The 71,656-nt window shown below is 47.9% G+C and overlaps 1 protein-coding gene across 1 annotated transcript; it reads right to left on the minus strand.

Annotated features, from left to right (window-relative positions):
• Positions 1-9,120: 9,120 nt before the first annotated feature.
• Positions 9,121-43,092, minus strand: CREB3L3 (cAMP responsive element binding protein 3 like 3). Its single transcript, XM_056867705.1, has 9 exons — positions 42,970-43,092; positions 41,226-41,511; positions 25,617-25,732; positions 17,179-17,313; positions 15,724-15,830; positions 15,071-15,139; positions 13,499-13,583; positions 12,048-12,144; positions 9,121-9,485 (listed from the first exon to the last, which is right to left on the minus strand). The coding sequence occupies exons 1-9, from the start codon at positions 43,090-43,092 to the stop codon at positions 9,121-9,123; spliced, it is 1,383 nt and encodes a 460-aa protein (XP_056723683.1).
• Between the last annotated feature and the right edge of the window lie 28,564 nt (positions 43,093-71,656).

Here is a 71,656-nt window from a genome sequence, read left to right on the forward strand (position 1 = left end):
TCTATCGGGGATTCATCCCTAACTTCGCCCAAGTGGCTCTACCCATTACGGACCTGCTGAAAACTAAGGGAAAAGTAAGCTCGGCTGCCTTGCCCTCCGCAAAAATCCTATGGACTGAGCAATGCCAAGCCGCCTTTCTGGCCCTCAAACGCCTCTTCACTTCGGAGCCGGTGCTACGGCACCCAGACCCAAATCAAATGTTCATTGTGCAAGTCGATGCTTCCGATGTAGCCATGGGAGGGGCTCTCCTCCAGCAAGGACCGGACGGTCTTCTTCACCCTTGCGCTTACTTTTCAAAAAAATTTGCGCACGCTCAATTAAACTGGCCCATCTGGGAGAAAGAGGCCTCTGCAGTTCATCATGCACTGACTTTATGGCGGCAATTCTTGGAAGGGTCTAAAGTACCCTTTGAAGTTTGGACCGATCACAAAAATCTAGCTGCCCTCACGGGGTCCCATAAGCTATCGGCGAAACAACAACGGTGGGCGGAGTTCTTTGCTCAGTTCCGTTTCACCCTGAAGCACGTCCCTGGGAAGCAGAACGTTCTCGCGGATGCCCTCTCCCGTTTACCACAATATCCGGTAAAACTCGAAAGACCCACCAACTCTCTGTTCACCCCTATGCAACGTGGGGCCCTACCTATGCTGGCTGTGCAAACCCGATCCCAGCATCAGCACACCTTCCCTAACTCGCAAGCTCCGCCAGCCCAACCGGCTGCCCAGCCGCCACCGCAACAGACCGGAGTTCCCGCCCCTCCTACCCCTCCGACCGCTCAGCCGCCTGCAGTCTGCGCGCCGCCGCACGTAAGCACTAGCCCTATAACTGTTTCTCAGATCTCCATGACCGACGGGGGGGCTCCCTCCAAAATCCCCATCTCCGAATCCTTTTTAACTGTCCTTCGGGACCAGTGCCTTTTAGAACGTTCCGCTCATACCCTACCTCCTGGTGTTTTGGAACAAGGGGGGTCCTGGTACAAAGACTCAAAATTGTATGTACCCAAAGCTCTCCGGAAGGACGTTTTACATTTAGCTCATGGAGCCAAAACAGCTGGGCACTTTGGGTTTCTGAACACCCTTCACTTATTGCGCAGACAGTTCTGGTGGGGGGGAATGCGTTCCGACATTGACTCCTTCATCCGCAGCTGTCCCGTTTGTGCCGCTGCGAAACGATCGCAGGGCAAACCCCCGGGACTGCTACAACCTCTTGAAACGCCCAGCAGACCTTGGGAAGTGATTGCTATGGACTTTATGACTGATCTCCCTCTCAGTGGGGGTAAAACTGTGTTGTGGGTTGTTACTGATTTGTTTTCTAAGCAAATACATTTGATTCCATGCGCAGGGATCCCCTCTGCTCAGAAACTGGCCCGCCTCTTCGTGATGCATATCTTTCGTTTACATTCGTTTCCGCGTAAAATAATTTGTGACCGCGGAAGTGGTTTCGTTTCTAAGTTTTGGAAAGCTTTCCTCAAGTTGGTGGGGGTGGAACAGGGATTGTCTAGTGCATACCATCCTCAAACTGATGGTCAAACTGAACGTGTCAATGCTGTACTTGAATGTTATTTGCGTTGTTATGTTAACTACCACCAGGATAACTGGGTGGAACTGTTACCTTTAGCAGAATATGCCTACAATAATGCCATGCATCAATCCACAGGTTTTAGCCCGTTTTTTGCTGTGTATGGACAAGATTTCAGTCCCATCGCTCCTACAGATGATGTAGAGGGGGAGGGGAACCCCGACATTGCCTCCTGGGCACACGCCCTCCGTACCACTTGGCCCTGGCTCGTTAGCAACCTCGACCGGGCCAAACGTAAATACAAAGCGCAAGCTGACAAACATCGCTCCCCCGGGGGTGATCTGCAAGTGGGTGCTTTGGTTTACCTTTCCACCAAAAATCTCCGTTCCACCCAACCGTGCCATAAGCTCAGCGCCAAATTCATTGGCCCTTTCCCCATTACTCGGGTCATAAACCCTGTCACAGTGGAACTGGCTCTCCCCAAATCCTTGAGGCGTGTGCATCCTGTTTTCCACATAAGCCTCCTCAAACCCCATGTTGCTTCTCCACGGTGGCATCCGGACCCACCGCCTGCGCAACCCATCATGGTGGGGGGGGAAGAACACTTCGAAGTCTCCAAGATCCTTGACTCCCGTATTCACCATGGCAATCTGCAATATCTAGTTCGTTGGAAACATTTCCCCCCTGCCTATGACGAATGGGTGCGCGCACGGGATGTCTCCGCCCCCGACCTCGTCGACGCCTTTCACATTGCTTACCCGGACAGGCCAGCCCCCTTGCGAACTGGGAGGGGGCCTTGAGGGGAGCAGAATGTCAGGCTGCTATCTCGGTTTCGTTATTGCCTCTGTCTCTGTGCTGTATTGTCTGCCCCCCAAGGTCGCATACCTAGGCCTGGGAACTCAGCTCCTGGGAAACTGTATTCATGCGTGTAATCTCCCGCCTTTCCTGCCTTATAATATCTCCCAGCTAGTGAGCCTCTCATAGCTGTCATTTTATTCGTTTGCACTGTATGCCTATTTGATCAGTAAAAGCCATCTGTTTGGACTCTATATGACTTTGTGGTGATTTCTGGTTCTGTGGGCCAAGGGCTGACACGAGCCAGTGGGAATTTGCTGCAGTGGGGTTTTTCTATCAGTGGGGGACCATAGAGGCCTTTTACGGTGCCCTGTCCTTCAGAGGCCACGAAAGCGATGTGCCAGGATTCCACAACTTTCTCCGAACACTGGATCCGTACCATCCCCAGGGAGATGTCTTTCTTGAAAAGTGGTGGGAAGTTGCATTTAATTGTATTGTCGCGAAACCGGATTTGAAACTTTCAAGGGGTGTTCAATACTGTACAGGGCAGGAGAACATTGAGGCACTGCCAGCCTCTCTATTTGAAGTGAGCATGACTGGTCACAGTTATAATGTCTACAATGCTGTCTATTCCATGGCGCATGCGCTACACAGCACACGCAAGTTGAGATCAAAACATGCAGTGATGAAAGATGGCAAGAAACGTCCGGATGTCCAACCGTGGCAGGTAGTAGTCTCCCTCCGATATGCAGTTCTTGTGTAAAGGAATGGATGGCCCAACACCCCAATGATCTTCCAAAAGTACCAAAACCTGAAACAAAACTACTAATGCATAGGGCACATCAGCCAATGAGAAAAATCCTTAAGACTGTTACAAAATAGGAAAAATGATTATTGAGACAGAATTAAACTCACATGTATTAGATACATGTTAACATGTATCTAGTTAATATGTGCTAAATCTAAATCAAATGTGCTAAATCAAATTCCTGCTTGGGGAGGGGGGGTTAGGTTTGCCAACCTCCAGGTAGTAAGTGATAACACCTGTGCCAGAGTTAAAGCAGGTTAAGGAAATAGGCAGCACCACCTTCGGAGGAATACATGTGCACACATACAATTCGTTCTTAGACGCATGATCTCTAGAGTGACGGTCCCACCGGCTACATTCACAATCTATATTTGCCGGTTACCTTATGATTTATTATTGAGCTGATAAAGCCCTTCGAAACGTGGACGCAAGACTAGCCACATGTTCTCTTACCTCTGGACCTAATTTCGAATCCTTTGGACCCTTTCTTCTTGGACTTATATTTATCTCCCAGAACTCCCGGGCGGGACATTTTTTTGGAGACTTTGCCTCGGTTGAATGAACTGCTTTGCGTTTATGTATGCTTACTTGTGGTATTGTTTTATCATTGTCTCATATTGTTTTGGATTTGCACGTGTGGCATGAAGTTAATGCCTTATTAAATCACATGCTTCATTTGTTGCATAATTGGCTTGTATAATTGAGCCCTCGTGCTGCCTATTTCCTTAACCTCCAGGTAGTAGCTAGAGATCTCCTACTATTACAACTGATCTCCAGCCGATAGAGATCAGTTCACCTGGAAAAAATGGCCGCTTGGGCAATTGGACTCTGTGGCATTGAAGTCCCTCCCCTCCCCAAACTCCGTCCTCCTCAGGCTTCGCCCCCAAAACCTCCCGCTGGTAGCGGAGCGTGACCTGGCAACCCTAGGGGGGTTTAATCTTCTCAAAACATCACTGGGGGGGGGGGGGGCAGGTGCTTCTGCAGACCATAAAGTTTGCAGTAGATCAGCCATAGTAGATAATGAAGTTTTTTTCAGTAATGTTAAGGAGAATGAAATGACTCTGAAATGCTTAGATTTTGATTCTTGGCCTCCATTTCAAATAACAGGCCATTTATATTTGTGCTATCAACTGGGCCTAGTTGACGATTCATTCTTACCTTTCCAATTACAAAAAGGACGACAGAGAGCATCACCTACTCCCTTGTTACAAAGACCAGGCCCTACATGGTCACGACCAGTCTCCTCATTGGCCATTTCCACACCAGTCACTTACAGCTTATTATCCTCATGGTCAATCTGTGAGGGTCAGCCGCATATACAGAATTTATGTCTGCATTTCCCCACTCTCGCTGTTTTATATATTCTGCCCGAGGACGTTTTATTTCTGTCCGCACCTTCCGGAAAAAGTAATGAAAAGTTACGTGGGGAGCGTCATGTCATTCATGACATTGGGAATGCCCAAGCTCTCCCTTTCTCCTCCCCCTTTTTTTGTTTTGTTTTTGCGCATGCGCTTTAGTATGGGTGTGAAAGTGCAATGTGATTGGCTTCATAAAAACAATAAAAATGCATGGAAATGGTTGGCAAGAGGAGGGGGAAAACCTTCCCATGGGATTGTTTGACGCGAGAATCATCAAAGTTCAATACCGGCCATGCCCCTTGTGCGCTTAATGTATCCCATGAAATAGTTATCGATAAAAAAACCCATGTATATCAAATGTTATGTCAGGCAAAATGAAATCCAGACCCCGCGTGAAACAACAGGGATGGTTAAGCCAATGCTCCAATGTTCTAGCGCTGGACAACAGATATCTAATATAAAAAATTAAAAAAACAGGGAAATGGTTGGCGAGGGGAGGGGGAGTTGAGGGGAAATGTGGGGTGGGGAAAGGGGAGTTCAACCCAAAATTGGGATTGAACCACGGAGGAGAAAATCTCATATTTGACCATTCCTCAGGGAAAGTTGTATTGAAGCTATAGAAAATAAATACATTGTGTTATTAGTGTTTGCTGATAAGATGATAAAATGATTTCAAAATGTTTCCAGCACCAAATGGAGGACCAAGACCAGTGTATCTCCAAGAACTTAAGCTTCTTTTCCTATCAAGAGATTTTGGGATTGGTTTTAGCTTCTCTTGCTCTTGTACTTTCTCTGGGCACAGCTCTTGTCCTGGCAACCATCATGAAGCACCGAGACACACCCATTGTCAAGGCCAACAACCGAGACCTCACCTACATCCTACTCATCTCCCTCCTGCTCTGCTTCCTCTGCTCCTTGCTGTTCATCAGTCAGCCCAGAAAGGTCACCTGCCTTCTGCGCCAAACTGGCTTCAGTACACTGTTCTCCATTGCCATTTCTTCCATCTTGGCCAAAACTGTCCTGGTAATTCTGGCCTTCAAGGCCACTAAACCAGGAAACATGACAAGAGGATTGTTGGGGAGACAATGTGTGAACTCCATCATCCTGGGCTCCTCTCATCCAAAGTCTTATTTGTGCCATTTGGTTGGGGACCTCACCCCCATTCCCAAACTTGGACTTCCATTCTTTGGAGGAAGAGATCATAGAGGAATGCAACGAAGGGTCGGTCACCATGTTTTACACTGTCCTTGGTTACATGGGTTTTCTGGCCCTCATAAGCTTCGTGGTGGCCTTCCTAGCTAGGAAACTGCCCGACAGCTTTAATGAAGCCAAGTTTATCACCTTCAGCATGCTGGTGTTTTGCAGTGTTTGGATCTCCTTTGTGCCAACCTACTTGAGCACCAAGGGGAAGTCCATGGTGGCCGTGGAGGTCTTCTCCATCTTGGCCTCTGGTGCTGGTCTCCTGTGTTGCATCTTTCTCCCCAAATGTTATATTCTTGTCTTGAGGCCTGATCTCAATAGTAGAGATAATCTCATAAGGAAAAAAACATAGGAACCTAAATCCTGGAATATCCTCTACTAGGCTGGTTTCCAATTAATTCTGTCCATCCAGGAGGGCTGTTAAAAATATGACGTCCCAAAAAAAGTGTGTGTGTGTGTGGGGAAATTTCATTAATAAATATGAAGGTCTTGGGTCCCAGCAATGTGTTTTGTTTTTCTGTTACATATTGTGGAATGTTCAACCACTGATATCTCCAGTGGACAAATCTTTTCAATTGAAAGAATTGAACAAAAGATTGATCATATAAATTTCATTTATTTGTTTAAATTTATAGCCCGCTCTCATTCCCGACCAGGTGAGATTTTCAAAGCAAGAGATGTTCAGAGGCGGTTTGCCATTGCCTGGCACAACCCTGGTATTCCTTGGAAAGCTCCCATCTACATATCCTGAGATCTGACAAGATCAGGCTAGCCTGGGCTATCTAGGCCAGGGTGATCATATCATTAGGGGGTTACAATATCACAATAATTACTTGGTTAGGTGTTCCTGTATCTTGAAGTCTATTTTGGTGTCTTCTAGATTGCCTTGTATTTGATCTCTTCAGATTATACCATAGCGGTATTCTAAGCTTTGGAAATGTTTGGAGATTAAATTTCTCTCACCTCTCTGTTGCACTCAGACTTTCCAATCTATAGGAGACCCATACATAAAAACATTGTTCCTAGTGGCCCCAACAAACACAATCAAAGATGCTCCCTAGGGAGTTAGGAGTAACCTCTGCTTCAGGGTGGCTGAGACTGGGATCCATGTTCTGGTGATTCCTAGAGCTACCCTTGTCATTCTGGGTAGCTCTAGGAATCGCCAGGAACTCTATTGTCAGAACTTCCCATAAGTAGACAAGGCTTTATTTTTCTTTTTAAATTTCCTACTTAGGAGGATGATTGAACCCTTCTCCTTTGGCTGCTGATCAGGTGAGCATCAGTGGGCAAGGACCTCGGTTACCTGGAGGTCTCCCACCATAAGCGGGCAAATGGTAACCCTAATCATGGACATGAGTGTGTCTATTTCTGTCGTTTCATTTTGTTTCTATTTTTTATTATCATAAAATTTGTAAATAGAAAATTATAATCATTTATACTTATAATCAAGTGAGAAAACACTTGATTATAATTATAATTATAAACCAATTATAAATATAAACCAATTATAATCACATGAGAAACCACTTGGGTGTCTTGCAATAAAGATCCTATGAGACTAAGACAGCAAGATAGATTTTGGATAAATGTCTGTTCCCCAGTAGAATCGGGGCTCAGTGTTTGGCTTGCTAGAGTAACTGAGCCGCAGCTGCGAATAAAACTGTTTTTCTTGATAAAGGTTTTGGGTCTCTCTCCCCCCCCCTCGAACCCTGGTTTCTGCTACAAGACTGAAAAGCAGCACCATGTAGAGTTCCTTCATCCCCCAGTGACGATGGGAATATTAAAAACAGGCACAAAGCCAATCAGACAAAAAAATTCTGGCAATACATAAAAAGCTTAACATCAGTTAAAAACCTCTTGCAATTAACGAATCGCCATTGAGACGGGTTGTGAAAGCAATGATGACACATTCTGCCATACAAATTGTGTGGTCCAGGCCTGCAGGGTAAATCTCTCGTTCTCTGTGGTAAAGACAGGGTAAATCTCTCGTTCTCTATGGTAAAGACAGAGTGGTAAAGGTAAAGTGTTGATTAAAACACACTCTGACAAATTCTGAAGTGATAAGAGAAGTCTGTTGGGGGGGGGCATATTACTGTGAATGCCAGAAGAGGCCAGGTGAATTTGAAAGATCAGCTGTTGCAGTTATGGGGGAATCGACTTGTATATACTATAAAAGGCTGACAGGAGGGCCGTTTACTCCTCGGGTGCAGGCCTGGTTGTGGAAATTGAATAGACAAACGCAATCGGTTGTGTATTCCAACATTTACTTCTCAAACTCAAATTGCTGCTAATTTTTAAACATACATGCTACATTTAGCTACTGACAGTTTAGGGCAATGGAACTGATGGTTTGCCCCTGTGTCCTTGGAGGGGGGTAGCCACATTCATCAATTACTAAAAACAAAAAGGAGATTTGTGTCTCTTTTAATCTGCTCATCATTAAGGTGCCACAAGAGCCCAGCTTTTCTCTAGATGCCAGTCGCTGCCCCAGGACGCTGCTTCCTACCACTTCCTGGCTTTATTTGAGAGAAACACACCTGTCTCAGCTTTCTGTGTGCTGAGATGCCCACACCTTGCTTCAGAGGAGGGCAAGGCCAGATATATGAAGGGTCTCCCAAGTAGGGTTGCCAGTAGGGTTGTCAGGTCCTTCTTCGCCACCGGCGGGAGGTTTTTGGGGCGGAGCCCGAGGAGGGCGGGGTTTGGGGAGGGAAGGGACTTTGATGCCATAGAGTCCAATTGCCAAAGTGGCCATTTTTCTCCAGGGGAACTGATCTCTATCGGCTGGAGATCAGTTGTAATAGCAGGAGATCTCCAATTAGTACCTGGAGGTTGGCAACCCTAGAAGAGATCCAGAAAAGGCGCTCACACATGCCTTGGGTCACTCTGGGGCCTGCTGTTGAAAGGTGAACAAGAAAGAGAAGGAGGAGGAGCAGTTGGTTTTTATACCCTGATTTCCTCTACCTTTGAGGAGTCTCAAAGAGGCATACAAAGGCCTTCCCTTCCTCTCCCCACAACAGACACCTTGTGAGGTAGGTGGGGCTGAGAGTATTAGAAGAGAACTGTGACAGGCCTGAGGTCACCCAGCAGGCTTCATGTGGGGGAGTGGGGAAACCAACCCAGTTCACCAGATTGGGGCCCACCGCTCATGTGGAGGAGTGGGGAAACCAGCCCAGTTCTCCAGATTAGAGTCCACCATTCATGTGGAGGAGTGGGGAATCAAACCCGGTTCTCCAGATTAGAGTCCACCGCTCCTAACCACTACACCACAATCGCCCTCACGACACCGCCTCTTTCTCTCTCACACACCACAGCCTCCTACCCCAGCTTCTTCCTCCTTGCTTAGCGGGAGAGGAGCAGTTTCCTTTGCACACGCCCAAGCACCCCTATCACCACCCCTATTAAGTCCCAGAATGCCATACAGAGGGAGGCAGCAGGAGGGGACGGTCACAGCTCTTCGGCCTGCTCCAGGACCCTTGTGCCGGGGTGACCGGACTCTGTCCATGCCACCGACGCCAAGCCGTGCCCGTGGATGTGGTCGTCGTGCCCGAGTCCCTCCAAGTCCAGGGGGCCCCCTTCTGAGAAGGACTCCGTGCCGTTCTTCAAGACAGCCTCAATGGCCTTGTGGGAACTGGACAGTGAGTGGCTTCCGATGAAATGGCCAAGGGTTTCTTCCTCCTGCCCGCTCTGCCCTTCGTTGGCATACTCGGTCCCCAGAGGTTTCTCTGGCTCCTTGGCGCGTAAATCGGCATCTCTGGCGAGGGAGGGGACTACTCTGGAGGAAGCGTCGTTGTGGAGGGACCTGGAAAAAACTGGGGAGGGAGAAGAAACATACAAGGTGTGACTGGCATTAACATCAGGCAAGGCTGAGCATTCTCTGCGGTTATGCGTCGAGACAGCCAAAAGCCATCTTGGCTCTGCGATATCCATTTTGGTTTCTCTGGCTGGTCTGCTTGTAATTTTCCATTCTTGTGCCAGCACTTCTCACAAACATAGGGTTGACAGGTCCCTCTTCACCATCGGCGGGAGGCTTTTGAGGTGGGGCATGATGAGGGTGGGTTTGGGGAGGGGAGGGACTTCAATGCCATAGAGTCCAATTGCCAATGCTACCATTTTCTCAAAGTACTAACTGGAGATCTCCTGCTGTTACAACTGATCTCCAGCTGATAGAGATCAGTTTTCCTGGAGAAAATGGCCACTATGCCAATTGGTAGGGTTGCCAGCTCCGGGTTGGAAAATACCTGGAGATTTTGGGGATGGAGCCAGCAGAGGGTGGGGTTTGGGGAGGGGAGGGACTTCAATGCCATAGTCCAATTGCCAAAGCGGCAGTTTTCTCCAGGCGAACTGTTATCTATCTACTGGAGATAAGTTGTAATAGAGGGAGATCTCCAGCTACTACCTGGAGGTTGTAGCAACCCAAAACAGCACTATGACAATTCAAAGCAAATTAAAGTGAATTTTATAGTGCAATAGTGAAAAAATATGTACACAAAAATATGTACAAAATAGAAGTACAACAAGATACAAAATTTACAAAATGCAATCCAATAAATATATTATTCTTCAAGGATTTGTGATATCCCTTGAAGAATAATATATTTATTGGATTGCATTTTGTAAATTTTGTATCTTGTTGTACTTTTATTTTGTACATATTTTTGTGTATATATTTTTTCACTATTGCACTCTATAAAATTCACTTTAATTTGCTTTGAATTGTCATAGTGCTGTTTTGGGTTGCTACAATTATCCTCACAGCACTGAGCCTTCTTGTCTTGCAGTACCTGGAGGTTGGCAACCCTACCAATTGCACCCTATGGCATTGAAGTCCCTCCCCTCCCCAAACCCCTCCCTCCTCAAGCTCTGCCCCAAATACCTCCCGCCACTGGTGAAGAGGGATCTGGCAACTCTAACGTAACCTCTTTAAGTAAGTCAGCTAGATAGATTTTTTTAAATTTTCTTGTATGTAAATTTTCTTGTATGTAACCATTGACCTTGTAACCTGTGTTTTTAAAACCCAGAACTGCTCAGCTGCGTTATCTGGTGTAAGCACTTGTCCCGTGACAATCCCACAAACAACATCCACAGATGAGGAGTCTAAAATAGAGTTGATTTATTGGAAAAAGTCTACAGGTTAACAGCAGCTATAGGTAAGTTGGCACGAATGAGAGCTAGAGGCACGGTACAAGGCCTAAATGAAAGAGTATTGGTCATATCAAGATAGCATTGGCAGCCATGGCAACCCCCCTCCCAACGAGGACTGTTCCCACGGGAGTCAGAGTCAGAATAGGAATTTGGCGGTTAACAGGGCCGACCTTGAGCCGCACCTGGTGAAACCAAAACATTCTCAGTCTGGCAGTCTCTGCAAAGAGCAGGCCTGATGTTGGCATTTAGTGCGAGTTCCATTTCTGTCAGGGCAGTTAAAGGGTTAACTTGTTTACCTCCATAGTTTAGAATTGTCTCAAGGTGATGACACAAGAGACAGATGTAAGTATTCTATTGGCTGGAGAACTGCCATTGGGAACGTGCACCAAGTCATGAAGTCAGAACTGCTTTTATTACCCCGTTCTTTTGTTTAAGGTGTAACTTTGGGGCAGGGTGACCAGTTGCTTTTTCAATCTCAAACAAGCAAGATGCCTGCTCTCAGCCCTCTTGGGCTAAGAGACAAGAGATTTTAAGCCTTAGGAACCTGCTAATACTTTTAGCAAGATTTATAGGGAACTAGATAGAAAGATGTTAATTGTTTTATCCATGTTACCCTTCCTAATTTTAGTACAGTAAAGGATTTTTGTTTGATTAAGAAACAAGTCTTTGACTCTGTTTTTATTGTGTGCTTGACCTGAATTCTTTCTAACTGCAATCACGATTCATTGGGCCTCTATAGATTCCAATACCTGACACCAGGAGAGATCAAGGGCTCTGTTTCTACGGTATGAGGACTATAGAAGGTTCCACCTGCAGCAGAATTGCCAATTTTCTCATCCCAAGGAAGCTATGTCCATGAACGCTACTGCTCTCACTGTCCAGGGAAATGGGGACTGTACAATCAATAGGGTTGTTGGTGGGAGGTTTTGGGGGCCGAGCCTGAGGAGGGTGGGGTTTGGGGAGGCGAGAGACTTCAGTGCCATAGAGTCCAATTGCCAAGGCAGCCATTTATCAGCTGGCGATCTGTCGGCTGGAGATCAGTTGTAATAGCGGGAGATCTCCAGCTAGTACCTGGAGGTTGGCAACCCTAACAATCAATCAATCACTTTAAACCATCAGCTTCCCCTCCCCTTGGTCAGCCACTGATTTCAGCTGGCCCAGGGACCCCAAGGAAATTTCAGGCCTTCTGTGGCCCCTCAGTGGCTTCTGCACTCGGCTCTGTAGCTCACCTCTCACAGGTATGAAGTCGCCTTCCGTCTCGGCCTTGTTGTGAGCAAAAGGGCTGATGGACGGGAAAACAATCAGGGCAAAGGAGAGCAGGAGGACCTGAGAACCAGACCGAAGAGAAAGTGGAGTCAGGCGGCTTCCTTCTGGCAAGAGGACAGCTGTTTGGGGCAATCTGGGAAGCCTTGTGGCCTGGCTACCCTTTACAAGGGTAAACGTAGTCCCCTGTGCAAGCAGGGTGATGTCATGGGGTGATGTCACATCCCAACTTTTACTAGGCAGACTATGTTTACGGGTTGGTTTGCCAGTGCCTTCCCCAGTCGTCTATACTTTACCCCCAGCAAGCTGGGGACTAATTTTACCGACTTCGGGAGGATGGAAGGCTGAGTCGACCTTGATCCGGCTACCTGAAACCGACTTCTGTCGGGATCGAACTCAGGTCATGAGCAAAGCATTTGACTGCAGTACTGCAGCTTACCACTCTGCGCCACGGGGCTACCCTTTAGTTTATTCTAAGCTCCTTCCGAAAGTCAGATCTGACTGGTCTGGGACCAGAGAATCTCACCCCATATCAATCTGCCCATGAATATTCTGTTAAATGCTTTTTCCAGGTTGTCCCTGCCTGCTGAGGCTAGACTGGCAGGTATTGGGCACAGGGCCTTTTCTATGGTGGCACCGTAGCTTTGAGACTTCCTCTCCAGAGAGATCTTCCATCGTGTTGTCATTATTTAGTATAGAGGTTTCAGGGAGAGTAGAGATAATGTTCCTGATTTCATTTCCTTTTATACACCCCTGGACTGGATGGCCTAGGCTTAAGAACGTAAGAAAAGCCCTGCTGGATCAGACCAAGGCCCATCAAGTCCTGCAGTCTGTTCACACGGTGGCCAATCAGGTGCATCTAGGAAGCCCACAAGCAAGACGACTGTAGCAGCATTCTGCCTGTGTTCCACAGCACCTAATATAACGGGCATGCTCCTCTGATACTGGAGATAATAGGTATGCATCATGACTAGTATCCATTTTGACTAGTAGCCATGGATAGCCCTATCATCCATGAACATGTCCACTCCCCTCTTAAAGCCTTCCAAGTTGGGAGCCATCACCACATCCTGGGGCAGGGAGTTCCACAATTTAACTATGCTTGCTTGCTCTCCTCACATGTGGGAAGTTAAGCAGGATTGACCCTGGTTAGTAATTAAATGGGAGACCACCAAGGAAGTCCAGGGATGTTATGAAGAAGCAGGCAACGACAAACCGCCTTTGTTCATCTCTTGTCTTGAAAACTAAACGGGGGGTGGGGGCGTCACCATAAACCAGCTGCAACTTGACAGCATTTCCCAGTACTGATTTTGTCAGCGCTTTTGATTCTCTGCTTTTCTTTTGTTCTGTCTCTCTGCCCATATGCCTGTGTGCATCCTCAGTCAATCTTATCCTAACGGTAAAACTGCCCACGTACCGCCACACAAGTTCCAGTCTGAGCTGCTTTGCTGCTGGACTGGATCACCAAAGCTTGAAGTTTCTTCAGCTGCTGGAGGAGAGACCTGGTAGCCAACGAGACAGATACAACCGTCACGCGCTGGTACCAAAACAAGGAATGGACCACCTGGGCCCAAGAGAACAGCCCACCCCACCACGTTCCAAAGACCGTAAGCCACACACAATAGGAAGTGTGAGTTATGTTCTTTTTAAACAATTTATCATGATTTTCATTAATTAGAAAATATGCCCGCTCACTCCGCCAGTATGTTCTCCACTTAAAATGGGTTTGTCAATATTACCCGGAAAGATGCAGCAATACTTTAGTACCCTTGAGGAACCTCTTCAACGGAGAGCATTGATGTTAGCTCGACTCAATTCCTTTCCATCTAAGGTTTTATACGGGAGATTTACTCAGACTCCCTTTAACAAGAGGGTATGTCCATGCGGAACGGGCCAGCCAGACACCCTACAGCACATTATCTTAGATTGTCGTTTACATGAAGAACCCCATAAAAAATTTATACTACCCTTAATCAGCAAATGGATGGACCCTTATAGAACATCCACTTGCCAATTCTTGCTGAACGACATTACAACTGATGTTACGGTGAAGGTGGCGGAGTTTTCGGCAGAAGTTGTTAAGGTTTTCAAACTTAATTTTAATCTAGATATGTATTATCTGTTTATCTCTGACCTTGTGACCATCAGTATTATGCCATTAAAGGCTATCTGATTCATTAATACAACAGTATTTACAATTCTTTAATTATAATAATTTGGGTTTTCTTTTTCTTTTCTATGATTTCAGGAACAAAAAGAAGGAGAATTGGTTTTTTATGCCAACTTTCTCTGCCTTTTAAGGAGAATCAAACCGGCTTATGATCACCTTTTCTGCCCCTCCCCACAACAGAGCTCAACTTCTCAGGCTTTTCAGTAAGATAACCTAAGCCTCAGGTATAACACGCTGACATAGGGGTTGAGAAACGGTTCTAAGAGAGCTGTGACTAGCCCAAGGTCACCTAGCTGGCTTCATGTGTAGGAGTGGGGAAACAAATCCAGTTCACCAGATTAGCCTCCGCTGCTCATGTAAAGGAGAGGGGAATTGAACCCAGTTCTCCGGATCAGACTCCACCACTCCAAACCACCGCTCTTAACCACTACACCACGCTGGCTCCCAAGACATCAGGTGTATACAGAACAAGGTAAGTCCCACTGAGCTGACATAACATTTTGCATTGCTGGTAAAAAAGGCAATTTTTTTGCCCTGCTTGCATTCAGACTTTACAAAGTATTTTCAGTTCACTCACAGCCTTTAGATACGGTTGAAATCCCCTTAAATTTCCAGTTGGCCTTATAGAGGAGTCTGTGAAATCTGAAACGGTGCACGTTCCTGTGTTGACCAGTGTCGGTCCTCCACAGCACCATCTTACCCAGTGCTGAACGCTGTCAGGATGTGAGGCTAAGCCCTGATCACACTCTCTGCCCCCTCCACCCAGCTGCCTGTGGAGAAATAGACTTCCTCAGATCCCACTAGCCGTAGGCAACTTACAAGTTTTGTTTCTCCAAATGAACAACTTTCCTTTGTAGCTCCTGGTTCTGAGCCGTACAGGCAGACATCCTACAAGAGACCAAAGCCAGGAGAAGTGAGTGGGGACCGTGCAGAATCAAGAAGTGTTTGAGGTTCTGGTAGCTGATCTGTGAAACTCCATTGCTGTTAGAGAGGGATGCTAGCGTCCAGGTGGGACCTAGGGATTCCCTGGAATTACAGCTCATATTCCTACAGAGATCAGTTCCCCTGGAGAAAATAGATGCTTTGGAGGGTAAACTCTGTACCATTGTACCCTACTGAGGTCCTTGTCCTCCCCAGGCTCCATCACCAAATCTCCAGAAGTTGTCCAACCTGGAGCTGGCAACTAGGGTTGCCAACCTCCAGGTCTAGCTGGAGATCTCCTGCTATTACAGCTGATCTCCAGCTGATAGAGATCTGTTCCCCTGGAAAAAATGGCTGCTTTGGCCATTGGACTCTATGGCATTGAAGTCCCTCCCCTCCCCAAACCCCGCCCTCCTCAGGCTCCGCCCCAAAAACCTCCTGCCGGTGGAGAAATGGGACCTGGCAACCCTACTGCCAACCCTACTCCCACCCACCCACTGTCATTGGCCAGGGGGGACCTGACAACCCTAGCACAGGGTAAGATCTCTTACCGGGACTCCAACCCGTCAATATACTCCTTTTTCTTCTTCCGACTTTCCTGTGCCGACTGCTTGTTCCGGATCTTTCTCCTGATCTTCTTGAGCACCCTTTCCTCATACTGCCAAGGGGGCAAAAAGCACAGATTATCAACCGGCTTGGGGCCATGGGGACATAAACCTGAGGTGGGGGGGGAGGTGGGGGTAGTCTTAGCCAATGGACAACAGGGGCAGCTGCCCCGGGCCCCACCCAGAGGTCCTTCCTGAGGAGGGGGGAAGGAAGAGGAGCGGTCTCCCACTGTCACTCGTGGTTGCCCCGTTTGGGACTCAAATGCGACAAATTATATAATTTCAAAAAATAGATTTATAATTCCACATATAGACTTACAATATTCAAAATACTTTTATCCAAACAATGCAAACTAAACAAATTCTTTTGGACGCACACCGTAACGGGGTGAGGGGGTTTGTGTGTGTCTAGACTCTATCAAGAGACCAAATGCCGTAAGGGGTCTAGACTCTATCAAGAGACCAAATGCCATAAGGGGTCTAGACTCTCTATCAAGAGACCAAATGCAGTAAGGGGTCTAGACTCTATCAAGAGACCAAATGGCGTAAGGGGTCTAGACTCTATCAAGAGACCAAATGCCATAAGGAGTCTAGACTCTATCAAGAGACCAAATGCCATAAGGGGTTTAGACTCTATCAAGGGACCAATCTCCAAGCACTCAAGACGGAACGGTCACAGCTGAGACACCAGACAAAGATGCGTCCCACCCCCTTAAGGGATCAATGGCCAAATCCTCAGAAGAAAACAGGCAGTTCCAGTGGTGATGGGGGCAGAGGAATCCTTGAAGGCCAGCTGCTGGGCAGCAGCAGTAGTGGAAGGTGACACTGGCGGAGGATCTTCTGTAGACAACGGCAGTGCCACTACAGCTAACCCTGGTTAGCACTGCGCAGGAGGCAATGGTAAAACCACTTCTGACCAACCCTTACCTTTAAAACCCTGTGTGTGTGTTAAGTGCCATCAAGTCACTTCCGACTCATGGCGACCCTATGAATCAATGTCCTCCAAAATGTCCTATCTTTGACAGCCTTGCTCAGATCTTGCAAACTGAGGGCTGTGGCTTCCTTTATTGAGTCAATCCATCTCTTGTTTGGTCTTCCTTTTTTCCTGCTGCCCTCAACATTTCCTAGCATGACTGTCTTTTCTAGTGACTCTTGTCTTCTCGTAATGTGACCAAAATATGATAGCCTCAGTTTGAAAACCCTTGAAAACCCTATGATGAGACAATCCAAAATGAAAAGTTTTGGAGGACATTGATTCATTGGGTCGCCATGAGTTGGAAGCAACTTGACAGCACTTAACACACACACACACCACAGCAACTTATTAGCAACCACCCCGGGCAGCTTTCCCAGAATTCCTTGGGTCAGAGGGATCGAGCAACGTGGCAGTGCCCTTCTTACCTTGGTGAGGGGCAGCTGAGTGGGCAGCGTCACGCCTTCTTTGGCCAGCAATTTCTTCTCATCCTCTGTCAAGACCAGTTCCTGGCAACATCCGGGGTTTTGCCGCATCAGGGACGGGGCCATTGCCTGCTGATGCTGAGACATTGCAAGAGAGTTACTATGATAAGTGATAATCGCGATGCTTGGTTTTTTTGTTTTTTTTTTTGAAAATTTTATTGGTTTTTATAATATAAATTTTCCATGTTGACAAACAACAATAAAAGTAATATAAAAAACTAAATCATAAGTAATGTTGTTATAGTTATTTAAGTACTTAAAATAAAAAATAAAGGAAAATTTGTTGACTTCCCCATCACCTCCGTCCGCCTCTTAATAAAGTATTCTATCCCATTGTGATATGATCTGATCTTAATTATTCTTATATCTCAGTTAAGTTTCAATCACAATATTCTATTAATATAATTAATTACACTTCTTTATGTTAGCAATGTCATCTAGATCATATTAAAAGGTACTCTTCCATTTTCCCCAGTCCTAGTTCATATTCACAATATTTCATCCAAGCCTCCCATTCCCCCATAAATTGAACATTGTCCTTTTGGTTTAAAGTAGCTGTAAGTTTTGCCATTTCCACCAGTTCAAACATTTTCATAATCCAGTCTTTTTTCCCAGGAGTGTCTGCCCCTTTCCATTTTGCTGCATAGAGCAATCTTGCAGCTGTTGTCGCATAGATCAAAAAAGTCCTTTGTATTAACAAGTCATCAGGTATCATACTTAATAGCATCATTTCTGGTGTTTGGGGTATATTTTTTTGCACTATTAGTCTTAATTCATTATAAATCATACCCCAAAAATCCTTAGCTTTGTCACAAGTCCACCACATATGATAAAAAGAGCCAACTTCTTTATTACATTTCCAACATTTAGGGGATGTCACTTTGTAAATCCTTGCAATCTTCTTAAGTGTTAAATGCCATCTTTACATCATTTTGTAGATATTTTCTCGAATTGACTGTGCATTTATTCCTTTCAGGTCCTTCGACCATAGTCTTTCCCATTTATTTAAAGCGATGTCGTGTCCCACAGTTTGAGCCCAATTGATCATTGTTGGTTTAATTGTTTCCTGCTCACAATATATTTGCAAGAGAGTTACATTGCAAGAGAGTTACTATGATAAGTGATAATCGCGATGCTTTGGAAATCAAAAGCAACCCCGTTAATAGAAGACTGGCTGGAGAAACTAGCTGAATATGCAGAGATGGCCAAACTGACAAATATTGTCAACAAAAGACCGGAGGAAGAATTCTGAGAGAACTGGAAATTATGTTTTCAATATGTGACCAATTAACACCTGTGAAATAAGTTTGTAGTAGAGAAGTTTTTGTTTGTATACAAAGATGTTAAGTAGTTTCTATTGTAGTGGAAAGTTGTGATATTTTTTAAAATTTAATATTGTATTTGTATAATCTATAATTGGTTAGATATTAGAGCAGATGACACAGTAGCTGAAATAATTTAAAGTAGGAGGGCTCAGTGGTAGAGCCTCTGCTTTGCATGCAGAAGGCCCCAGGTTCAATCCCTGGCATCTCCAGTTTAAAGGGATAAGGCCTGAGACCCTGGAGAGCTGCTGCCGGTCTGAGTAGACAGTACTGACTTTGATGGACCAAGGGTCTGATTCAGTATAAGGCAGCTTCATGTGTTCATGCGTTCAAAGAGAACCTCAGTTTTTATATGGTAACGTTATGTGCAGTTCTGGTTCTCGGTTTCAAAAAGGGTATTGCAGAGCTAGAAAAGGCACACAAAGGGATTCAAAACTGATTAAAGGAAGAATTTCTTCATACAACGCATAGTTGAATAGTGGAACTCCCTACCCCATGATGTGGTGATGGGTGCCAACTTGGAAGGCTTTAAAAGGGGAGTGGACATGTTCATGGAGGAGGGGGCTATCCATGGCTACTAGTCAAAATAGATACTAGTCATGATGCATACCTATTCTCTCTAGTATCAGAGGAGCATGCCTATTATATTAGGTTGTGGAACACAGGCAGGACAATGCTGCAGTCGTCTTGTTTCTGGGCTTCCTGGAGGCACCTGGTTGGCCACTGTGTGAACAGACTGCTGGACTTGATGGGCCTCGGTCTGATCCAGCATCGCCTTTCTTACGTTCTTATGTTCTTAAAGAGGCAACTAAAATAATTATGTGGTTGGAACACCTTTCCTTTGAGGAAGGGATGAAGAGTTTGGGGCTATTCCTTTCCTTTCCTTTTATCCCTTAGAACAGGGGTGGGGAACCTTTTTCCTGCCAAGGGCCATTCGCACATTTATAACATCTTTCGGGGGCCATACCAGGTGTAGATCTCCCGTGGGGGGAGAGAGGCTAGGGTGCCAGGTCTCCAGCCACCACCTGGAGGTTGGCAACCCCAGGGGAGGCCACCCAGAGAAGGCCTGCAGGGCGCCCCCACTCCCCCCTCCCAGGTGGGAGGGCAGCCAGCGGTGGGCCCCAGAAAACGAGGCGCCAGGGGGGGGCAGCCCACAGTCGATTGGCAAGGGAGGAAGGGAGGAAGGAAAACAGAGAAAGAGGAAAAGGGAGGGAGGGAGAAAGAGAGAGAAAGGGAGAAAAAATGGAGAGAGGGGGAGAAAGAAAGAAAAGGACGGAGGGAAAGAAAAAAAGGACGGAGGGAGACAAAGAAAGAGACAGAAAAAGAGGGAGGAAGAGAGGGAGAGAAAGGAGAAAGAGTGACAGAAACAGAGGAAGAGAGAAAAGCCTTCCCCCCCCACACACACACACACCCGCGCATGCCAGCCTGCGCGACCGGGCCCCAACCACCCCACCTCCCCCACCCACACACACACGGCGGCGCACGGAGCACCAAGCAACCGGGCCCCAGTCTCCGTGCATTCCCCCCCAGAGCTCCGTGGCAGGGTTCCCGCAGCAGGGTTCCCGGAGCTCCCGAAGGCCACAAAAAATGTCCTCGGGGGCCGCATATGGCCCCCGGGCCTGAGGTTCCCCACCCCTGCCTTAGAAGCTCCTTGATCAATTGATCTTGAGCAGCATATATCTAGTGTTGGAGGGATATAAGGACTGAAACAAATCTTGCCACTGACAATGTAGCCTTGGAGTCCCTGTCGCTTAGTAAAAAAGGCATTATGTCAGTCACAGAGGCATTGGATTTGTATATTAAAAGGGGGGAAATATAGTGCGATCGAAGTTCCTCGTAAAAGCAGCATTCCAAAAGGGCATGGGCTAATGTGTCAATAGAGCCAGAAGAGCAAGGGCAGATCCTGTCTGAGTATGGTATATTCAGAATTCTGCCCTGCATTACCATAGAAGGATTAGCATTCAATCTAGCCAAGCAAAAAGCTCTACAGAGACGAGGAGTTGTCAGATAATATGTATAGGCAGGCAGACCATGTGGAGGGGGTATTCCGAAGAACTGGGATGAACAGATGCGACGAGCACGAAAAGTAGTTTTTTTATAATCGAGCTCTTCAATGCGCCTTTTAATCTTGGCAAAAGCTTCAGTTTTCCCAAGATCTGATAACATATCCTGCGAGAAGCCCAGCAACGCCAGTTTCTCATCTAAGATTTTTTGGCATGAGGATTTGAAAGGGTCATGCTTCAGAGAAGCTAGGAACCCCTCAGTGCTAAAGCACAGTTTAAGGTGGAGTTTAAAGGCGGCCAACCACGCCCTAGCTTCAAGTGACATTTGGCCAAACTCGGAAAGAAGAGTAACGCCAGCAACACATCGAGGGGCATTTAGGAGTTTTCGTAAGAACTGAAGCAGTGGTCGATCTATAGATTCATTGATGACTGTAATCCAGATGGCAACACCAAAGAGGATAATTGGGGTAATTTTCAGGTTAAAAACCTGAATAGCCCCTGGAATATATTTGCCACCTTTGGTGTGAAAAAAATTGACAATAGCACCAACCCCAGGTTTAATTTTGTTGGACACTGCTTTTTGATGGGCATTCCAATTTAGGTTATGAGAAAACAGAATGCCAAGGTAAACAAACTCCTTGACTTGGTCAACCTCAAAGCCATCTAATACCCAGCGAAAAAGAGGCATTTTTCTCCTCTTAGTGAAGATCATGATCTTAGATTTATGATGGTTTATTTTAAGACCTTCCCTAGAGCAGTACTCAGAAAAAGTTTGCAAAGATATTTTCAAACCAATTCTTGTGCGGGACAGGAGAACTGCATCGTCAGCATAGAGTAGAATCGGGGTGGAATGGCTTGCAAGCTTTGGGGGGTGGCAAAACTCTGAGAAATTGGTTGCCATATCATTCAGGTATAGATTAAACAAGAGAGGAGCAAGGAGGCAACCTTGTCTAACTCCCTTGGCCAGTTCAAAAGGCTCGGTTAGTTCTCCTTGGTTGCCACAGCGAACCTGAGCTGTGAGGTCAGTATGAAATTGCTGGATAAGCCATAGTAACCTCCTATCCATAGTAGAATGTGATAGTTTCAACCATAGCCTCTCCCTCGGGATGGTATCAAAAGCTCCCTTAAGATCCATAAAACCCGCATAAAGGGTGCCATTTCGGGGGGAGGAATATTTCTCGGCTAGATGGGAGAGCACTAAACAGTGGTCCATGACAGACCAACCCCTTCTGAAGCCAATCTGTTCCCAGCCAAGGATGTCATTACTCTCAACCCAGTCCAACAGCCTCTTTAATAAGTAGGAGGAATACAATTTGCCTAAGCAAGACAAAAGGCTGATTGGACGATAACAGCTTGGGTCAGAGCGCTGACCTTTTTTAAAGATTGGGACGATAATGGTATGTCTCCAAGATTTTAGAATAGCTCCTGATGCATTAATTTGTGTGAATACAGGAGCAAGAATGTTGGCCCACCATTCGCTGTTGACTTTAAAAAGTTCGTAGAGAATTAGATCAGGACCTGGGGCTTTGCCTGAGCGTAGGCGATCAATGAGCGGTTTAATGTCCTTAGGAGACACATCTGGCCAGGAATTCAGCAAAATAGAAGGTGCTACAGGTATAAGACCCTGGTTTTCCACAGAGTAGGAGAAGTGGCTCTTGAAGTAAGCTACCCAGACCGAAGACGGGATACATGCGGGGACTCTGACATAGCCATTACTTAAAGAATTCACAGTCCGCCAGAAGGTTGAATTATCATTGTTGTTTATAGCTGTAATCAAGCTCCTCCAATTTTTATATAGGGCCTCTTTTTTCCTCCAGTTTACCAAGTCCTTGTAGTTCTTTTTAATAGTTAACAATTCCTTCAATACTGAAATAGTGTTGTTCCTTCTGAATTCTCTATGTTTCCTGGTTATTGCTCGTTTGAGTAGTCTACACTCGCGGTTAAACCAAGAATTTCGTTTGTATAGAGCGTGCAAGCTTGAGGTGATTTCTTTAGTAAATAGAGGTTTAAATAAATCAATTAATCTGAAAAAAAACATTTAAGACAGTAGCTGCAGACTCTTGCTCAAGGAGGGCAGCTTTCAACGAAGTCACCTCCAAAAGCTGCATTTTGCCACGCACCAAGGAATCAAGCTCAGGGCTCCAGTAAACACGAGCTAGGGCTTTTTGGGATTGGTGCAATATTTGATGGTAGGACGGTATTAAGTGTGGAACACATAATTGGTTGATTGAAAGAGAGATAGGGAGATGGTCACTGCCCATGTAATCGCAGACTTCCATATTACTGATTAGAGGTAAGAGATCTAATGAAACCAGAAAATAATCGATAACACTGGCACCATTTTGGTTAAAAAAAGTGAAATCTCCATTAGGGTCGATCTGTGATCACCCATTTACTATTATTAGGTTCCTCTGAATAGCGAATTGGGCCAGACTTAAGCCGGAAGAATTGATTACCGAGTCCCTGGAAGTTCTAGTATACCATAGGGAACTCAGGAAAGATTCATCAAAATTCCCTATAAGATTTTGGAAGAGAGTATTATCATCCGGCCCTATTCGTGTGTTAAAATCACCAGCCATAAGAATTGGAATAGTTGGGTGGTTGTTTTTGATGTCATCAAATAGTTCTCCCAGACAGGCCCAGTTTCGTGCAGTATTACTTGATCTAGCAGGAGGAATATAAACAGAGAATAAAATAAGTGAAGAAAAAGTCAGATTTACTCTAACTGCTAGCACCAACTCTTCAGCCAAAAGGTCAATTGAGCTTATGCTTAAAGAAGTGGAGATAAAGCATGCTAGTCCTGCACGAGGGCGGCCCACAGAGCCTTTGATTGCTTTTTGGGTAAAAGAGGTAAAGCCTGGGAGAAAGATCTCATTTGTGGCCCAAGTTTCCTGAACAAGGATGATATCAAACGTCGAGAGAAATAACTGTATATCAGGATCAGTAAGTTTAGCTGCCCATCCAGCAACATTCCAGCTGAGAAATTTGCAGCAAGATGAGAGTCAGTCCTTATCAGGGAGTTCTGTAGGAGACATCTCCCTAAGCAAGTTAGAATCTGCTGTAGGAGGACACACTATTATGGTTGGTTCCAGAGGAACCGGGGCATTGCCTTGAAATAGGTCAGACTCTTGGGCTGGCTGGCTTACTAAGTCAGGAGTCATATCCAAACCGTGTGTTTGGAATTTGGCTGGTGCTCAGTTCTAGTAGAAAGGGAAGGTACCCTTGGTTTAAAAGGGGGTAAATGGGCCTGTGCTGACTTAATCTGGGTAAGGTTATCTTTAAGGTTCCCTAGCCTCATTATTATATTGTTTTGTTCCTTTGTTGGGAGAATGCGAAAAGAACTAACTAGTTTTGCATCCTCCATTTCGAGTATATCATCAACCGGGTTACATGGCTGGAGCAGAGAGCATCTAGAATCTGGTGGTAGGCTTGATTTACGGTACATGAATTTTAGATTTGAATCAACTGGGGAGGCATTCTTTAAACTAGTTGGAGACAGATCTATCAACCTTGTGAGACTCAGCCTGGTTTTGGGGAGCAAATTTAGTTGATTTTTTAAAGAGGGGCTTGGGAGGGATCTTAGATGAGAGCAGAGGTGCTATTGTTGTTGTGCGAAAGGATTCTTTGGGGAAAATGCCAATAGTCGGTCCTGATTTTCAAGGATCAGCGCTGGGATACGGGGGAATAAAAAGTAAGGGACAGACGATGTTCACTTAATAATCCTGGGAGTCTATCAAAGTATTTCAAGTCAATATCACTTGGGTGGCAGTGAAATAAGAATGCTAAATGCTCTTTAATTCGCCATTTCCCATGCCAGCTTATAACACGCCCCTGGTAAGAACGTATGCTTAAAGAGATCCTGAAGCTATCAGGGATAAGGGTAGGGTGATTAGGATAGTGGGACCTTTGTACTCCATGCCTTCGAAAAAGTCGGGTTCTGTGCATAGGTGCAGGAAGATTGTTTTCCTTTTGGTGCAAGATCAGGGGAGTTTAAGTGTGAGAGTTGTATTTCCAAAATATCCAATTTGTCATAGATCTTCTGGAGGGTTTTGGAAATAAGAAATGTCTGCGAGGCTAACAGACTTAAGGTGTCATACTGGTCAGTATTTCCGTTCTCCTCCTCTATGCAAGCTTGGGGGTTGCCAACATTTGAGGATATTTTAGGGGTAAAAGCAAAGCTTGGGCTAAATGGTGTACTCTCCTGAGCATCAGGGGCAATGGGGTTAGAAGACAACTCAGTAGGCAAGTCCTGCAGCACGTTAAACCTATTAGTGGTGTTAATAGGTATAAAAAAGTCATCCATCTTACTTTGCTTACTAAAAGGGAGGTTTTCAGTTTATGGGAAATATGACCAAAGGGATACATGAGAGAGGGCTATGAAATTTTGCACGGCAGAGGGAGAGAGCGGAGAGAGAGAACTGGAGAGAACCAGGCAAATCTGCAGGTCACCCGGTGAATTAGGGGGATCGTGGATTGTTGAAATGTTGCCTGAAATGTTGAAGAGGAAGAGGAAGAAGAAGAGTTGGTTTTTATATGCCAAATTTCTCTACCACTTAAGGAAGAATCGAACCGGCTTACAATCACCTTCCCTTCCCCTCCCCACAACAGACACCCTGTGAGGTAGGTGGGGCTGAGAGAGCTCTAAGAGAGCTGTGGCTAGCCCAAGGTCACCCAGCTGGCTTCATGTGTAGGAGTGGGGAAACCAATCCGGTTCACCAGATTAGCATCCACCGCTCATGTGGAGGAGTGGAGAATCAAACCCAGTTCTCCAGATTAGAGTCCACCGCCCCAAACCATCGCTCTTAACCACTACACCATGCTGGCTCCTATTAGAGTTATGCATGACCTCACTCCCTGAGATTTTGAGGCTGGCTCCGCCTCTTGTGGCAGCCATTTTGTAATTGGCTCCACCTCCCGTGGCAGCCATTTTTTGCTTTCTCTCACTATCCAGTAACTGAATTCCAAGGGTGCCTGCAGGCTTCAAAAGATTGGGGATGCCTGAATTCTAGGCTGTCTGAATGCCTAACCGCAGCCTGTAAAGAATCAGACTTCTCACCGTATCACAGTTGTTCGACAGCAAAAGATCCTTTACTGTCAACGTGCATGAAGGTGAGTTCAGATGGGGAGTAGCCAGTTCCTGCTTTTCCGGATAAAAGCCTGCTTCCCAAATATCTGCAGAGAGAAAAAAGAAACCCGTTTTCATTCTCAGCAAAAACAAAAAACAAACCCAAGGTACTGAAATCTGAATCACACTAAAACTTACAGGGTTGATTTGATCTGGATTGTTTTGTTGGCAGCCCAACCCATCCCTGGTCTCAAGATTGTTGCAATGCGGTGCATGTGCAGGAGAGCATGTGCAGATCAGTAAAACGCCGCACTTGAATCAGCTATTGCTTTTTTTGTGGTGTTTTATCAATGTGTAAGTCCTGACTAAGTCCAATTTGGTGAAAATGTGTCCCTCCTTCAGTTGTCCCAAGAGATCAGAATCAGGGAGGGAGATGAATCTCTGACCGCCTTTTCCAGTTGCTTTGGGATGTTTGAATTTATGGTGATGCCTTTTGGATTAAAAGGGGCCCCAGGGGTCTTCATGCAATTCATTAATGAGATCCTCCATGATCTACTGTTCAAAGGAGTGGTAGTTTGTTTAGATGATATTCTCATTTACTCTAAAACCATGGATGAGCATGTTGCCTTTGTTCGAGAGGTGTTGCAACATCTCAGAGACAATCAGCTGTATGCTAAAGTGTCTAAATGTGAGTTCCATAAAAAGCAATTGACTTTCCTAGGATATATTATCTCACACCAGGGACTGACTATGGATCCTGAAAAGGTGCAAGCGGTGCTCAGTTGGGAACCACCCTCTACTCGTAAACAGGTCCAAAGATTTCTCGGGTTCGCAAATTTTTACAGGGCATTCCTCCCACATTTTGCTCAAATTGCACTACCCATCACGAACCTCCTTAAGACTAAGGGAAAGGGGAATACAGCCACCTTACCCAACGCCCGGGTGGAGTGGACCCCCCAGTGTCAAGCCGCCTTCGATAGTCTTAAACAGCTTTTTACCTCCAAGCCTGTTTTGCAGCACCCGGACTGCAATCAACCATTCATAGTGCATGTAGACGCTTCTGACGTAGCGATGGGGGGGTGCGCTCCTGCAGCAGGGGGAAGATGGGCACCTGCATCTGTGCGCTTATTTTCTAAAAAGTTCACTCAATTGGGCCATTTGGGAAAAGGAAGCCGCTGCAGTAAAGCATGCCCTGACAGTGTGGAGGCAGTTTTTAGAAGTTTCCAAGGTGTTTTTATAATGATAACGTTTACCCCTTTCCCTTTTCTCTTCCTGTACTCTCCAATTATATAAATAAAAAATAAATAAATAAATAAAAGAAGTTTCCAAGGTGCCCTTTGAAGTGTGGTCCGATCACAAAAACCTAGAGGCCCTAACGGGGGGGGGGGGGGCGCAAGCTGTCCGCGAAGCACATACGCTGGGCGGACTTCTTTGCCCAATTTCGATTAGTCCTAAAATATGTACCAGGGAAGCAAAACCTTCTGGCTGACGCTTTATCCAGTCTTCCCCTATATCCCACCAAGGTTGATCGGCCCACAGAGTCGCTCTTCACCCCTGCCCAACGAGGTCTGTTGCCCACTTTGGCTGTACAAACCCGTTCTCGGACCCGATCCCCAACGCCGCCGCTTTCGATGGGGGGGAAAGCCCCACGCCTGGCTGAGCCGGCAGCGCTGCCCGCCTCCCTTCCTCCTCCCCCTGAGTGACTGACAGCCACAGTTCCTGAGGTGCGGGGCCCCGAGCGCCCCGTTCAGTCGCTCCCTGCACCTGTGTCGGCTCCGTCCTTGGTCAAGCTGCCCCCCGACTCCTCTCTGGAGGGGGTAGAAGGACTGTCTGATTCCTTTAAGGAGACTCTCCTTCGCAGTTATCAAGCGGAACTGTCCTTGCAGACCCTTCCAGCTATTCTAATTAAACACGGGGAGTTTTGGTACAAAGATTCTAAATTGTATGTTCCGAAAGTATTGCGGGGGGAGGTTTTGGGTTTGGTTCATGGCGCCAAGACCACTGGACATTTCGGATTTCTCAAGACATTGCATTTGCTACGGAGACAGTTTTGGTGGGTGGGCATGCGGTCAGATGTGGATTCCTTCATCTGCAGCTGCCCCATATGTGCAGCGGCCAAACAATCTCAGGGCAAACCGCCCGGACTTTTACAACCGTTAGACTCCCTCCAAACCATGGGAAGTTATTGCAATGGACTTCATGACGGACCTACCCCCTAGTGGGGGAAAGACAGTTCTTTGGGTGATTACTGATCTGTTTTCGAAACAGGTGCATCTTGTACCCTGCACAGGTATCCCTTCTGCCCTGAAATTGGCCCGCCTCTTTGTGTCACATGTCTTCCATCTACATTCCTTTCCACACAAGATAGTGACGGACAGGGGGTCAACTTTCGTGGCCAAATTCTTGAAGACTTTTCTCAAATTGGTTGGAGTAGAACAAGGACTGTCTAGTGCCTTCCATCCCCAAACGGACGGTCAGACTGAACGGGTGAATGGAGTGTTGGAATGCTATTTATGCTGTTATGTTAATTACCATCAAGATGATTGGGTAGACCTGTTGCCTTTTGCTAAGTATGCTTATAATAATGCGGTTCACCAATCTACGGGGTTCAGCCCTTTCCAGGTTGTCCATGGTAAAGAGTTTGGCCCCGCTGGTCATATTGATGTTTCTGAGGAGGAGGGGGGAGCTGATGTGGCCGGATGGGTATGTTCAATTCAAACAACCTGGCCATGGCTGGTTAAAAATCTAGAGCGGGCCAAATGGCGTTACAAGGCTCATGCTGACAAACATTGCTCCCTGTAAGCACTTGTCCTATTGAGAACCACAAACCACAGCAGGAGACGAAGATGTCCAAAGAAGCTGGTTTAATGGTAGCATAGGTTAGCAGAGCAAAAGAACCCAAGACAGCAATGGGGCAAACTGGCTTGCACTTGATAATATAAAAGCATTGGAAAAAAGGCATTCAACAGTACGGTACAGCTTCATGAGATTACAGATTACAAACAGTACAGAGGCGCCATGGTTCCCACGGAATACAGTCGGCTTCAAAGGAACCAAAAATGCAAAACAATCCTTGAAGGCAGTTGGCGAGAAACGAAATGAAACTAAGCGAGATACAGAGCTGACATTCTGCCCCTCTTAGGGCCCCCTCCCATTTTGCAAGGGGGATGGTTTGTCAGGGTAGGCGGTGTGGAAGGCATGCACTAAGTGTGGAGCGGAGACATCCTGTGCGCACACCCACTCGTCGTAGGCAGGGGGGAAGTATTTCCAACGAACCAGATATTGTAGAGAGCCATGACGTATACGAGAGTCCAAAATCTTTGACACCTCAAAATGCTCCTCCCCCCCCCCCACCATCATAGGCTGTTCAGGAGGCGATTCCGGGTGCCAATCCGAGGAAGCGATATGTTTGAGGAGACTGACATGGAAGACAGGGTGGATACGCCTCAAGGTCTTAGGGAGAGTCAGTTCCACAGTGACGGGGTTAATTATTCGGGCAATGGGATATGGCCCCACGTACTTGGCGCTGAGCTTATGGCAAGGGCGGGTGGATCGTAGGTTCTTGGTGGAAAGGTTCACTAAGTCACCAATCTGAAAGTCTTTGCTGGGAGAGCGATGCTTATCTGCTTGAACTTTATATTTGCGTTTGGCTCTGGCCAGATTTTTCACCAGCCAGGGCCAGGTGGTGCGGAGAGCCTGAGTCCAAGTGGCTACATCGATATCTCCCTCCCCCTCAGTTACATTCACATGAGTAATAGGACCGAAATCCTGACCATACACAGCGTAGAAAGGGCTAAAACCTGTAGATTGATGTACAGCATTATTGTAAGCATATTCTGCAAAAGGCAACAACTCAACCCAATCATCTTGATGATAATTGACATAACAACGTAAATAACATTCCAACACAGCATTGACACGTTCGGTTTGCCCATCCGTTTGGGGGTGATAAGCGCTAGATAGACCCTGCTCCACCCCCACCAACTTGAGAAACGCTTTCCAAAATTTAGCTACGTAGCTACTTCCGCGGTCGCAAATTATCTTACGCGGAAAGGAATGCAGACGGAAAACACGTGATACAAAAAGGCGGGCCAACTTGGGGGCGGAGGGGATACCCGCACACGGAACCAAATATACCTGTTTGGAAAATAAATCAGTAACAACCCACAGTACAGTCTTTCCTTCACTGAGTGGGAGGTCAGTCATAAAATCCATGGCAATCACTTCCCAGGGTCTGCTGGGAATTTCCAGTGGTTGTAGCAGTCCCGGGGGCTTGCCCTGGGATCGTTTGACAGTGGCACAAATGGGGCAGCTGCGAATAAAGGAATCCACATCCGTACGCATGCCCACTCACCAAAATTGCTTGCGTAACAAGTGAAGGGTTTTCAGGAAACCAAAGTGCCCTGCAGTTTTAGCTCCATGGGCTAATTGCAGGATTTCTCTCCGAAGTACTTAGGGCATGTACAATTTCGAGTCTTTGTACCAACAACCACCCCGTTCAAGCAAGCCTTGGGGTAGAATTTGAGCGGTGCGTTTGGCCAGGCATTGAGTACGAAGGGAGTCCAAGAAGGAATTGGACAGGATCACACACACCCCTGCAGAAAAGGGTGAATCAGGAGCCGTTGGCGATGGCGACGGAGTGTGGGGGGGAAACCAGTTCCTGCGGCGCGCTGGTGACAGGCGGCACGAGTGGGACTGGTGAGGGAGCCGGCTCTTTTGTGTCCGACGCTCTGCTGTCCACTGTTTGGGTCTGGGACTGGAGCAGAGTTTGGGACCGAGTTTTTACAGCTAGCATGGGCAGAGCTCCTCTTTGCGCTGGGGTGAACAAAGAGTCCATAGGACGATCGATCTTTACTGGATATTGGGGCAACCTGGAAAGAGCATCAGCAAGCACGATTTGCTTCCCAGGCACATGTTTAAGTACAAAACGAAATTGTGCAAAGAAGTCAGCCCAACGTTGTTCTTTTGCGGACAGTTTCTGGGTCCCCGTTAGGGCTTCTAGATTTTTGTGATCGGTCCAGACCTCAAAGGGGACCCCGGACCCCTCCAGAAATTGTCTCCATAAAGTTAGGGCATGATGGACGGCTGCTGCCTCCTTTCCCCAAATTGGCCAGTTCAGTTGAGCGTGCGCAAATTTCTTAGAAAAATAAGCACAGGGGTGAAGCAGACCGTCAGACCCCCTCTGTAGAAGAGCCCCCCCCCCCATGGCCACGTCAGATGCATCAACTTGCACAACAAACATTTGGTTTGGGTCGGGATGCTGCAGTACAGGTTCAGAAGTGAAAAGCTGCTTGAGGGTTAAAAAAGCAGTTTGACATTGATCCGTCCAATGTACTTTGGTGGTAGGTAACATAGCAGAGGCCCCTTTACCCTTCATTTTAAGAAGGTCAGTGATTGGCAGCGCCACTTGAACAAAGTTGGGAATGAAACCACGGTAGAAATTGGCAAAGCCTAGAAACTGTTGCACTTGCTTACGGGTGGAGGAGTCCAATCAAGTACTGCTTGTACTTTAGTAGGGTCCATACTGAGGCCCCGATGGGAAATGGTGTATCCCAAAAAAGTCAATTGTTCCTGGTGGAACTCACACTTAGACAATTTTGCATAGAGCTGATGATCACGTAGACGTTGCAATACTTCTCTGACCAGAGCAATGTGTTCCTCCATGGTTTTAGAATAAATAAGGATATCATCAAGATAAACCACCACGCCACGGTATAACAAATCATGGAGGATCTCGTTAATGAGTTGCATGAAGACCCCCGGGGCCCCTTTCAATCGGAAAGGCATTACAAGAAATTCATACATCCTGAAGCAGCTAGAGAAGGCTGTAAGGGGTTCATCTCCGTCACGAATCTGAACTCGGTAATAACCAAGTCTAATTTGGTGAAAATACGCCCCTCTTGCAATTGTCCCAAAATGTCTGAGATCAATGGTATGGGATAGGCGTTGGTTTGGGTAATTGTGTTGAGTTTCCTGAAATCAATACACAAACGGAAGTCACCCTCCTTCTTATGGACAAAGAAAGCAGGGGCTGAGTTGGGGGCGGTCGATGGCCGAATAAACCCACGAGCAAGATTTTTATCCAAAAAGTCTCGTAACACAGTGCGTTCGGAAACGCTCATAGGGTAAATCTTGCTTTTAGTTAGAGAGCTAACTAACTTTTACTACTTCAATTGCACAGTCTGTGGTACGGTGGGGGGGCAAAGTATCGCATTCCTTTATATCAAAAACATCTTCAAAGTCTCGGTATACCTCGGGTAATGGCGTCGGTAGTGAGGTATCGGAGGTTAAGGCTGGATCGGGTGGGGGTATAACTGCAACTTCATGACGGTGCTGTTCACATTTAGGGTTGGTAAATGTAATTGTGTCAGCCTCCCAGTCTATATAGGGACTGTGACCCTTGAGCCAATTGATCCCCAAAACGACTTCGTATCGGATGGGAGCTATGGTAAAGCCTATTTGCTCCCAATGTGAACCGATACCCATCGCCACTCCCTGTGTGCGACAGTCGACAGGCCCCTCTTTAAAGTGGCTACCGTCCATTTGGGCAAATTGGACGGGGGCTGGTAGGTTCTCGGACTTGACTTTCAGGGCTGCAAACGTGGCCTCATTGATTAAAGTGAGCCTGCAGCTGGAGTCTATGAGCGCCTTGACACGCAATTGGGGCCCCTTTTTATAGTGTTGTAACACTACATCCACATAAACAGTGTTTTCAACTTCACTCACCATGACAGGAGCTTTGGGTTTTGCAGAAGATTCCACAAGGGTCTGTGGGGACGTTTCTTTTTTTGACAGACCAAGAGGGGATTCCAGATTGAGGGCTGGGGAATTCCATTGGTTATCTTCGTCAGAAGAAGGAGAGCTGTCCCCCACTGGGGTACTTGTAATCCGGGACCCTATGGGGTCGATTGGTGTGGAAAGGTTAGATGATTCTCCAATGTGACATGCAGAGAGTGTGGGTCATCCCGGCGCTGCACTGCGGGTGGCCGCGGTGCCTCTGCATTGAGGTCGTCCCCGAGCTCGAGACGGTATGCTTGAGCGAGTGGTTTCTGGGCGTTGAGGGCAAGCCGCTGCAAAGTGACCCATTCCACCGCAAACGAGACAGGCTCCCCTCTGGAATCGAGACTCGTGATCCAGAGGGAGTCGGGTTGGTCTCCGTGGGTTGGGAGTCAACGGTTTGGTGGGCGGCTTTTGTCCGCCCTTCTCCTTGGCTCTATTTCGGACTAGCGAAACGAATCGCCGGCGGCTTTCAACTTCCTCAGCCAGTAAAATCCAATCCTCCAGGGTATCTGGGTCGCCCCGCATATAAGACCAGTTCAAAATGTCTGGGTTCAACGCCTCACGAAAGTAGTGGATAAGGGTAGCTTCAGGCCAGTCCACTACCTTACTTGCGAGGCGTTGGAATTCGTCTGCAAACTCCCAAACTGAAGAGGAGCCTTGCCTGAGTTGTAAAAGTTCCGCTTTGGCTCTCTGTCCCATGAAGGGATCTTCAAAGCGTCGTCGCAAGGCGAACATAAAATTATCGAGGGAATTACTTCCTGCTGGGGCAGCTGGGCTGAGCGCCATGTTTCCTGGACTCTCCAGGAAAAATCCAAGAAATGTTCAAATTGGGGTGCTAAACAGCACCTCAACCCGGTCCTAAACAGTGGACTTGGGAAGCAGGAATTCCCTGCAGCCACTTATGCGGTTTGACCTCCAGAACTCTCCGAGGGAGGCTTTTTAAGCCCCTCGGAAGTTTTGATGCCGGTCCCGCGGGCAAGAGGGAAAGTCATCGCCGGAACATTTCATGGGTAATCAAGGTTCAGTCCTCCCCCTTCAATCACCATCTAAGAAAATTATCATCACCATAACCTTATCATCCAACATCTGAGTAAGTTGCAAGAATTCTTTTGTCTTTACCTTGAAATTGAAGCTCTGGAAGATCGTAATAATCATCAATGCAATCTGCATCTCTCTGTCCAGAATATAAGTGACTTTGTTTGTTTAAAAAGAGTATAGTTGAACGGCAGGAGCCTTATCTACTCGATCTCCACTTTGGCATAACAAACGGGATGGTTGACAGACACTCTAGCTACCAATTAGAAGCCGAGGTGTTAAAAGGGGTGGGAGCGAATGGGCTAAATTCCTCTGGAGATGACGTCTTTCCGATTCATCAAAGAAAACCATCGAGACTGAAAGGGAAAGATCATACAGGAAACCAAATCGCAGGGCTTGAAGTGCGTCTTTATTGTGCAACAGGCAACATATTCCTACTACTGGAAAACAAGACGACCGAAGGTCCGCGATTTAAATAATCCTCAGCTCACCCCCTTCCTTTACAATCAAGCAGAGTGTCAATAAAACTTGATGGCCCTTTACAACAACACTAATTGTTTTACAGCGGAGAGAAGAATTTGCAGCCATTTAATCCCGGGACCTGTATAATTGATGAATAGAACCACTACAAGGTTTTGGACCCTGCCAACATATTTAAAACAGCATTTCTTGGTATTGGTGAATTGTCAGAACTATTTTCAGAAATAAACATGGGAAAGGCCGACGAGAAAATACAGGAAATGTTAACAAAACACATGGATGCCTTTACTAAACAATATGAGCAACAATCTCAATGTCTGGCTCAGTTAACCAACATATTGACTAGTCTAACTACCAACCAGACTAGTCAGAAATTGGACATTTTGGCAAGCGAAATTACAAATATGAAATCTCAAATATCTACAATGAAAACTGATATGGGAAAAATGGATACTTCAATTAAAAAGGTAATTGAAGAACAGAAAGATATTAAAAATAAACAGATACTTCAAGGTAATCAAATTCAAGCTATACATTTCCAACAAGAAAACGTTATGGACCAACTGGCTATTATGGAGTTAAAATTAAGACAATCGAACGTACGTCTTCGCAATTTTCCAGAAGCAATGGGATGTACCAGAATAACTATCATAAAATCATTGGCTGACCTGATTCATATAAGTGAACAAGATCTGGATTATGCAATAAACAAAGTATATAGAATTCCTTTACCCACCAGTTTGGAGAAGACAAAGGCAAGAGATATTATGATTTCCTTTTATGATATAAGGATGAAAGATTATATTATGCAAACCCTCTATGATAATCCTTTGTCAGTGAATGGAAATCCTCTTATCATTCTTAAGGATATCCCACGACATTTGATGATGAAGAGAAATATGTACAAAGAATTTACTGGGACATTGAAGAAGAATGGAATAAGATTCTGCTGGATCTTCCCACAGGGACTCACTTTTACCTACAAAGAGGTCAGATTTACTATCTCTTCACAGGAGGAGGTAAAAAACTTTTTGAAAAATTATGAAAAAGATCTAGCTGGCCTTAACCAGAAGCTACAACATCAACAAGAAGAGGAGAAAAAGGAGTTGGCCTTGACATCTGGACAAAAAAGACAGGACATCAAAAATAACAGAAGTGTTGGAAAAACAAAAATTCACAGCAAGAACAAAACTAAAAGGAAACATGCAGTTTATGGGTGATAGAGAGAAACAGAGATTTAAATGATGACTAGAGAATTTTGTATTTACTGATCTAATCCTTTTACCTTAAGAACGGTTTTGAAATAAAATCTGTTACTATATATGAAATCAATAATAAACACGTACTAATTGTAAATGAATTGAATAATTTAGAATTAACTTAGTAATCAAGCTTGATGTATTTTTCTGGATTAGAACTTCTTTGCAAAAGAATAGATAAATTTATAGCAAGATGGAGGAAGGTGAGGGGGAAGTCTCTTATTTGAATATCTTTTCATTAATAGATGAATATGCTTTTCGATGACGCTGTTAAAGTTTTTTATTGTATGATTTATGAAATGAATGTGTTGTTGAAAAGTACCTGACAGTAAAATATTTTAAAAATAATAAAAATTTTATGGAAAAAAAATTATCGAGGGAACGAATGGAGCGGGACCGCATATCAAACTGGAGAAACATCCAGTCAGCCGCTTTTTCCGTTAACAAAGAGGCAACGAAGCGGACGCGGCTATCTTCGGTCGGGAAGAATTGTCTGTGCTCTCTCATGTAACTATCCACATGATGTAAAAAACGGGGTAAGGTTTCCACAGAGACGTCGTACGTAATGTTCAGTTTTGACGGTCTCCATGGCATTGGGGCACAGGCGGGTATCCAGGGGCTGGGACTCCTGGTAAAGCAGGTGCGACAGGCACTCCCCCGGGCGCAGCGGGGCCAGGAGCTGCGGGTCCTCCGCCCGGAACTACGGGACCCCCGCCAGGAGCCGCGGGACCTCCGCCTGGAACTACAGGTCCTCCACCAGGCGTGACAGGACCCCCGCCAGGAGCTGCGGGGCCTCCAGCAGGAAGAACCACTGGAGCAGCTGGTAGTTGTGGCATCACGGGAGCGGGGGTAATGGGCGCAGTTTGTGCCCGTTACAACTGGTCGTTGTCCCTGAGTACTAAGGTCAGTTGATCTTGCAAGCGTGCTACCTGTTCCATGAGATCCATATTTTGGGTACGTAGCAAAAATACCTCGTTGCCAGTGCTGCCAGTCCGGCGGGACTGGCTGACTCGTAAATCAGTGGCCCAAAGAGATTCCCCAGTACATAAGTCCTCCTCGTCAGAATCGTCTGGTCTCTCTGGCAAAATCCCCGCTAACCTGCGGGTCCGTTGAACGCTACGAGATGGGATGAAAGACGGGAAGAATGGGGGTAATTCATAGCCTCTGGGCTGTCGGGGACGCGCGCCACTCCGTGCCCGTTCGAGGGCTAAGCGCTCCCTCTCCTCCTGCTCTGCCCGAGCTTTTGCTTCTGCTTCAGCCGCCGCCTGCACTTGCTCCTCCGCTTGCTTGCGGTCAGCCAGGTCCAGGTCGGCTGCCAGTTTGGCGGTCACGAGTGGAAGGGCCTCCTGTTCCAAAGTGTAGAGGAGCTCAGCACGGTGATCCTGCAGGTCCAGCATCAGTTGGATCTGTACCGCTAAGGCCGCCGCATTTGCACCGAAATCGGGGACGAGGTGCTTCGTAAGTTCCGCCACTGAAATGGTGGCCGCAGTGTGGCCCTGAAAAAGGGCAGTCACTCGCATGGCTACCGCTTTGGCCTCCGTTTGGCAGAGCTCGAGGGATGGTGTGACCGGGGTCGCCATGTCGACAGGGCGGATCGGGACCGCGGTCAAAGTCGGGTGCGTTTCACAAGTAGTGAAACTGGCCAACAGGCTAGTCAACAGTTGTAAATCCTCAGCTACCAATCGAGTATCCTCCACCAACCAGTCAAGGGTCTGGAGGTCTTGGCAGGCGCGGGTATCCGCAGTGTCAGACGTCCAGGGGACCATTGCGGATAGGGAACACCACTGAGCTCGAACAAGTCCAGTCAAGCGGTTGACCTCTGCGTCGGTTTGATTTAGCTCAGCCAGAACATCCCGTACGAGTTCGGGGTTGTCAACCGGCGTTCCCAATGGAAGGGAACACGGATGGAAGCCTTCCAGGGCTCCCAGGAGGAACCCGCTACCCGGGGATCAGATCCACCGGGCCCGGGGCGAACCACATGGGGCTCCAGCCACGGTTAGATCACTCGGAGAGCGTCGTCCCAGCTCCCATCCGAGTGGCAGGCAAACCCTCCGGGGCTCCAGCCTGACTGGTGAAAGAATATGTTTGCTGTCTTAATGTAAGCACTTGTCCTATTGAGAACCACAAACCACAGCAGGAGACGAAGATGTCCAAAGAAGCTGGTTTAATGGTAGCATAGGTTAGCAGAGCAAAAGAACCCAAGACAGCAATGGGGCAAACTGGCTTTCACTTGATAATATAAAAGCATTGGAAAAAAGGCATTCAACAGTACGGTACAGCTTCATGAGATTACAGATTACAAACAGTACAGAGGCGCCACGGTTCCCACGGAATACAGTCGGCTTCAAAGGAACCAAAAATGCAAAACAATCCTTGAAGGCAGTTGGCAAGAAACGAAACGAAACTAACTGAGATACAGAGCTGATACTCCCCCAGTATGGAATGCAAAGTGGGGGATCTTGTCTATCTGTCCACCAAGAACCTATGATCCACCCACCCGTGTGATAAACTCAGTGCCAAGTATGTGGGTCCGTTCCCCATTTCCCGGATTATTAATCCAGTGGCTGTGGAACTCTCCTTGCCCAAGGCCTTACGCAGAATTCATCCTGTGTTCCATGTCAGTCTTTTACAACCCTATGTTCCTTCCCAAAAATGGCATCCTGAACCACAACCCGAAGTGCCTGAAATGGTGGGGGGGGGGAGGAGCATTTTGAAGTGGCTAAAATACTGGATTCTCACATTTGCTACGGTACCCTTCATTACATGGTCCGCTGGAAACATTTCAGTCCCGCCCAGGATGAATGGGTGCGCGCCTGTGATGTCTCCGCCCCCCGCTTAGTACAAGAATTCCATGCCGCCTACCCTCACAAACCCACAGTGGGAGGGTGAGGGAGGGTCTTTAGGGGGGCAAAATGTCAGGGGCAGGCCATGGGGATGGTATGCGGTAGTGCGATTGTGCTGCTTCCAGGTGCTGTTGAGCTACTCTGTCCAAGGCCAGTCTATGCCCCGTGTTTAGTCTTCATAGATTCCTATACTGTGGGAATCACCAAGTACTCCTTCCTGCCTCTGGGAGGGGGGTTGCCTGGGTTACCAGTTATCTTCTTTTGCTCTTCCATATATGCTATGTACCTTGCCTTTGCCCATTATTATTGTCCTTTTGAATATGGCTTCTGAAACCTGTCGATTCTAACCAATAAAACTGCTTTCGTGGATTTGCCGTCTGCTGAAATCTGTTTATGGGTTTGCCGCAGGGCTAGAGCTCACAGAGCCCCATGGCGCAGAGTGGTAAGCTGCAGTACTGCAGCCCAAGCTCTGCTCACGACCTGAGTTCAATTCCAACAAAAGTTGGTTTCAGGTAGCCGGCTCAAGGTTGACTCAGCCCTCCATCCTTCCGAGGTCAGTAAAATGAGTCCCCAGCTTGCTGGGGGTAAAGGGAAGACGACTGGGGAAGGCACTGGCAAACCACCCCGTAAACAAAGTCTGCCTAGAAAACATCGGGATGTGACATCACCCCATGGGTCAGGAATGACCCGGTGCTTGCACAGGGGACCTTTACCTTTGCCTTTTTTATCAATGTGTACATGCACCTCAGTAATGCAGAGAGAGAAGAAAAAAGGCAAATGAATTTAGGGAGCTGAAAGCTATGCCGATCTGTGGGGGTACTGGAAAGGGCTGTCAAGGTGCAGCCAATTTATGGCGACCCCATTTGTTTTTTGAGGCAAGAGACGTTCAGAGGTGATTTGCCATTGCCTGACCCTGCTTAGCTTCCGAGATCTGAAGAGATCAAGCTAGCCAGGGTTATCCAGGTCAGGGCAGAGGTGGTTTGCCATTGCCTGCCTCTGCACAGCAACCCAGGAATTCCTTGGTGGTCTCCCATCCAGGTACTAACCAGGGCTGACCTTGCTTAGCTTCTGAGATCTACCGAGATCGGGCTAGCCTAGGCCATCCAGGTCCAGGCTAGCAAACTGTACAAGAGTCTACAGATGAATTAATTTTAGAACTGGCCTATTTAAACCAGAATTTATAAGGAGGGGAATGCAGAACAGAATTAATATAAAGAATAGAAAAGAGCGGAATAATGAAAATCTGATAATATCCATATTTCATATTGAAAAGTTCAACCCAGTCAAATGCTGTGGTTGTAGCTCTTCAGATTTTAGGTGTGGAGGGGAATTCGTGATTATTTAAGGCAGCTTGCTATGACTGACAGCTTTCGAAATTTCAACTTCAAGCAAAGGATTTACTGCCACCTGATGGGGAGCAGGAGTTTTGCAGCCATCCACTGTTTCCAACTTCAAATAGTTGGGAAGAAGAAGGAGGAGGAGGAGGAGAAGGAGGTTGGTTTTTAAATGCTGACTTTCTCTACCTTCTTTTAAGGAGAATCAAACCAGTTTACAATCTCCTTCTGTTCCTCTCCCCTCAGCAGACACCTTGTGAGGTAGGTGAGGCTGAGAGAGAAATGTAACTAGCCCAAGGTCACCCAGCTGGCTTCGTGTGTAGGAGTGGGGAAACCAACCCGGTTCACCAGATTAGCCTCTGCCGCTCATGTGGAGGAGTGGGTCATCAAACCTGTTTCTCCAGATTAGTCCACAGCTCCAAACCACCACTCTTAACCATTACACCACGCTGGCTCCAGGAGTCTGTACATGAATTTTCACATATTTATCTATTCAAAGGAAGCTTTTTTTTTAAGGTACAAAACTACAGTGAAAACTGGGGGGAGACCCTTGGTGACATCACAGTAAGCAGCCTTAAGTGCTATGCCCTGCCAGCTTCTGTTTCAAATTTGACAAGCCAGTTCTCACCCCCCACCAAACTAGTCTAAAGATGTTTTCTCCATTTGTTAATATAGTGCGTAATAATCTCACATATGCACAGGTGCCAGTTTTTCATTTCCACTTTATACCTGTCTAGAGTTGCCAACCTCCAGGTACTAACTGGAGATCTTGCAACTGATCTCCAGCCGATAGAGATCAGTTCCCCTGAAGAAAATGGCTGCTTTGGCAATTGGACTCTATGGCATTGAAGTCCCTCCCCTCCCCAAACCCCACCCTCCTCAGGCTCAGCCCCAAAAGCCTCCTGCCAGTGGCAGAGGGACCTAGCAACCCTATACATGTCCCATTCTTCATTATTTATGATTTTTCTAAAAGGTCCCAATTACATAATAATTACTTTGTATCTTCTGCTGGTGCCCTGATCCAAAAATGGGTATTGACAAAATGTCCATCTATCTATCTATTTATTTATCTGTTTGTTTGTTTGTTTATTCATTAGTTCATTCATTCATCTGCGTTATTTACAGTCCACATAGTGAGTCATAGTGAGTCAACAAAATGGGACATTCTGTAAACAATGCATGAAAGTTGTTGAAGTATGGAGCCAACCAGAGAGAACATAAGTATTAACATGACACGTTAAGGGGTACAAAAATGACATAACAAGATCCTCCTTACAGTAACCTTTATATAGCATATCTAAAAATCTGTGGTTGGGGTTCTAAGACAATGGGCTTTTCTGCATTCTCTTTTTCTTCATCTGGAAGTTCCTGTTTCTTCGGTGTTTTTTAAAAGTTCCACACGTGTTCTGCGCCCTCTAGTGGTCAATTTGATATAGCAAAAGTTTAAATGTAGCTTATTTCCCTGTTGGTTTATGCAGCAGCTTTTCACTCTTCATAAAAATGGGTGTGATATTGAATCGACCACTAGAGGGAGCAAAACACGTGCAGAACTCCCCCCAAAGAAACTGGAAATTCCAGATGAGGAAAAAGCAAATGTGGAAAAGCCCACTCTCCATCTACATATGAACAGATTCCAAAGTAACTCCTTACTGAGTGTCTTGGGTCAGGCACAGTCGGTCATTTGTGTTTCCCTCAAATAAACTGAACAGACCAAGGCCAATCACCCCCTTTTTTGTTACCCAATTGCTTATCTTGGAAGGAAAGTGAGGTTCATATACTTCCTCAGCTAACTGAAGCCTGTCAACAAATCAAAGTCAGAACTTAGTCAAGGAGGAGCATTATCCCAGGATAATCTAATGGAGCACTCACCAAAATCTATAGCCACCTCTGTCTCTCGCAGGTTCTCCCCTGGTATTTTCAAGGCGGGCATGGCTTGGCAGGAGTCCTGGTAAAGTGCGTAAGACAGATCGCTGCACCCTCCATCGGAGTAGGCCCCCGGGCTTCCAGTTGGGACGTAGTGTGGAGGACTGTCCAGCTGGTCAGAGCTTGGGTCCTCTGAGAGGCCGCTATCGCTGGCAGCAGGAGACCAGCTCGGGGAGTCAAGGGTGGGGTCTACGGGCCCCAAGATGGAAGTCAGGAAATCGTCATTTTCTAGCTAGAAGAGATAACAGAGCGCATGAGAGCTGGGAGGGGAATCAAGTCTTGGGATGAGTATTGCTTTGAAATGACACCATATTTATCATATTGGCAGGGCATACCATATTGAAATGATACCATATTTATAGGGTTGCCAGGTCCCTCTTTGCAACCGGTGGGAGGTTTTTGGGGCAGAGCCTGAGGAGGGCAGGGTTTGGGAGGAGGGACTTCAATGCCATAGAGTCTCATTGCCAAACTGGCCATTTTCTCCAGGTGAACAGATCTCTATCAGCTGGAAATCAATTGTAATAGCAGGAGATCTCCAGCTAGTCCCTGGAGGTTGGCAACCCTATATATTTACCATATTGGCAGGGAATACCATATTGAAATCATACCATATTTAGCATATTGGCAGGCCATAGTATCCTTGTGGGTGTCTTGGGAACAATTAATAATAATCTGCACATCTGCAGTTTTTGCACAGAATTTATACTTAGTATAAATTTCACTTCTTTTCATTTTCACTTCTTAGATAGTATAAGTTTCACTTCATTTTCTCTTCTTTTTTTAAGGGAGAGTCTCATCCTTATGACTGCAGAGAACAAAATGAAGCACATATAGATAGTGTTGCCAACCTCCAGGTGGGGCCTGGAGATCTCCCAGAATTAAAGCTGATCTCCAGACTACAAAGATCAGTTCCCCTGGGAATAATGGCTACTCTGGAGGGTGGACTCTATGGCATTACATCCCGCTGAGGTCCCTCCCATCCCCAAACCCCATTCTCTCCAGGCTCCAACCCCAAAATCTCCAGGAATTTCCCAACCCACAGTTGGCAACCCTACATGATACAGAACAAGTCTAGTAAAATCTAAGAAACTACAATAATTCTGGGCTTCCAATGGGATGGGGCTTCACTGTCCCTTCGTTCATTTCCCATCTCCATACCCTCCCACACCATCCTTTTTGCAGAAAATAACATTACCAGCTGCTTTGAAAACTTGGATTTGGGAAGCTAACGAATGGAAAATCACTGGAGATTTTTAAGCAGAGGCTAGATGGCTAGATCTGTCAGCAATGCTGATTCTTAGGCAGATCATGAGAGGGAGAGCATCTTGGCCATCTTCTGGGCATGGAGTAGGGGTCACTGGGAGTGCGGGGGGAGGTAATTGTGAATTCCCTGCATTGTGGAGGAGGTTGGACTAGATGACTCTGGTGGTCCCTTCCAACTCTATGATTCTATGATTCTAACCAACAGGTGGGAACAGGAAAGAGCAGCCCGTCGCCTTTCAGTATATCCAGGGCTACAAATATAGCCCACCTGAGTCCCCTCCCCTCCCCAAGCTCCACCATCCCAGGAACTGCCCTCCCCAGATCTCCAGGAATTCCCCACACCAGAGGTGGTCCCCGTAGCTGTCCCACAAAACCTTTACACCACTCGACCCCCTCGTTATCTCCAGTGATTGCTGTAGTGGCTCACACTGTCCTCTCGTCCCGTCCAAGTTGCTGCCATGGACCCCAGCTCCACACTGCGGAGGACCCCGTCCTGCCGGTCGAACAGAAGGTCCAGAAGCTCCAGGCTGTCCAGGCTGGGAGAGGCCATAGCTACAGAAGAGAGAGGAAGGAGTGTTAGAGTTACTAGCTCTGGGCTGGGAACTACCTGGAGATTTGGGGAGTGGAGCTTGAGGATGGGCCAGTTTTGGGGAGGGGAGGGACTTCAAGGGCTTATAACGCCATAGAGTCCACCTTCCAAAGCAGCCGTTTTCTCCAAGTGAACCGATCTCCGTCGCCTAGGTCAGCGATCTGTCAAATCCCACAATAGGACAACTTTGTGGGCCTAATGCCCCCTCCCCATGATCACGTTCCAGTATCTATTTGCATATTAGCCCTCTTTTCTTCCCATTTCAGTTGCTTTTTCAGAAACGTGGCTAGAGTCAAAAGCATGTACCACGTACCAATTCCCAGTGACAGGAACCAAAGCCGTAATTCTAGCAGGAGCTAACTTCCATCTTATTTAACCTCCTGTTTCCCTCGGTGCCAAACCAGATGCATACAGGATAGCATGAAGGCAGCAGACTTTCTCCTCTTTTTGACTTAGCAACTGGCGTTTAGAGGTACACTGCCACTGAACATGGACATTCCATTACGCCAATGTGCTAATAACTGATGGTAGTAGACATATCCTCCATCATATCCTCCATATGCCTGATTCCCTTTCAAAGCAATCCAAGCCAGTGGTCATCACCCACATCTTGTGGCAGTGAATTCCACAAATGTATTATGCATTGTATGGAGAGGCATTTCTTTTTGTCTGTTCTATGTCTGCAGCTCATAAAATCCTTTAGGTGCCCCTTGTCCAGGTATTATGGGAGAGGGAGAAAAGAAATCTCCCTGTCTTCCTCGACACTATGCCAGGGTGATGTAGTGATTAAGAGAGGTGGACTCTAATCTGGTGAACCGGGTTGCTTTCCCCACACCTACACATGAAGCCAGCTGGGTGCCCTTGGGCTAGTCACAGTTCTCTCTGAACTTTCTCAGCTCCACCACCTCACAGGTGTCTGTTGTGGGGAGAGGAAGGGAAGGAGATTGTAAGCCAGTTTGATTCTCCTTAAAGGGAGAGAAAATCAGGGTATAAAAACCAATTCTTCTTCTTCCTCAAAATGTTACAAGCTTTTATAAATTCATTCCCACTTAGTTACTAAACTGGAAAGCCTCCAACTTCTGTTATGAGAACAAGCACCTTCCGGATAAAGAAAAGTTAAGGACTGGGGGCTTTCTGGTGTAGAGAAGACAACCAGCCTTTTATTATACTTTTTCATAGCTCTACATTATCCTTTTTGAGATGGCGTATGTTCCCACCTCTCCATAACAACAGGCTAGTGATCCAAGTCCAGAATTCTGCCTACAGGAAGGAACGTGGCTGAGGTTCCAGAAACCTTCACAAAACGTCCTGTATTTTGCTCTCTTATTCCCAAAGATGGATTACCCTTGAAAACAGAGGGGTGTCCCAAAAAAATCCCGTGGGCCTGCATTTTCTTTGTGAATGCCTGCAGAAAAAGACCTGGCTCCCACTCCAGAATGAGTATCAAAGCCTAAAAGGCTTTTCCTTAATGTGTTGTGACAGAACTGATAAATATTTAAATGTGTCTAAATGAATCTGCTGTTATGTTTCACTCACGAGATAGATGATTTTGACAAATCTATTGCTCTTACGTGCCTACTTCTTTTACTTTGGGTCAAAATTACACATTTTTAGGCTTTAAAAACAACCATCCCTGTCGCTGTTGTGTGGCTGAGAGGAAAACAAGGTGGGTCTAATATATTTTAAAAAACGCATTGTGTAATCTGACCCAGCGTATTTGTTACTTAACAGATTGTGCTTCATTAGGGGAGGGGCCATGGCTCAGTGGTACAGAATCTGCGTGGCATGCAGAAGGTCCCAGGTTCAATCCCCGGCATCTCCAGTTTAAAGGGACTAGACAAGTAGGTGATGTGAAAGACCCCTGCCTGAGACCCTGGAGAGCCGCTGCCGGTCTGAGTAGACAGTACTGACTTTGAGGGACCGAGGGTCTGATTCCGTATAAGGCAGCTTCGTGTATTCATGTGTTCATGAACCCAGCCTTGATTGCAAATTTATGGAGTTAACAGAAAATATCTTACAAGAACACCAAAAATATGACACTTCTGTATTTATCTAGGAACTATTTGTTTCCAAAACTATCTGGAAGATCCAAGGGAAACCATTCTAAGGAACAGGTTGCCCCTTTCAGGCCTGTAATGCCTGTAATCATTATTATTATCTGAATGTATGCTTTTGTGTTTAGTTTGCATAATTGCTCTTATGGAAAGGCTAGGCCTAAAGTATAAGAGCAGGTTTGAAATACTATGCATTCATGTGCACACACACATGAGGGCTTTGGGAAGGTGGCAACCAGGAGCCAGGAGTCAGTAAATCAGGCTGTCGGTGTCTGATACAACCTTCCACCAAGACACAGCCCAGAATTACCTACGGCCTAAGGAATGTTCCCTGCCCCAGATCATGTAACCAGCTAAGGTGCCGCCTCAGCCTCCACTGATAGGCCTATGCGAATCCAAAGGTGTCCATTATTGGGTCTTTGTATGTCTATGCTCTGTATTACGTGTATTGTAACACCCCTGACCAGAGGTTATAAATGTTGTTGTAATCTTTTGTTCTGGTGTGTGAATTTACCTGCTTGTTTGAGGTAAACACACCTGACTGCGTTTATTTTGGCCTTAATAAACAGATCGTTTAATCTTCCAACCTCCGGCTGTATTGCTGACCATTGGCTTCTAAGTAATACAGCAGCACTTCATTTTGTCGCCTTTAAAACGTGGGGCTAAGCCGAAAGGCCATTTTTTAACACACCAACACAGGTGTGAAGGGGGATGCACATTTAGAATCCCCCCGCCTTCGACAGCCAGGCATGGAGAAAACTGGCCCGGGGAAGGGCTGATATCCCTAGTGCTCACTTCAGCCTCATTGTGGCTGGAGGGAGCTCGGCTTGCTTCCCTGGGGCAGAGGACTCTGAACAAGCCTGGCCGAACGCACCCTGACGGAGGTTTGAAACGCGCTGGCTGCCAGAGAAAAATGCCTTTGCTTCAACTGGAAGTGAGTATCTGGTTTCAATTACTGTGTTGTATGAGAGTGAATGAAAGCAGTTAACTGGATGAAAATAGCCCAGCATGGTGAGGTTTGGGTTGCAGGAACTGGCAGAGGGGGAAAAAAAGTTTCCCGAGTTCCACCCGTCACTGACGAGTGCCTCATCGGGTGTCCCCCCTTGAACCCCCCCCCCCCGGCTCAAAGCCATGGGATGTGTGTTGAGAAGAAGTTTATAAAGCTGAAATGTACTGGGTAAAAGTTAACCGTATGTAATAATGACTTGTATTCTGTTCTTCTCTCCCTGTCAAAACGCTTTGTCTCTCCCTTGTAAAGCTTGCCTGTTTTTTTTATAGCCTGCCAAACTACTCCATAAATCACTGTCTCTCTCCCCCTCTTTCTCTCTCCTCTTTTTTTAACTTCTCCCTGCTGAGATGCAAAAATCCCACATGAACTCCTGTTTCTCCAAGGTGTAAGCACTTGTCCCATCGAAAACCAAAAGCCACACCAGGAGACTTAGTAGTCCAAAAGAGTTGGTTTAATGGTATCGCAGGAAAGCAGAACTTAGAAATCCAAAGACAGGAATGGGGGGAAATGGCATGCACTTGATAATATAAGAACATTGAAAAAGGCCGCAGCAATACAGTCTCATGAGATAACTTCCAACCGTCTAGAGGCACCACAGCTCCCACGGGCACCTGCTAGCTTCAAAGGGAATAGGAATGCAGTTTTGGGGAAACAGTCCTTGAACAGTCCTTGAAGGAAAGTCTGTGAGAAAACGAAACTATCTGAGACACAGCGAGTAGGCCTGTCATTCTGCTCCCCTTAGGGGCCCCCGTCCTGCAAGGGGGACGGCTTTTGGGGGTAGGCGATGTGGAAGGCGCACACCAGGTGCGGGGCGGAGACATCCCGTGCACGAACCCATTCATCATAGGCAGGGGGGAAGTGTTTCCAATGAACCAAGTATTGCAGAGAGCCGTGATGCATACGAGAGTCCAGGATCTTTGACACTTCAAAATGCTCCCCCCCCACCATCACAGGCTGTTCAGGAGGCGGTTCCGGGTGCCAGTTTGGGGCGGCAACATGAGGCTTAAAGAGGCTGACATGGAAGACAGGATGGATACGCCTCAAAGTTTTAAGGAGGGTCAGTTCCACAGTGACTGGGTTAATTATCCGAGCAACGGGATACGGCCCCACGTACTTGGCACTGAGCTTATCACATGGCCGGGTGGACCGTAGATTCTTGGTGGATAGGTACACTAAGTCACCAACCTGGTAGTCTTTGCTGGGAGAGCGATGTTTATCTGTTTGAGCTTTATATTTGCGTTTGGCCCTTTCTAAATTCTTTACTAGCCAGGGCCAGGTGGTGTGGATAGCTCGAGCCCAAGAGGCTACATCATCACTTCCCTCCTCCCCTGCAACATCACCATGACCAATAGGACTGAAATCTTGACCATACACAGCATAAAAAGGACTAAAACCTGTAGATTGATGCACAGCATTATTGTAAGCATACTCAGCAAAAGGCAATAGTTCAACCCAATCATCTTGGTGATAATTGACATAACAACGCAAATAACATTCCAGTACAGCATTTACACGTTCAGTTTGCCCATCCGTTTGGGGGTGAAAAGCACTAGACAAACCCTGTTCCACCCCCACCAACTTGAGAAACGCTTTCCAAAATTTAGCTACGTAGGTACCCCCGCGGTCGCTGATTATCTTACGCAGAAAGGAATGCAAACGGAAAGCATGTGACACAAAGAGCCGGGCCAACTTTGGGGCGGAGGGTATACCCGCACACGGAACCAGATGCACCTGTTTGGAAAACAAGTCAGTAATAATCCATAGAACAGTTTTTCCTTCACTGAGCGGGAGATCAGTCATAAAATCCATAGCAATCACTTCCCAGGGCTTGGTGGGAACCTCTAGCGGTTGCAACAGTCCAGGGGGTTTACCTTGGGATCGTTTGACAGTGGCACAGATGGGACAGCTGCGAATGAAGGAATCCACATCAGTACGCATGCCTGCCCACCAAAACTGCCTGCGCAACAAGTGAAGGGTTTTTAAGAATCCAAAGCGTCCTGCTGTTTTGGCTCCATGGGCCATTTGCAGGACCTCTTTCCGAAGTATTTTAGGCACGTACAATTTCGAGTCTTTGTACCAACAACCACCCCGTTCTAGCAGGCTCAAAGGCAATGCCTGAGCAGTGCGTTTGGCTAGGCACTGAGCACGAATGGAGTCCAGGAAGGAGCCGGGCAGGATCACCCCCCACCGCAGAGGGGGGTGAAACAGGAGCCGCCGGCAGTGGCGATGAGGTGGAGGGGAGGCCTGGTTGATGTGGGGCGCTGAATGTAGGTGGCGTGGGTGGGTCCGGTGAGGGAGTTGGTTCCCTCTTGACAGATGCTCTGCTGTCCGCTGCTTGGGTCTGGGACTGGAGCAGAGTTTGGGACCGAGTCTGTACAGCTAGAACTGGTAGAGCTCCCCTTTGCGCTGGGGTGAATAAGGAGACCGTAGGACGCTCGATTTTCACCGGATACTGTGGAAGCCTGGAAAGAGCATCAGCTAGCACATTTTGCTTTCCAGGCACATGCTTGAGCACAAAACGGAACTGAGCAAAGAAGTCAGCCCAACGTTGTTTTGCGGACAGTTTGTGGGCCTCCGTGAGGGCTTCTAGATTTTTGTGATCGGTCCAGACTTCAAAGGGGGCCCTGGAACCGTCCAGAAACTGCCTCCACGTAGTGAGGGCATGATGGATGGCTGCAGCTTCCTTTCCCCAAATTGGCCAGTTCAGTTGGGAGTGCGCAAATTTCTTTGAAAAATAAGCACAGGGGCGAAGAAGACCGTCTGGTCCTCTTTGCAAAAGAGCCCCCCCCCCCCCATAGCTACGTCAGACGCATCTACTTGAACAATAAACATTTGGTTTGGATCGGGATGTTGCAGCACAGGTTCAGAAGTGAAAAGCTGCTTGAGAGTTGCGAAGGCAGTTTGACATTGATCTGTCCAATGCACCTTGGTGGTGGGCAACATGGCAGAGACCCCTTTACCCTTAGTCTTAAGAAGGTCGGTGATTGGAAGTGCCACTTGAGCAAAGTTGGGAATGAAACCACGGTAAAAATTGGCAAAGCCGAGAAACTGCTGCACCTGCTTGCGGGTGGAGGGAGGAGCCCAATCAAGTACAGATTGTATCTTAGCAGGTCCATGGTGAGGCCCTGATGTGAAACTATGTATCCCAAGAAGGTTAATTGTTCTTGGTGGAACTCACACTTAGACAACTTAGCGTAGAGCTGATTATTTCTGAGACGTTATAACACTTCTCTGACCAGAGTAATATGTTCATCCATGGAATTAGAGTAAATAAGGATATCATCAAGATAAACCACCACGCCCCGATATAATAAATCATGGAGGACCTCGTTAATGAGTTGCATGAAGACCCCCGGGGCCCCTTTTAACCCAAAAGGCATCACCAGAAATTCATACATTCCGAAGCAGCTAGAGAAGGCTGTGAGGGGTTCATCCCCGTCACGAATCCGGACCCGGTAATAAGCTTCAACCAAGTCCAGTTTGGTGAAAATGCGCCCCTCCCTTAGTTGTCCCAAGATGTCCGAGATCAGCAGGATGGGGTAGGCGTTGGCTTGGGTGACCGCGTTGAGTTTTCGAAAGTCAATGCACATGCGCAAGTCACCTGTCTTCTTACGGACAAAGAAAGCAGGGGCTGAGTTGGGAGCGGCTGATGGCCGACTGAACCCCCAAGCAAGATTTTTGTCTAAAAAGTCTCGCAGCACGGCGCGTTCGGAAACGCTCATAGGGTAAATCTTGCTTTTAGTCAGTTTGCAGTCTCCCACCACTTTAATCGCACAGTCCGTAGTATGGTGTGGGGGGGTAATGCATCACATTGTTTTACATCAAAAACATCCTCAAAGTCTCGGTATACCTCGGGTAATTGGGTCGACGGTAGAGCATCGGAGGTTAAGGCTGAGGCGGGTGGAAGAGCAACCGCGACCTCGTGTCGATGTTAGTCACACTTAGGGTTGGTAAAGGCAATAGTGTCAGTTTCCCAGTCTAAGGAAGGACTGTGCCCTTTGAGCCAGTTGATTCCTAAAATGACCTTGTATCGGACTGGAGCAATGGTAAAGTCTATCTGCTCCCAATGGGAACCGATGCCCATCGCTACTCCCCGTGTGCGACGGTCGACCGGCCCCCCTTTAAAGTGGCTACCGTCCATTTGGGTGAATTGGATGGGAGCCGGTAGGTTTTCGGATTTGACTTGTAGAGCTGCAAACGTGGCCTCATTGATTAAAGAGCGCCCGCAGCCGGAATCTATGAGTGCTTTGACACGTAACTGGGGACCCTTTTTATAGTGTTGTAACACTACGTCCACATACACAGTATTTTCGACTTCACTCACCATGACAGGAGTCTTGGGTTTTGCAGGAGTTTCCACAGGGGTCTGTGGGGACGCTCCACTCACCACAGACCGTGTCCGTTTTTTGACAGGTCAAGAGGAGATTCCAGATTTAGAGCTGGGGAATTCCATTGATGATCTTTGTCGGAAGAAGGAGAGCTGTCCCCCACTGGGGCACTTGTAATCCGGGACCCTACGGGGTCGATGGGTGCAGGGAGACTAGATGATTCTCCGACGTGAAGTGCAGAGGGTGTGGGTCATCCCGGCGCTGCACTGCGGGTGGCTGCGGTGCCTCTGCGTTGAGGTCGTCCCCGAGCTCGAGGCGACACGCCCAGTCGAGTGGGCTCTGGACGTTAAGGACAAGCCGCTGCAAAGTGGCCCATAACACCGCAAACGAGACAGGCTCCTCTCTGGAATCGGGACTCACGATCCAGAGGGAGTCGGGTTGGTCTCCGCGGGTTGAGAGTCGAAGATTTGGGGGGAGGTTTTTGACTGCCCCTCTCTTTGGCCCGATTTCGGACCAGGGAAACGAACTGTCGGCGACTTTCTACTTCCTCGGCCAGTAGAATCCAATCCTCCAGGGTATCTGGGTCGCCTCGCATATAAGACCAGTTCAAAATGTCCGGGTGCAAAGCTTCTCGGAAGTAGTGGATAAGGGTAGCTTCAGGCCAGTCCACTACTTTACTCGCGAGTCGTTGGAATTCATCTGCGAATTCCCGAACTGGAGAGGAGCCTTGCCTGAGTTGCAAAAGTTCTGCTTTGGCTCTCTCTCCCATGAAGGGATCCTCAAAGCGCCTTCTCAAGGCGAACATGAAATTGTTGAGGGAGCGAATGGAGTGGGATCGCGTATCGAACTGGAGAATCATCCAATCGGCCGCTTTATTCGTTAACAGAGAGGCAACGAAACGAATGCGGCTATCTTCGGTAGGGAAGAATTGTCTTTGCTCCCTCATATAACTAACCACATGATGTAAAAAACGGGGCAAAGTTTCAACTGAGCCGTCATATGTAATCTTCAACTTCGGTTGCCTCCATGGCATTGGGGGTATAGGCGGGTATCCAGGAACTGGAGCTCCTGGTAACCCCGGCACACCCGGTAGTACCGGTAAGGCAGGTGCAACAGGCACTCCGCCAGGCGCCGCGGGGCCTCCGCCAGGAACTATGGGTCCTCTGCCAGGAGCAACGGGACCCCTGCCAGGAGCTGCGGGGCCTCCGCCAGGAGGAACCACCGGCGCAGCTGGTTGCTGCAGCGGTTGTTGCGACGGTTGCTGCGGTGGCTGCTGCGGTGTCACGGGAGTCGGGGCAATGGGCGCAGTTTGAGCCCGTTGTAACTGGTCGTTGTCTCTGAGTACCAGGGTCAGTTGGTCCTGTAAGCGCGCCACCTGCTCCATAAGGTCTAGATTTTGGTTTCGCAGCAAAAACACCTCGTCGCCGGCGCCACCAGCACGGCGGGACTGGCTGACCCGTAAATTAGCAGCCCAGAGAGACTCCCCACCGTATAAGTCCTCCTCGTCGGAATCGTCTGGCACCTCGGGCAAAGTCCCCGCCAACCTGCGGGAGCATTGAACACTATGCGACAGGACGAAAGACGGGGAGAACGGGGGTAATTCATAGCCCCTGGGTTGTCGGGGGCATGCGCCGGCCTTCGCCCGTTCGGCAGCTAAGCGTTCCCTCTCCTCCTGTTCAGCCCGAGCTTTTGCCGCGGCTTCAGCCGCTGCCCGTGCCTGCTCCTCCGCTCTTTTGCGCTCGGCCAGGGCCTGGTCGGCTTCTAGCTTGGCGGTCAGTGCCGTGGTAATGAGTGGTAATGAGTGTTCCAAAGTGTAGAGGAGTTCAGCGGGATCTGCCAGATCCAACATCGGCTGAATCTGTACCACCAAGGCCGCTGCATCAGCACCGAAGTCGGGGGTCAGATGTTTCGTGAGTTCAGCCACCGAAATAGTGGTTGCAGTGTGGCCCTGAAAAAGTACAGCCACCCGTGTGGCCACCGCTTTCGCCTCCGCTTGGCAGAGCTCGGGGGCTGGTGTGACCGGGGTCGCCATGTCTGAAGACCTGGCAGGACGGATCGGGACCGCAGTCAGAGTCGTTTGCATTTCACTGGCAGTTAGTTTGGCCAACAAGCTAGTCAACAATTGTAAATCCTCTGCCGCCAATCGAGCATCTTCCACCAACCAGTCAAGGGTGTGGCGGTCTTGGCAGGCGCTGGTATCCGCAATGTCGGACGTCCAGGGGACCGTCGCGGCTAGAGAACGCCACTGAGCATGAACAAGTCCAGTCAGGCGATTAACTTCCGCATCAGTACAATGTAGCTCAGCTATAACGTCCCGTGCGAGCTCGGGGTCTTCAGCCGCTGTTCCTAAGGGAAGGGACCAAGGGTGGAAGCCTTCCAGGGCTCCTAGCAGGAATCCACCACCCAGGGAGCAGAGCCGCTCTCACCCGGGTCCGGGCGAACCGTGCGGGGCTCCAGCCACGGGTAGGTAACTCGGAGAGCACCGTCCTAGCTCCAATCCGAGTGGCAGGTGAACCCTCTGGGGCTCTAGCCTGACAGATGAGAGAGGTATGATTCCTGTCTTAATGTAAGCACTTGTCCCATCGAAAACCAAAAGCCACACCAGGAGACTTAGTAGTCCAAAAGAGTCGGTTTAATGGTATCGCAGGAAAGCAGAACTGTCCTGCGACCCCCGGGACCCCGGGAGTCGCCGGACTTGGCAGGGCTCCTCCTCCTTCCCCAAGAAGGGGCAGGCTGCAGGAGGAGGCGTCGGGACCGCCGCCGCTTGCGGCGGCGGGGTTCGGGCCGCCAGGGGAGCACGCCGGCGGCGGGGGGGGAAGCGGGGCGCCGGGGAAACGACCCGGCTCCCCCGAGAACTTACCAGACCCCCCGGTCTCCTTTGCAGGGGGCCGCGAACCCCGCCAGCAGAGGGGCTGGCCCGAGGGCGGCGGCAGCAGCGGCGAAGAGGGAGAGGGGCGGCAGCCAGGAGGCGGCCCCGAAGAAGAGCGGAGCGGGCGGCGGCCCGCGAAACAGCTGATGGGCGGCCGCGCCCGAAGTGGAAGGGGGCGGGGAAGCTCAACCCCGTGGCGGGAGGCGGGGACCAGGGAAAGACAGGGAAACCTGGGAGACAGGAGCGGGGAGGAGGCGGGGAATGTCACGGGGACGGGTGGAGGGCGGCACCGGGAGGGAGGAGGATAAAAGGGGTGGAGGACGCGGAGGCCGAGGAGGAGCAGCAGGAGGAGTCTGTGGGGATCGACTGGGCAGGCGGCACAGTGATCCTGGCTTCCTCTGCGGGGGAATTGAAGCCAGACCCCCTCCTAAAAAGGTCTGAGGCCAGGGAAGCTCCTCCACCTCGAACTCCTCCTACACCGGTGGGAGGCGCCCCGAACGCAGAGGGGACAGGGGGCCTCACAAGAACTTAGAAATCCAAAGACAGGAATGGGGGGAAATGGCATGCACTTGATAATATAGGAACATTGAAAAAGGCGGCAGCAATACAGTCTCATGAGATAACTTCCAACCGTCTAGAGGCACCACAGTCCCACGGGCACCTGCTAGCTTCAAAGGGAATAGGAATGCAGTTTTGGGGAAACAGTCCTTGAACAGTCCTTGAAGGAAAGTCTGTGAGAAAACGAAACTATCTGAGACACAGCGAGTAGGCCTGACACAAGGGTCAAATTACGCAACCTCTTTGTCTAAAAACCTAGAAATTTTCCTGCTTGTGGGAGAGTCAGAATGTTCATGTTTGTTCAGTCTTTTGTTGTTCGTCGTGCATGCGTGCTTAAGTGCAGTCCTTGTCTTATGTATAAAGCCTCCCCTTTTGTGGGACTTAAATAAAATAAATGCCTGTTTTTTTTGGCATTCTTACAAGAAGGGAGCTCCGGCGCTTTCTAATCGCTGCTATTTTTTTTACGCAATGCTCTCTCCTAGTTCCTTGTACAGGCTCGGGGGTGTGTGGACATGGGTTAGGCACAAAGTTCCTTTGTCTGGGTCAAGCCGCCTGTGCTAGGCCAGGTCGTCTCGGGTTACTGCCGGCTACTGGTCTTGAGAGCAGGCTGTTATCTCTGGAATGCAGGAATCCGGGGGAGTCCCGCCAGGAGCTGGAAACCAAAATAAAGTCGGCGTGCAGAGGGGAAGTCAAAAGTCCGGTCCAAGGGTCAGAAGTCCGTTTAACAAAGTCTAGGAGCCTCAGCAACAAAAGTCAGAGATCCTTTTGCAACAATTGCTTTCGCAACGTCTGTCTGTTCCAAGCCTGGTTTTAAGCTGTTTCCCTTTGCCTTAGGTCTCATCCTCAGACAACTCACAGTCTTGGAGCCGTCTCCTTAGTGCCTGTAAACGCGCACTTCTCCTTTTACTTTGTAACTGCATTCTTCCTTTTTGCCTTTGCTGTTGTTGAGTGTCTTCAGGTGAGCTGGGTGGGTCCTGCTTCTGTGGAGTTACAGCTGCATCTGGTTGTGCCGAAGGAGGTGATTCTGTGTTTACTTCCAAATCCTCAGCAGGGCTGGTGTTTACTCCTACCTGTTGCCCTTCGCCCTGCCCTGCATTCTCAGCTGCCTGAGGTGCAATGCCCGTTATTTCTCCCTGCTCAGGCTCTTCCTCTGATGATGCTTCACCTGTTGAAGCCTGGGCCATGACATCATCCCCCCCTCCAGGGCCCCCCTCTGCAAGTGTCCGCCCGGGCTTGTGAGGGTAAGTCGAGTGGAAGGCCCAAATCAGCTCGGGAGCATGGATTTGGGAGGCGGGCTCCCAGGACCGATCTTCAGGACCATACCCCTTCCAGTCGATTAGGTACTGTAATCGTCCATGCCAGCGCCGGGAGTCAAGGATTTCCACGACCTCATATTCCTCGTGGTCATCCACCCATACTGGCGGGGGAGGACTGGGACTGGGGCGGCTAGGGTCAGGGGCTGAAGCGCGCACCAGCAGGGAACGGTGGAAAACCGGGTGGATGCGCAGAGTCTGGGGTAAGGCCAGTCGGAAGGTCACAGGGTTCACCTGTTCCAGGACTGGGAAGGGTCCAATGTAGCGGGCATCCAGTTTTCGGGAGGGCCGGGAGCTTTGTAAATGTCGAGTGGACAGCCAAACTTGATCGCCTATGGTAAGGAAGTCCCCTGTTTGCCGATGGCGGTCGGTTTTGGTCTTGTAATCTTGTTTGGCCCAGTCCAATTGCTCTTGCAGGATCTGATGCTGGGCCCGAAGTTCTTGGACCCACGCATCAGCGGCGGGCACCTCAGTTCCAAGTACTGTCGATGGCAGGAATCGGGGGTGATAGCCATAATTAGCCTGGAATGGTGTCTGTCGAGTAGAGGCATGGATCGCGTTATTGTAAGCGAATTCAGCCAGTGGTACTAGTTCAGCCCAGTTATCCTGCTGATGGTTGCAGTAACAGTGGAGGTACTGCTCCAGGATGGCATTGACCCGCTCGGTTTGTCCATCTGTTTGGGGGTGATATGCTGAAGATAAGTGTACCTGGGTGCCAAGGCTAGAATGCAAGGCACGCCAAAACCGGGAAGAAAACTGGGTCCCCCGATCCGATATGATCTTCTCGGGGAGCCCATGGAGTCAGAAGATGTTTTGTAAATACAAAGCAGCCGATTCTCGTGCTGAAGGGGTCCCGCTGCAGGGAATGAAGTGGCTCATCTTAGTAAAAAGGTCCACCACCACCAAGATGCTGGTGTATGGCCCAGATTTGGGTAGGTCTACAATAAAATCCATTGACACGGTGTGCCACGGCCGGGGAGGTGTGGGTAATGGTTGTAAGAGACTTGCTGGCTTGCCCGGATGGTCTTTGGCTCGTCGACACGTCTCGCAGGTATTCACATACCGAGCTACATCAGCCTGTATCCGTGGCCACCAAAAGTCCCTGGTCAATAGACGGAGGGTCCGGTAACGGCCAAAGTGTCCTGCAGGTGCCACGTCGTGGGATAGGCGCATAATTTCCCCTCGCAATGGGCCAGGTGGCACGTAAAGCCGTCCTTGGTGTAGAATTGCTGCGTGATGCAGGGTCAGGTCTGGTTTCCTGGTTGGTGTGTTATTCTGTAGCTCTTGTCGGCATGCTTGTGCCCATGGATCCCAGAGTTGTTGTTCTCGAATCCTTTCTTGGAGTGATGGTTGTTCGGTTGTGGCTGTGAATGCGGCTGGAGGCAAGATCGTGGCTGGGGGAGTCACTGACGGGGTTGGAAGGTCATGGTCTGGTTTCCTGGATAAGGCATCTGCCCACTTGTTCTGGGCACTGGGCACATACTTCACAACGAAGTCGAACAGGGACAAGAAGAGGGACCATCGGATTTGCCGCTGATTCAGGCGACGGGTAGTCTGGAGGTGTTCTAGGTTCCGGTGATCAGTTCGCACCTGCACCGGATGGCAGGCTCCTTCTAAGTGGTGTCGCCATACCTCAAACGCCACCTTAATGGCTAGGAGTTCTCTTTCCCATATCGTATAATTTTGTTCTGGGGGAGTGAGTTGTCTTGAATAGAATGCACACGGCCGCAGGGTCCCTTCTGGCGAGGTTTGTTGTGAGAGGATAGCTCCGATGGCAGTGCTGGATGCATCGGTCTCTACGATGAATGGCTGGGTTGGGTCTGGGTGCTTCAGAATGGGACCGGTTGCAAAACAGGACTTCAAGGTCTGAAAGGCCTGATGGGCATCGGTGTCCCATTTGAATGGTTCTCGGGGCCTTAACAGGCGGGTTAAGGGAACGGAAAGGGTTGCATAGCGAGAAATGAATTGTCTATAATAGTTAGCAAAGCCCAAGAATCTTTGGAGGTCTTTACGGTTGCGTGGGCTCTGCCATTTTAGTATGGCTTCCCCCTTGGATGGGTCCATCTGAATCCCCTCAGGGGAGATCCGGTGGCCTAAAAAGTCAATGGTGGTTTGATGGAAGTCACATTTCTCCAGCTTGGCATATAGGTTATGCTCTCTCAAACGTTGCAACACCGTTTGAACGTGCCTGATATGTTGGGAGGGATCTCGGGAATAAATCAAGATGTCGTCAAGGTAGACGTCCCCAGCAGTCTAACAGGTCTCGGAAGATATCATGCATGAAGCGCTGGAAGACTGCAGAAGCATTGCAGAGCCCAAAGGGCATGACCAGGTATTCAAATTGCCCATATCTGGTGTTGAAGGCCCTCTTTTACTCATTCCCGGATCGCATTCAAATGAGGTTGTAGGCCCCCCGAAGATCTAACTTGGAAAAGATTCGAGCCCCCTTTACCTGTTCGAGGAGTTCTGAAATTAGCGGCAATGGGTACCGGTCCTTGATGGTTATTTTATTGAGCGCACGGTAATCGTTGCAGAGTCGAAGTTCCCCACATTTTTTCTTTACAAAGAGAACTGGGGCAGACGTCGGGGACATGGAGGGTCGTATGAATCCACGTTTACGATTTTTCTCTAGGAAGTCCTGCAGAGCTGCTCTCTCAGGCACGGACAAGGAGTACAGGCGACTGGCGGGCAGTGGCACTCCCGGTTGCAGATTGATGCCACAATCATACGGTCGATGCGGAGGGAGGAGATCTGCTCCTTTTTCTTCAAAGACATCTTGGTAGGTGGCGTACTCTTCAGGAAGACCGGGAAGGGGTTCGGAACTGTTGGTTACTACCACTGTCCCAATCGTCTGCAGGTGCTTTTGGTGAGGACAAGGATCTCTAAACTGAAGTTCCTGTTCCTCCCAGTCGATACTAGGATTGTGTCGGCCCAACCAATCCATCCCCAGCACCAGCGGGAAGCGGGGCATGTGTGCTATATCTAAACATAGCTGTTCCTGGTGGCGTTGTATCCTCATAATTAGTGGCTGGGTTTCTTACCTGACTGGCCCAGACTTCAGGGGTCTTCCATCAATGGCCTCCACCTGGATGGCCACATCTTTCTTCCGTAAGGGAACTTGGCGTTGTTGAGCAAAGGATATGTCCATATATGAGCGTGAGGCCCCAGAGTCCAAGAGTGCATGAGCCAAGATCCAGGGTCCTCCTGGTGGGAACAACTTAACAGGGATTAAGACATGTCGGGGTCCATCATTGGAAGGCCTATTGCACTCGGTTGCTCTCCCCAGGTAGCTAGGCCCACCACACCCTGGGGCTTGTAGTTTCCCGGTGCCTTGCGTTTCTCCGGGCAAGCTTGGGTATAGTGTCCTGGGTTGCCACAATATAAACAGAGGTTGGCCTGGCGCCGTCGTTCCTTTTCCTCTCGGGAGAGGTGGGGCCGAACAGCCCCAATCTGCATTGGCTCTCCAAGGTCGGCCACTGACCTGCTGGGTCCAGGGCTAGGTTGGTAGGTTGGCAGTGCTGTCCGTACCACCCGACCACGTCCTCCAGAGCGGGTACGTCTCCTATCTTCGAGCCGGCCATCAATCTGCAGGCATAATTGGATCAGGGCCTCGAGGGTAGTGGGTCGGGTCACCCTTGCCACCTTGTCCAGGACTGACAAGCCCTCTAGGTACTGGTCTCGTAGGGCACCCTCATTCCAGTCCAGGTCTTGGGCGATCACCCTGAATTCCGAGGTGTAGGCTGCCACTGATGTTTGCCCCTGGCACAGTCGTCTGATGCGTCTGTTGGCCCGCCCTAATGCCTGGGAATCGGCATAGGCTGCCTGGAGACTCTGTAGGAATCCATTAAAATCACTGAGAAGAGGTGACTTGCTTACCAGCAAGGGTGTGGCCCATTTTGCAGCTTGGTCTTGCAGGAGGCTTAACATGAAACTGACTTTGGTTTGGTCATCTACAAAGTCTCTAGCCCTTACTTTCATGTAAAGCTTACATTGGCCCAGGAACCGAGGAAAATCTTCTGCTCTGCCCCCAAACCTATCAGGAGGAGCCAGGGGGCATTTCACAGAGGGGGCAGCCACTGGCTGAGCGTGAGCAGCTGCCATTTGTTGCTGCATCATAGCAACTGCCCCAGTTAATTGTTGCAGCTGGTCTCGTAGGGCTTGATTCTGAGCTTGCAAGTCAGCGACAGCACCTGCAGTTGGGTCCGTCATCCTTCCAGGGAAGCTAGGCTAGTCTCCCTGGTGATGATGGAGGAGGAGGCGAAAGCAATATGTGCTAGGTCTCGGGTTACTGCCGGCTACTGGTCTTGAGAGCAGGCTGTTATCTCTGGAATGCATGAATCCGGGGGAGTCCCGCCAGGAGCTGGAAACCAAAATAAAGTCGGCGTGCAGAGGGGAAGTCAAAAGTCCGGTCCAAGGGTCAGAAGTCCGTTTAACAAAGTCTAGGAGCGTCAGCAACAAAAGTCAGAGATCCTTTTGCAATAATTGCTTTTGCAACGTCTGTCTGTTCCAAGCCTGGTTTTAAGCTGTTTCCCTTTGCCTTAGGTCTCATCCTCAGACAACTCACAGTCTTGGAGCCGTCTCCTTAGTGCCTGTAAACGCGCACTTCTCCTTTTACTTTGTAACTGCATTCTTCCTTTTTGCCTTTGCTGTTGTTGAGTGTCTTCAGGTGAGCTGGGTGGGTCCTGCTTCTGTGGAGTTACAGCTGCATCTGGTTGTGCCGAAGGAGGTGATTCTGTGTTTACTTCCAAATCCTCAGCAGGGCTGGTGTTTACTCCTACCTGTTGCCCTTCGCCCTGCCCTGCATTCTCAGCTGCCTGAGGTGCAATGCCCGTTATTTCTCCCTGCTCAGGCTCTTCCTCTGATGATGCTTCGCCTGTTGAAGCCTGGGCCATGACACCGCCCTTTCTCTGCCAGTTGCCATCTCCAGCCCTGCACAGGGGCCTTATGCACTGCCCAAAAACAGGGCACATTACACGTGTTTAACATCCTGTAAGCATTGTTTTGGCTTACCATGCCAACTGTAAGTTCTTTTTATTTATTTTTAAAAAAGATGTACAGGGAAAGTATGATTTAAATATGAAATTTATGCATGTCTTGTGGCGCTGTGAGCAGCATGGAAAGTTTAAGAATGTGAAATGTTACATGGGGGCTGCCTTCAAGACAGGCTGGTGTGCGTAATAAATTTTGGTTTGGTGAACGTTGACACAGGTGGTTTGCCGTGATGTGGGGACCATGAAGGAATTTTGTATGTGATAAGAAAAGCAATAGGCTGGTTGCAAAATCAAGATGTTTTGTGTAAGTGTAGCGATATCAATACAAAATCAACAAAAATCAAACAGTTAATAAACATGAACAAACACAGGGTACAGGTGTACGCTTTATATTTCACTGTGATGACAGGCAAATGGGTTGAACATTCTTTTTTTGTTTGTCTATATTTTAATTAATATTTCTCAGCTTGTTTTCATTAAGCAGAAGCCTGCCTTCCAGGGCTCAATGTGAGTGTACAACTTCAACACTATTACAATGCAACTGTACATGAAAACGACATTATTATGAAATTGTGTTTTTTATATATTGCTGGTTCAACATGTCTATTCTTATTATTTTCCTGGTTTTAAAAGAGTTTCGCTATGTTTAACAATGTGCTGTCAATTTCCCAACACCACACCATTTATTTTGTTTTAATAATTCTCACTACTATTGCCTGTTCCCTTCAGTTTAAACTAGTGTTGAAAGACGTTTTTTTTTGCTGCTCTCCACACAATGTCACTAAAACTTTTTATTCTGTGTCTTTCCTTATTGCTGTTTCTCTATTTTACTATTGCAAGTTAAACTTATATAAACCACTTTTCCATTCTTTAGTGACAACGTCCACATTCTGCTCTGCTAATTATGACACTGGGCATGTTACAACGTTAAAAACCTATGTCCTGGTTTTAAAACAAAATGCTAACATTTATAACCTCCTTCCTTGGGTACCGTATAATGTATTATATTTTGTTTTGTTTTTTCCCCTAAGAACCTGCCATGCCTACATGTTCCACAAATAATATTATGACTCCAGCACTTTATAAACCTTGTTATATTGTTATTTTTATATATGTTTGTTCAAAATCCTAATTTTCAGTATGCATTTGTTTTCCATTCTGTTTAAACCCATTGCTTCATTTCAAACTCCCTCAAAGCAATACTGTACTTGCCTCTCCCTTTCTCCAACACAAAGAAAGGGGGGGGCCCGCAGCAGGTCCTTCTTTTTATCTCTGCAATCATGGTTTACAAGTTAATACTTCAACCAATCTTGTTTTAAATATTGTCTCAATTATACCTATATTAGTACATATTCGTATTCACGTTGTTTTTATTCGTTGTTTTTTTTTACTCTGTGTTTACCAAGGCAAAGTGCAAAAAGTTTTTTTTTTTTAATCTGCAATTTCTCAAATGTTTTTGCTGTCAACTGCATTGCCGGTTCCAGTCTGTGCTTCTTCCAACTGTCTCTCCTAAGTTTGTCCACCTCTGGACTCTTAATAAAGTGGTTTTAGGGACTTCCCCACATCTCCAGAAATCTCCTGGAATCTCCTAAAATCATCAAAACTCACCCTACAATTGACAAGTATGTCAGTTAACAAGAAAAGGGGGGAGGATCAAGGATACCAAAACTGTGCCTCCAATAAAGGTGTTTTTTTTACTTGTGGCACTGCCCCGTCGATATAAACAGGGGCAAAACAAAAATCCTCCTTTTAAATACGACACCCATGTATATAAATGCGTGTCAAAAACATCCCCTCTCTCTTTCTATTTATTTCTATTCACTTAAGTCTGTACAAAGCACGCACACACTTCTCTAACTGCAATAAGTCACAAATACCGGCATTAAGCTCATTATTTAGTTACAAAGAGACTCTCTGTTTAAACCTAACATGTGCACAATTAGAAAATTACTCACTGCTACAGTTTTTAAGTTGCGGGTAGATTTTTTATTTCTAGGAAGAAGACTGAATCTGGACAGAAGACATCAAAGCAAGCCTTTCAGGGCCAAGTGCAGGTGTGAGCACTTGTCCCGTGGTAGTCTCACAAACAGCATCCAGAGACAAAGAGTCCAAAAGAGAGCTGATTTAATGGAAAACATACAGGTATGCAGAGCTTACAGGTACATTGGCACGAATGGCAATTGGGAGCATAGGGTAGGCCTATAAGGCAAAGTATTAGTCACAACAGGTCAAGGCGGGGGCCCCCCTCTACTGAGGAGTCGTTCCCACGGGAGATAGCACTGGAGCAGGAATTCAGCAGTTAGCAGTTTGGCCTTGAGAGGCACTTGGTAGAATCGAAACTAAAACGGTCAGAATCTGACAGGCTGCTTAGAGCTGTGGAAAGCAGGCCTGACATTCTGCCCTCCTTTAGCCCCCGCCCACCGTCCGTCACCGGTCCAGGCTTGTCAGGGTAGGCGGTATGGAATTGGCGGACCAAACGGGATGCAGACACGTCACGTGCATGTACCCATTCATCATGGGCGGGACCGAAATGTTTCCAACGGATCAGGTAGTGGAGAGACCCATGATGGATGCGAGAGTCCAAGATTTTTGCAACCTCAAAATGTTCCTCCCCCCCAACCATCACTGGTACATCAGGAAGTGGTTCAGGATGCCACTCGGGGGACGGCACGTGTGGCTTCAGCAAACTGACATGAAAGACAAGATGGACTCTCCTGAGTGATTTTGGGAGTGAAAGTTCCACAGTGACTGGGTTGATGATACGAGCAATGGGGAAGGGACCCACGTACTTGGCACTGAGTTTGTTACACGGGCGGTTGGACCGTAGATTCTTGGTGGACAAATAAACCATGTCTCCCACTGAGTAGTCTTTGCCCGGTGAGCGATGCTTATCGGCTTGACTTTCGTATTTACATTTAGCTCGCTCTAGATTACGTACCAGCCAAGGCCAGGTTGTCTGAATCGTGTGCACCCAGTCAGCAACACTTTCTCCCCCCTCCACCCCGGAGACATCGTTACGGCTTATGGGACCAAAGTCTTGCCCATAAACAGCCCGAAAGGGGCTAAATCCAGTTGACTGATGCACAGCATTATTATACACATATTCAGCAAAGGGTAACAATTCAACCCAATCATCCTGATGATAGTTAACATAACAGCACAAGTAGCATTCCAACACAGCATTCACCCGTTCGGTTTGGCCATCGGTTTGGGGGTGGAAAGCACTTGAGAGACATTTGTTCCACCCCCACTAATTTTAAGAAAGCTTTCCAGAATTTAGCCACATAGCTACTTCCGCGGTCGCTGATCACCTTGCGCGGAAAGGAATGTAGACGGAATACATGTGACACAAAGAGGCAGGCCAGTTTTGGGGCGGACGGGATACCTGCGCAGGGGACGAGATGCACCTGTTTAGAGAACAGGTCCTTGATTACCCAAAGTACAGTTTTCCCCTCGCTGAGGGGGAGGTCAGTCATAAAATCCATAGCAATAACCTCCCAAGGTCTAGTGGGGGTCACTAACGGCTGCAACAATCCAGGAGGCTTCCCTTGGGCCCTTTTCACCGTAGCGCAGACTGGGCAACTGCGAATGAAGGAATCCACATCAGTCCGCATGCCCGCCCACCAAAACTGCCTCCATAACATGTGCAGTTTTTAGAAACTCAAAGTGTCTTGGCTCCATGGACCAGCTGTAGGACTTCTTTTTGGAACTCTTTAGGCACGTACAGCTTAGAGTCTTTGTACCATAAGCCTCTACGTTCAGTTAGAGTGGAGGGGAAGGTTTGCTTAGAGAGTTCGGCTTGGTACGCGGAACAAAGTGAGGTTAAAAAAGAGTCTGTGAGATCCAACCCATCTGGCGGTGTAGGCTCTGTGGTGGAAGGAGGGGACGTCCCTGAGGGGGGTTGGACGGCTGGATTGTCTATGTGACTGGGCGCCAACGGAGCTGGCGAAGGAGGCGAGGGGGGTGGCGCGGTCGGGCTGACCGGTGTGGTTGGGCTTGAAGTGTCCCCCCCTTATGGGGGTTGCGGTGGGAGCTGGGTTTGCGCTCGGGTTTGGACTGCTAGAGTGGGTGGCAAACCCCTTTGAGCAGGAGTGAACAGGGACTCCGTGGGGCGTTCAACCTTGGCTGGATATTGGGGAAGTCTGGATAGAGCATCAGCCAGGACATTTTGTTTCCCCAGGACATGTTTCAATATGAAACAGAACTAAGCAAAGAAGTCCGCCCAGCGAACTTGTTTCGCGGACAGTTTCCAGGCCCCCGTGCTTCCAGGTTCTTGTGATTGCGCCACACTTCACCGGAGCATTGGGTTTTGCAGGAATAGCTGCGAGGGTCTGCGGTGTCGCTCCACTCACCGCAGACCCAGCCCATTTTTTGACAGATCCAGAGGAGATTCGAGATTCAAAGCCGCGGGGTCCCAGTCTTTGTCCTCATCTGAAGACAGCGAGTTGTCCCAGTGGGGCACTTGTAATCCGGAACCCCGATGGGTTTGCTGGTGCAGGATCGAGGGGCCGTCGTAGGTCACTGTCAACTGAGGTTGCTTCCATTGTATGGGCAGGGGGTGGGTGGTTGCCCTGGAGGTGGCACAAACGGTGCTCCAGGGGCCGGCAGCACCGGTGCTCCTGGAGCCGGTAAAACAGGGGCTCCAGGGGCTGGCAAAGCCGGGGCCCCTGGGGCCGGTAAAACCGGCTGAGCTGGCACTGGTTGGGCTGGAGTAGTTAGAGCTTGTTGCAAACGTTCATTTTCTCGAAGCAATTGTTCCATTTGGTCCTGCAGGCGGGCCACACAATCATTCAAGTCCCGGTTTTGGCCCCGCAAGAGACGCATTTCATCTCCAGCTCCCCCCATGCGTCGGGACTGGCTGACCCGAAGACCAGTAGCCCAGTGAGGTTCCTCACTATATAGGTCTTCCTCATCCGAGAAGTCCGGCTCAGTGAAGCGACCTGCACGCCGACGTGCGCATTGCGTGTCACAATATGGACCAAAACTCGAAGAAAATGAGGGGATAAATCCAAAGTCGGTGCTGTCTTTGGGACGTAAGTCTGTGAGCGTGCGGGCTCGAACGGCTACCAAACGTTGCTCCTCTTCCTGCGCAGCCCACGCCCAAGCCGCCGCATCCGCAGCCCGCAACTGTTCCTCGGCCCTTTGTCGGTCTGCGAGCACTTGGTCGGCCTCAAGCTTGGTGGCAATCGTCGTAGTGACAATCGGGAGAGCTTCGTTCTCCAAAAGCAGAAGGAGTTCAGAGGAATCTGTTAGGTCCAATAACGGTTGAACCTGAACTGCCAGAGCAGCAGCATCTGCTCCAAACTCAGGGGTTAAAAGTTTCGTGAGGTCAGCCACCATGGCTGTAGGAACAGCTGTAGGTCAGCTCCAGGAACAGTAAGGCTGTTCGGGCCGCTACATCCCGTGCTTCTTTCAAGCACAAGTTGGGATCAGGAGCAGTTGGGGCCGGAGTCTCCTCCGCCCGTGATCCCGCCATGGATCGGGGCGGAACAGGGCGGATTGGGGCCACTACTGGTTCTTGTTGTCCTTCACGTATAGTTAACCCCGCTAGCAAGTGGGTCAAAGTTACTAAATCCTCCTGTGCCAGTCGAACTTCCTCAACCAAACCGTCCAGTACGCGGAGTTCATGCTGGGCACTTTGATCTGTGCCGGGGTCCGTCCAGGGGGTCGTGTCAGCTAGAGGACGCCACTGAGCTCGAAGGAGTACAATCAGGCGATTGATCTCCGCATTCCGTCCGCAGCGCCTCAGCAAGAATGTCATCTAGCAAAGAAGGATCATCGGGGTACTCATCCAACGGATCCAATGGAAGGTACCAGGGTTTCTGCCAGAAACCCTCTTCCCGGGGAGCGTCGCTTCTGCTCCCATCCAGGGCGTAGGCGAACCCTGCAGGGCTCCAGCCACAGGTAATTCACTCAGAGAGCACGTCCCCTGCTCCAATCCGAGGACCCGGCAAACCCTCCAGGGCTTCAGCCAGGCAGGAAAAAATAGAGAAGTGGTTCGTGCCAAAATGTGAGCACTTGTTCCGTGGTAGTCCCACAAACAGCATCCAGAGACAAAGAGTCCAAAAGAGAGCTGATTTAATGGAAAACATACAGGTATGCAGAGCTTACAGGTACATTGGCACGAATGGCAATTTGGAGCACGGGGTAGGCCTATAAGGGAAAGTATTAGTCACAACAGGTCAAGGTGGCCCCCCCTCTACTGAGGAGTCGTTCCCACGGGAGATAGCACTGGAACAGGAATTCAGCAGCAGTTTGGCCTTGAGAGGCACCTGGTAGAATCGAAACTAAAATGGTCAGAGTCTGACAGGCTGCTTAGAGCTGTGGAAAGCAGGCTTGACAGCAGGCCAGTTATTGTACTAAATAATACAGGCTTAAAATAACCTTCATCCAGCTTTAATGCCAGACGTGTGGCATTCAGGTACTCTTAATTTTGCAGTTTATTGCAGGGTCTCCATCAACAACAATGATCCCTTTGCAAAAATGATTTTCCTGAGAGACTGTGAAATTCAACACTCACAAAGATTGACTTTTGGACATTCCTCACTGCTGCAAATTTGTTTTGACTATCTTTCTTACTACAGGTGTTTAAAGAAGTTTAAATATTTCTGAGGGCCTGTGCCAGCTATAATATTATTCCAGGCAAATGAGTCATGATCAAAAATTTCTGTGGAGCTAATGGCCACCAACTGAGGTAAAGCAAATGTTCCAGGTACTGCTCAATTACCTTTTACAGCAGTCAAAAGTCACAGAAAAAGGTGGTGTGGAGACATACTTACCATGTGGAAAAAGTACCCCAGATGCCTGATGCGGAATCCATAATTAACATCTCAGGTCCTAAACTATCATTGTGTTCTGCAAAAAGGAAACACAACTCCTCTGAATAATGGCCTTCCTGAGTGTTTCCAATGTGATTTCTAAAAGCAATTGACACTGACTCCAACAGTTACAAAGGAATTCAGCTTTGATGTTTAACAGGTTTGTGAAACTACAATAACAATTATGTTTGTTTCAATATGGACTCTGCCTACACATCTCCATCTTTTAGACTATACATCAAAACATTAATTATATACATGACAAAGTCCTGTGCCTGCCAGCCCTTCAGTACCAACAAGTGACTATTAAACTGAATCCATCAGCACAGGTGCACTAAAGAGCTCGTGGAAATATCAACAATAATTTTATATTCATCATAATCAGCACAGATTTGGACTTAAAGGCATTTTGCTCATGACATTCAGTTGATACTCTAAATGGACAGTAAACAATATTACAGGTGCAAGTCTGTCATAATGTATGCCAAGTAAAAACTGAGAATTTGTGGGAAGTTCTTAATATGTCTGCATAGAAGGTTGTTTGTTAATCCTTTTTGTTTTATTGTCTGCTGTTACCTACATCACCTGCTCTCAGGTTCTGCATAGATGAACACTTTAGCTCAAACTCTCATGCCTGCAGTTGCTCTCAGCACCAATTGTTCTATTAACCTGCTGTCCCAAGGAAGCTTGTGCGCCTTCTGGACCCCTAGCCCCCTCACACCCGTGCTTTAAAAGAATTTAAAGGTAACAAGTAAAAGGGGGAAATGCAATGCCTGTAATCATTATTATTATCTGAATGTATGCTTTTGTGTTCAGTTTGTATAATTGCTCTTATGGAAAGGCTAGGCCTAAAGTATAAGAGCAGGTTTGAAATACTATGCATTCATGTGCACACACACATGAGGGCTTTGGGAAGATGGCAACCAGGAGCCAGGAGTCAGTAAATCAGGCTGTCGGTGTCTGATACAACCTTCCACCAAGACACGGCCCAGAATTACTACGGCCTAAGGAATGTTCCCTGCCCCAGATCATGTAACCAGCTAAGGTGCCGCCTCAACCTCCACTGATAGGCCTATGCTAATCCAAAGGTGTCCATTATTGGGTCTTTGTATGTCTATGCTCTGTATTACGTGTATTGTAACACCCCTGACCAGAGTTTATAAATGTTGTTGTAATCTTTTGTTCTGGTGTGTGAATTTACCTGCTTGTTTGAGGTAAACACACCCGACTGCATTTATTTTGGCCTTAATAAACAGATCATTTAATCTTCCAACCTCCAGCTGTACTGCTGACCATTGGCTTCTAAGTAGCAGCACTTCAGGCCGAGCTCCCCCTGGGTCCTTTATGTGACAACAATGCATTAGCTAAAACTGAAAGCCGTCTGTCTCTTCCGGATTCATAATGCCGCAAAACTCTGCTGTAAAGCTACCGTACCCCTTGCTGAGAAATGCAGTAACCCATAATACAATGCCACGTCTTCTAAATCCACAGAAAGCCTTTGTGCTTTTGCAAAACAGCCTGCAACAATGAGAAGGTTCCTAGACTCCCAAGAGAATCTTGCCAGGTCCCAAGGAGCCCCCAATTTGGTTTGGCCAACATGTTTTAGGAATGCCAGCCTCCAGGTGGGCCCTGGAGATCTCCCAGAATTACAGCTGATGATGAAGAAGAAAAGTTGGTTTTTATATGCCAACTTTCACTACTTTCTAAGGAGAATCAAACCAGCTTATAATCTCCTTCCCTTCCTCTCCCCACAACAGACACCTTGTGAGGTAGGTGGGGCTGAGAGAGTTTGGAGAGAACTGCGATTGGCCCAAGGTCAGCCAGCAGGCTTCATGTGTAGGGTTGTCAGGTCCCTCTTTGCCACCGGCAGGAGGTTTTAAGGGCAGAGCCTGAGGAGGGCGGGGCTTGGGGAGGGGCTTCAATGCCATAGAGTCCAATTGCCAAAGTGGCCATTTTCTCCAGGGGAACTGATCTCTATCAGCTGGAGATCAGTTGTAATAGCAGGAGATCTCCAACTACTACCTGGAGGCTGGCAACCCTATTCATGTGTAGGAGTGGAGAAACCAACCTGGTTCACCAGATTAGAGTCCGCCGCTCTTAACCACTACCCCACGCTGGCTCTCCAGGTCTCCAGATGGCAAAGATCAGTTCCCTAGACAAAATGGCTGATTTGGAGGGTGGCATAATACTATGGCATAATGCTTTGTTGACGTCTCAACACTCCCCAGATCTCGCCCTCCCCAGATTCCACCACCAATTCTCCAGAAATTTCTCAACCCAGAGTTGGCAATTTTATCAGAGATCCCATTGCACTTCCAGCAGAATTCCATCTCTACAAACAGACTTCTCTTCCATGTGTCCAGCTAATCTTTTTCAGTAACTGCTTGACCTTACTGAAGTTAATGTTTAATTATGGGATCTGCAGGTTTTGGATCCATAGTGGCGGATCTACTATTAAACTAATGAAGTTTAAGCTTCAGGGCCCCTAATCCTGGAGGGGCCCTGAACCAACTTTTTTTAAAATGAGTGTATTTTAAAGCAAAATCGATGGAGTTTTTTTAAAAAGTGTTTGTTATTAAAAATAAGGCTATTTTAGTGATAGAAGCATAAGCCAATGGGTTGAAATACTTAACATTGACCTTAGAATATACTCTAATACCCATTTGATGTGGCCTCAAAACGTCCCTGTGATTGGCCAAATTTCAAAATTTTCCCGGGGGCTTATAGTGAAGTGCCCACAATAAAGGTGTTTTACCTGTGGCACTGCTAACTGACTGTGTATATAAACAGGTCCCCCAGCTGTATGGGCTTGCTGAGCTCACCAGCATCTATTCATGGCCTACATTTTGGCAGCTGGATCCTTGAATCCTTTGTTGGTGCACGGCTTAATAGTTCTACAGCTTAGCCCTTAGGCTAGAGCCAATCAGAACCATAAAAAGACATCTGAATTCTCAATTCAGGCTGCACTCGTCTCGCTTGTGCATTTTAACACCAAAAATCAGATTTTCACCTCTTTATCCTAATGAACCCCCTCTGATGACCTTTTTACCTCTCTATTAGAGAATGAACCAATACATCTGCCATAGAACAACCCCATGGAAGAAGGTAACAGCGGTTACCCAGACCTCGTTGCTGGTGGGAAGAGGCTCACTGTGTGGCCCATTTTCAAGGACTCCACCCCACTACCCTGTTCTCTGCTGTTTGGGCCTTGAGTTCCTTACAAGGGCAGCAAGGCCCTTTGGACCTTGTTGGATGTTGCCCTATTGTTGCTGGTTGCGAAGGGGCCCCCATAACAGCTCAAGCTTCAGGGTCCCAAAAATGTAGGTCCACCATGAATCCATACGTAGCCAAGCCCCAGTTCAAATGGAAGAACTAATGCAAGGGATTCTGAATTTCTGACAACAGCAGATGGTATTTTCATTCACCTGTTAAGGCAATTTCCTCAGGTTCAAAATCTGAATAATTTCACTCTGTTTTCCAATGAACTTGGAACCCGTAGCCAAAAAAGTGGATGTTTAGTGCAAGTAAACTAGGTTTGCCAACCTCCAGGTACTAGCTGGAGATCTTCTGCTACTACGACTGATCTCCAGCTGATAGAGATCAGTTCCCCTAGAAAAAATGCTTTGGCAATTGGACTCTATGGCATTGAAGTCCCTCCCCTCCACAAACCCTACCCTCCTCAGGCTCCGCCCCAAAAACCTCCCGCTGGTGCCAAAGATGGACCTGGCAACCCTAAAGTAAACATATGACATGGCTTCAGTTCCTGGTAGGGTTGCCAGCCCCAGGATGGGAAATACCTGGGATTTTGGGGGTGGAGTCTGAGGATGGCGAGATTTGGGAAGGGGAAGGACTTCAGTGGGGTTTAAAGTCATAGAGTCCACCTTCTAAACTGGCCATTTGCTCCAAGTGAACTGATCTCTGTCACCTGGAGATCAATTGTAATAGAGGGAGATCTCCAGCTACCACCTGGAGGTTGGCAACCCTAGTTCCTGGTCTCTTCCTTTCCCCCCAATTCTCCTTTCCACAGATTCTTATTTCTCAGTCCAGTGGCTATTCTGGATCTACCCTTCAGCCACCTGGCCTCTGCCATCCGAACAAAACAGGGAATGAACTGGAGTCTTTTCTAGCCTCAGCCTGTACCCCTCCCTCCTAAACCCTTAAAAGACATATGAAATTGCAATTCTGTTCAACCTGATGATTTTCCTCTCCCACAGCAGCTGAAGAACAAGTATTCACACATCTGCACCACACCAGTTGGAGTGTTGATGGACGCTCTGTTCCACCACACCATTCTACCAACCAAGGTTTATAATTAATAAATGATAATGAAAGGTGCAAAGGTTCAGGTCTGTCTTGAAATCACATTTACAGATTTATTTATTTGATTTGGCCAAAGGTGGCTGGGTCCAGACTAAAACTGGCAATTTCCACTAATTCCCCCTTCCTGAAACTAATCCTGATAGTAACTGGCAATTTCCACTAATTCCCCCATATCATTTCTCAGGATCCCCCATCCCTAGGGTTGCCAGTCTCCAGGTACTTATGTACAAAATCACACCTCTATACCAATTGCAATGGTACAAAA

The sequence above is a fragment of the Euleptes europaea genome, chromosome 2 (assembly GCF_029931775.1).
Source record: "Euleptes europaea isolate rEulEur1 chromosome 2, rEulEur1.hap1, whole genome shotgun sequence".
Lineage (NCBI taxonomy): Eukaryota > Metazoa > Chordata > Lepidosauria > Squamata > Sphaerodactylidae > Euleptes > Euleptes europaea.

What these genes read in the sequence shown, in the direction of transcription:
- CREB3L3 (XM_056867705.1), bottom strand. Translation starts at nt 43,092, where the DNA reads ATGGCCTCTCCCAGCCTGGACAGCCTGGAGCTTCTGGACCTTCTGTTC. An exon ending in ATTGACGGGTTGGAGTCCCG is followed by an intron (nt 15,140 to 15,723) that starts GTAAGAGATCTT and finishes GGTCTCTTGTAG; the next exon opens with GATGTCTGCCTGTACGGCTC. An exon ending in AGACTGGAACTTGTGTGGCG is followed by an intron (nt 12,145 to 13,498) that starts GTACGTGGGCAG and finishes TCTGGTTCTCAG; the next exon opens with GTCCTCCTGCTCTCCTTTGC.